Below are 60,835 nucleotides of genomic sequence, written 5' to 3'. Positions count from 1 at the left end.
TACTATTGCCGAAAACGGCAGCCTATTTTTTTTACCTTGGTACTGAAATAAATTAAATTAAACTTACGTAGTCACATGCAAACACCACTAATATATCCATATCCAATAGAAACCGATTCCGTCTATATCTGAGTCCGTTGTTTTGTGGCGTCATATTGATGTTCAATAGTGACGTGATCTCTATCAACATGCTCTATCATGTGACAATTGTGACCAGTAGACCCATAATTATAAAGCCTGTAAATAAAGCATATATTCTACTACCTAAATCGTCCTTATCGTTATTAAAAATAGAGGTGCCGTTTTCGCCTGACAAATAGTAGCCGTTTTCGCCAAATGAGGGGCCATTTTCGCCCGAGAAATCGGTGACGTTTTACTGAGGTGCCGTCTTGGCTTGCACCCCTTTCAAAGGTACGTCCGTTATAGGACTTAAACGGACCGTTAAAGCCAAAGATGACACTGGGCGTAATGATTTATGTTTTTGTGAAACCTATGAGCACGAGTATGGATCATAGAAATCGGTAGAAATCACAGCCAAAAAGACGCAACAGAGGCTTTGCACGAGTTGGCCACCAATGCGTGTTCGTACACCAAGACCATGGGAGACACGTCACAAGTCTAGAGCAACCACATGAATTATATCAACATTTAGACATGACCGTTCTAGAAGAAAGATCCTTGAGGATGCAAGTTAATAGTTCGTAATGTTTGTAAATGTAATAAAACTACACATTACTGTCACTAACAGTTCACAGTAGGATGTTGACGGTGGTATTGAAGGACTTCTGAAAGTGAAACCTTCGCTAAATAAAGCTGGGTGTCGGAAAGCAACAGGCGATGATAAATCCTTGTTATCTCTATAGAGGAAATTAAAAAAAGGGACAACACCCTTTTTCATAATCATAAGGAACCCTTGCTAAAAACATTGGCCGTTGCACATAGAGTGATATCCCTTTGTGTTTACAGACCAAACTCCGTCACAGCGCTGTAAGGAGCGTGTCTACAGCCTTGTTTGTAGCTGTTGGCTGACAACCGAGAAGCTCGCGAAATCTCTGGAAGTCTGCCTGTACCTAAACAAGAGCGGGACCAGGGCGATTCGAGGCCTTGATTCTAGGACTTGACTTGCGACGTATCTACTTGTCTAGAATGGATGGGATACCAATCGGGCAAAGATCGACTTCTCTGACTGCTTCCAACACTTTTCTTGGATTCGAGAACGGAACACGTGCCTCATTCAAGACATTCACCTGTAGCAAATTATTGGACATTCGTGACTGCACTGGGGGCACGGGTGGCTATTCACTGATTTAACGATTTAGTTTAGTTCTGTACGTACCTATTGTTTTGGTTAAGCTGAGTCGAGCTCTAGTTTGAGGTACCGCTACCTTGTTGTTTTATTGCTTATGTACATAAAATGTTCAATTAAATATCGTATACTTATGCCTATAGGTTTTAAGTTACTTTTAAACTAAATAACACATGTTTCTAAAGTACAAACACTGCACCTGATTACCGAACTTCATTTCGTACGCGCGCGTCCGACTCGAGTGCAAAGACCACAGACGCTGTCCAGTTGTACGAACATAAGCTGGTTTCGTTTCGCTGGGTCATTTTGTTTTGTAAATAAAACTGGATTTTTGGCTCACGAATTGGTATACAAAACACTAGGGTGTACATATTAGTAATTTTGCAATGCTATTTTGATACATTTCAAAACATAAGGAAATCTTTCAAAGGTAAAGTCTGGTTTCGCTACGACTTGATAATTGTTTATTTCATACGTATGTAAATTAAACCGGATATAAGCCACGTATATTTGTGTGTGTGTGTCTGTGTGTGTCTGTGTGTGTGTGTGTGTGTGTGTGTGTGTGTGTCTGTGTGTGTCTGTGTGTGTCTGTGTGTGTGTGTGTGTGTGTGTGTGTGTGTGTGTGTGTGTGTGTGTGTGTGTGTGTGTGTGTGTGTGTGTCTGTGTCTGTCTGTCTGTGTGTTTATGTGTGTGTCTGTGTGTGTATAAGAAATACACGACGAGGGGAGTTGTTTATCGTACAATAAATTACTGCAGACAGAATAAACTACAATGGGTGCAGCAGTGTTTTATTGTATGACAAACAACGACCGAGATATGAACATTATTTACAGCTTCTTCAGTGATGTCAATAAAATATACATGATTTAGAAATCGTTACTCTTATGTAAATAATGATGACTCCCTGAATACAAACCGATCTCGGCAATGTCGGACAAGTTCATTTTATGAATAGGTGGGTTACATAAATCGTACATAGAGGAAATGTGCGTGACATTATCTGTACCTTTTGTCCCCTGACAGATTGACATATCTCACTTGCCTATGTGATCGTTCGTCCATTGCGTGTATCTGCGTTGCCAAGCTATATCTAAGGGAAACAACTCATGTTACCCGCGTACAGTGACATATTTACCAACAACAAAGGCTGACGTTTTATTTTAAGTTTGACGTGTGGGATAGTGGTGTACAAAGTTTAAAAATCCACTGATTTCTTACACAATTGAACTGCGTTCTTTTCTAAGAGCTCGTGTAACTGTCAGCGCCAGGGAAACCAATCTTGATTATCCCCCGATACACATTCCTTTGTGCCAACAAGACAGTGAAAAGAATATGAATGGATCACAAAGTCAGTGATGACACCAGGTGTTCGTGTGAAGGGTAAGCATGTCTGCCATGCATTTAAGCATGTCCTGCTCAACTGGTAGCACCCATCACCCCTCAGCATGAGGAGTAAGCGTTTGTTGCCTGGCGCCGCACAGCAAGACTCCTGCCATGCGACGGCGGCCTGTAAACAAACCAGACAATCAAGAGATGGACCAAAAATCAATATCACACGATACCACACATGGTGATTTGTTTACACTAAACCCGAATTTTTTTTTTCATTACGTCTGTGCATAGATCCAGCTGCTAAAAAGTGAAGAAGAACGTGTAAGAAATATTATTGTAAGAAATTCCTGATGTAAGCTGACTCCATTGTACGATTCCGACTATACCGGGAACCCGTGTTTATGAATCCGTATGAAATAAAGATGATACCAGGTGTCCCCCTGTCACGGAGATGTGCTCCAATGATCAGGGGTGTCATTCAACAAGAATTAAGCAATAATGAAAACGTGGTGAGAGGTTCACAGGTTTATTATTAACAACTAATATTACCAATAGATGGCAATAATAGGACTAAATACACAAATCTGCGCTGACAAAGCTCTCTGATTAATAAAATCAGAGAAAATACACAAGCGGCTTAGCTAAGCAACTGTATTACAGTAATAAAATTAGAGTAAATAAAGCATCACTTTGACAAGATTCCGACCAGATCCTTAGACAGCCAATTAAGTCGGCTGCGACCAATAAACACCTGAGTTAATTATCTCATAACTCTAATGAGGGTATAACCTTAGCTAGGTTAAATAACGGGAAATAACGAGGGCCTATCCCTAAAAAAAGTCATTTGGACTATAAAATAGACGAGAACGTCTGAATAACAAACTAGTCGAATCGACTGAAGCTTCACAATCACGGGAAGGTTAGTTTTTCCACGGATTACTAGAAAAACTGAGTACTGGAAACACAAGTTACTATGTTTAGCTCAATACAACCAGAGTAAGTCAGTACTAGATCAACAGTGCTCGGAAAACCTGAGTTTCGAAGCAACCGCCCAAGAGCAAATCGACCGTAAAACGGCCTAACGAATTCTGGGGGTAAAGACACAAGAGCTTGAAGAAGTTTATACATACAGCGCGCGGACTTCAGAGAGGGCAATCTCTCCAAGACAGGTGGGGAATACAGTAATCTGAAGTGCTTAGCCAACGCGTGTTTCTAAACATGGGGAAAACACGAATAGCAAACTAACTGCGATATCCATACTGAAGATGTAAGTATCAATATGAAGCGCTGAACATAAGCTATCCACCGGAATCATTAAAGATTTACAACAAGCTATGTATACATATTGAGGAGGCAAAAATGATTATAAATGCATGATAAATATCTGAGTATACATACAAATTCCCCTAATGTCTGAAAATCATAGTTACAAAACCATTTTCAATACAGGAATAAGGGAGCGAGCATATAGGAGATAACAAACATTAAGTCAATACATGTAAGTAGAGTGCCGTTAAGTCACAGAGAATGAAGTAGTCGGGTCGCTAATTCCATAACTTGGAGTGCAATGACACTGATAGCCGTACGTTGCCGAGCGGTGTCGGAAAGTAAGTGAAGGAGCGGTGCCACACAAGAACGTTACATGGGTAGATTCAATGACCCGGTGACATCCTCCAAACAAGCAAATTATTCCTTTGGATTCAATTATGCACCTGTTCCTCTCTGCAGGAATAATTACACGATCAGCACACCCGCCAGGTTCGTGTTTGATTGAGTGAGTATGGTTTTACGCTCCTTTTTGCAATATTCCAGCAATATCAGGGCGGGGGACACCAGAAATGGGCTTCACACATTGTACCCATGTCGGGAATCGAACCCGGGTCTTCGGCGTGACGAGCGAACGCTTTAACCACTAGGTTACCCGGCCGCCCCGGATCGTGTTTGAACGTATGTTTATTATTTAGAACAACAAAAATATATGTTTCCCAGTTGAGAGAAAAAAAAGAATGTGTGCCATTGTACAACATAGTGACACATTCTGTATCAACTCAATATCTACTGATTGACTGTACAGGCCAGGTTTACGTTAGGCTGTTATGTTAGATATCCTCAATACAGCCGGCGTATATTATAATTATATACATAAGAAGGAATAAGTACAATCACCATATTTCCATAGCATTCAAATTATTGAGACACAAAGATAACTGCAGGGATATCACACAGCCCAACAAAACGCAAAGCAGCATCAAACTACAGCAAAATACACATGTCAACAATTATCATAAAACAGTTCAAGGGGTAAACATGTATACAAATGTAAATATACATTCTAATTTTAAGAGAATCATATGTACATATATACATGGTGTATTCTGTCAGTATCTAATATCCTGTTTTGTCGGATGTTCTATAACTTATTCGGTTTTTGTGTAAAAAAAAACCTACTATAATTAAATTAACAATAACGCGGAAGTGCACAACTATAGTTCTCGTTTAAATAGTCAATATATTTAATGTACTGGGAATTCCTTCACTTATGCACCAAATCCAACTCTTAAAATTTTGGATTCCGTAACAGATGAAATCTTCAGAAGGATACCACACTGACAGAAAATGGCGTTATGTGAGAGCAAACCAACGTTTACCCTGTCCGCTGTTGTTGCTTCGACCAGAAGAATAATTATTTAGTTAAACATATACGAATTCTCGTGAATGAAGTGATCGGCAACATTAACCAGAAATTTAACAATGTTTACTTTCAGAATCCTTCTTGACAAAAACATATATCTTACTGTAAACCACCATTACATAAACTTAACGCCATGAGTGAAAAACACACTAATAATGATTGTAAATCATTAATGATTGGAAGTTACTGACTACTACTGCGTTGTCAAGTATTCATAGTTTTGTATATATTATATTTAACAAGTGAACAAGTATACAAGATTGTATGAACGCACAATGTTGATCTTTTGACATAAAATAGCGTTATGTAAAAGCAACACAACGTTTACCCTGTTCGTTGTTGAACGCACAATGTTGATCTTTTGCAAAATCACACGTACATGAATAGTATGAATCCCCTCAACTGTTATTTCTGTGTGTTAGATTATGTATACCTGTCTGGTAGCATTCCGACTCAGTGTGGTTTACACTGTATAGCCGTCAGGCATACACGCGTCCCTAGTTTGCAGGTCAGTAAGGGACGTATAAAGGGTTGTCATGAAGGTCGTCCGCTTCTCTAGGGTCTTCACACTGTACTACAACGACGTCCACACCCTCGTCCTCAGCACCTAGAGGACCTTGGGCCTGAACTGATGTGAGGCTGTCGTGGTTGCCAGCTTCATTACCTTCTGTGTGGAGACCAGACTCCCTGTTATCTGCAGGGTTACTTCTCATGTATAGAGCATCACCTGCTTGCGACGGTGTCCCATTCGTTTTTCCATTCTTCTCCCTGAAAGATAAACCCGAGTGTTGCATAGCAATACATACGTAGGTAACTGCGCATGGCGATAATCATAAGAACAAGAAAGTTGTATTTTGTGTGTGGGTGAGGTCCTCATTATACTTGGTAGTTTCAAATGTATTTTGGGTAATTTCAGTTTCGTGTTGAATTAAACAGCTATTTTGATGTCAAATCTAATTTCATCAAATACCACCTCGTCCGTAACAAGGATATTTTCTATTTTTGCTTTGTGCTATTAACTCTTTTCAGAAAAAAAGTGTTCAAACTTAAATGGATGAATTGATGACCTGTTTGTTACCAAACAGATCCCATATTTAGCCTTTCAGGTTTATATTAATCTGTTACACATTTGTGTGTTAACAAGAAGCATGTTCAGATACATTTCTTATTACTTATGTATAATATGTATTCAGGGGACATTTGATACTTTAAAGGTAGTTTCGACAGCTTTGTTCTCAAGCTTAATGTTCAACTCCTTTATCTTGATTCTGGCTTTGCAACAACATCATTGTTTGTCAGAAGGGACAAATCGACAGCTGGACACGAGGTTTCTGGCATCGGTCTCAAGAACTGTATCAGTAGTTGTCAGGGGACAAATCGACAACTGGACACGAGGTATCTTGCATCGGTTTCAAGAACTGTATCAGTAGTTGTCAGGGGACAAATCGACAACTGGACACGAGGTATCTTGCATCGGTTTCAAGAACTGTATCAGTAGTTGTCAGGGGACAAATCGACAACTGGACACCAGGTATCTGGCATCGGTCTCAAGAACTGTATCAGTAGTTGTCAGGGAACAAATCGAGAGTTGGACACGAGGTATCTGGTATGTATCTCTATAGTTGCATCAATAGTTACCTCAATGGACAAATCGACTCCCTGTGGCCACAAGGCGACTGAGGTTGGACGGAGATCCGAAATCGTAACCAACCAAGGACTTGTGACTACGAGGTGTTCTTTCACCTCGTATTCACCTCGTTTTCACCTCGTATTCACCTCGTATTCTGTAGAGAATACCAAGATATGACCAATTGCCGACCCAGTATTACCACGCCTGCGTTGAACCTAACCGCTATCGCCCATCAGGACCTAGTCTACAAGGATACCAGGAGCATGATTGCTGGTTCATACACAGGGTTCTGTGAACGCAAATATGAGAACCTCCAAACGAATTTTTAGATATGTTTAGAGTACAGAATGTGTACTGTTTTCGAATATCTGAGTGGTAGCAGTGGGTCTTTTTAGATGGTACTGTTGCAGAAGAAGTCATTATAAAACACTGAACATGTTAGCGTCAAATCCCCATGCTTACCTTTTGACGATGAGATACACTGCAATGATGCCAATGACAAGTACAACGAAGATGCACACCATGGAAATAATCAACGGACTCTTAAACCCTGCAAATGAAAAATACAAAGTAAGGAAGTTATATGAAGTATACGTGTATACACTCATGTGAAAGCCTGTTTTTTATGACACCAGTGTGTGTAATGCGTTAAAGTTGTGCCTCGCGCACGTGCCTTTGTATGAGAGTACATCGTTGCAGAACATCACACAGGCAACTATGGTAACCTTACAACAATTTCACAAACGAATAAATTGGAGACGTTGGGAAATAGCTCTGAAAATGGGATGAATCTACATTGTCATGATGCTATAATAGAATGAAAGCTAACGCCACCTGTTTTTTCACATTACAGTTAAAAGTAAAACTTGCACATTACGTTATTTGAAAATGACTCGGGTTTACCAATTGTAGGCCTTTGATAAGATGTCAGCTGACTCTCAGGACAAGTGACATCATATGGGAACTTTGAACCTGGATTCCATGAACAAATAGATATTGGGATTAAGACATTAGTGAAATACGTTGAACCGATGGAACTCACAGCGAACAACCTATTATTCATTGCTAATGATTATTGTGTCTGGAAAATGCAAACACTAAATGAAGAAGTTGTGGAATGTACATATTCTGCTAAATAAACGTGGAACCAACAATGCGGGAAAAGATGTTCTGCAAAACGCGGAATTACAATTTAGTCTCAGCTTCAGTTTCGACCACATGTTCTTCAAGCACTACATGTCCACAGAACAACCTTCTATATTATTGTATGTATTATACATGAAGATTCACAATAACAAACTACAAGGAAAAGAGGGCGACGGGGTAGCCTAGTGGTTAAACATTCGCTCATCATGCTGAAGACCCGGTTTCGATTCGCGACATGGATACAATGTGTGAAGCCCATTTCTGGTGTCCCCCGCCGTGATATTGCTGGAATATTGCTTAAAGAGGCGTAAAACCATACTCACTCACTCACAAAGAAAAGGCGCGTGTGTGTAACACTCTTTTGGACAGTCATACGTTCAATATACGTACCATTTTTAGGTTTACATGCAAAATATGAAATGTTTTATTAAGTTTGTGAACAAGCATGATGGTTTAATGCTGCTTTAATAGTTTCAAAATCCCGTGCAATTTTAGAAGGGCTCCTATCCGTACGTTAATATGTAAAAGATTTAATGTTTTTACGTACCAACAATTAAATTACGTGATAACGCTATAAACGAATTATTAATACTTACTAGCACTCCTCTTACAGACGTAGTAATGCAGATCATCACAGCTGGCGTTTTGGAATTTGTAAGGGGTTGTCGCTGTATCAGAGTAAATACGAATATTACAATCATGGGTCAGTACATGCCAGGCCCCGTGTGTCTGGATATTGACCCGATAAACACCTTTCGAGATTCACAAATGCTTGTTACAGACATATTATGTGGGGTCTCTCGCGCGGAAACGGTGTTTCCGATATAAGTGGATCCAGATTTATAAGGTTACACTGTGTGCACATCAGGCTGACGTTGGATTGAATCATATGGCCCTACAGCACGGTATATAACGCAATATGACGTCATGTCTTCGACCTATTTAGACTATCCTGTAATGATCTACCTGACTACTCATGGCATGCATGTTGTATTACGCAATGTATATTCTCGGAGTATGCCATGGTTATATCACTGAAGGAGCGGTTGGGTAGCCTAGTGGTTAAAGCGTTCGCCCGTCATGCCGAAGACAGGTTCGATTCCTGACATGGGTACAATATGTGCAGCCCATTTGTGGTGTCCCCCGCTGTGATATTGCTGGAATATTGCTAAAAGCGGCGTAAAACCATACTCACTCACTCAATTATGTCACTGAAACATATGTGTACAGATGTAATTTGGGACGTCATACACTGCCCTAGGTATTAGGGGTGCCGGGTGGCCCAGTCATCTGAGGCGCCGTAATTCACTGTACAGAGTTGTGTCCCTTGGGCACGACAGAAACCTATGATTTGGGGTTCAAATCCCTGTTTGCCCAGATTATGTTTCTAGGTTTGTCGTAGCATAGCCCTGCTCGTTGGTTTCACCAAAATGGTAAACGTCTGAGACTTGTATCACTTCGGACTTTCCTCCCACATTAAGCTGAGACGCCGTGGTATAACTGGAATACTGTTAACATCGGCGTTAAACACAACTCACTCACTCACTCCTAATGACATTATATAACGCTTACTGTTTGTCGAATTTAAGGCAGATCCATTTGTAGCCCCACGTTCCTCAAAATAAGTTAAGCAGAGCCCTGCGGTGCATAAAGGAAAAGATGGGTTAAATTGCAGTTTAACGTAATACCAAACAATGAAAGTATGTTCATCGAAGAAGGAAAGACAGTAAACTACGGTTATAACGAACTCAAAGGGACCACCAGTTTTAGTTCGTTATAACCGTAGTTCGTTATAAGCATATATGCAACATGTACACAGCAAATGGACGGGACTAACAAAAGTTCCTTATATCCGCCGTTTCGTTACAAGCGTGTTCGTTATAAACGTTGTTTACTGTATCTATAAATGTTTTAGTATGATAAACGAATAAATGAAAGATGTAGTTATTGCCAAAGCGATTGCATCTACCCTTGTTATTTTAACGCATATCAAACACAGATACATTAATTGGGTCCTCACAAAGCAGGAGAGTTTATTTAAGTTTCATATTCATGTTTCATTTTCATTTACCCGTTTGCGTTTGTGTCATGCGTTGAAACTTTACGACTACAGCATGTCAGTAGATTCTCAAAATATACTCAACCTGTCATGGGAATATGTCATGCTGTTTAAGTGAGTGAGTAGGATTTGACACCGCTTTTAACAGTATTAAAGTTATATCGCGGCGTGTCAGCTTAATGTGGGAGTAAGGCCCGAAGTGATGCAGGTCTCAGACGTTTACTACTTCGGTGAAACCAAAGAGCACGGGTATGGTGCTGACAAACCTAGAAACCTACTCGGGGCGAACCGGGATTCGAACCCACAATCATAGGTTTTTGGCGTGCCCAAGGGACGCAACTCTGCACTTCGAATCGCGGCGCCGACGACGACTGGGCCACCCGTGCATCCTCATGCTGTTTAAGCGTTCAGTATTATGCATATTACAGGTATAAGTGTTATACATTATCTTAAATATCAGTGATCGATATACAAAATCATAATGCTTTAATTTACCGTCCTTGTTTCCTCGTATCCAAATTTCTGTGAGGTTAGCTACGACATCTTGAGCCTGTCGTCCGCCTTCTGATGTTGCAAAGTCCGAAATATTGAATATTCCATTGCTTCTATCTTTGCAGTCGTTCTCAGCGGTGGTATACTTTGCTTTAACACATAAGCCACTGTTTGCGTCGAAAGCTAGAGAGACAAAATGATATGTTTTAAGTATAATGAATGACAGTAATACACGTTCTTATTTTGCAATAGTTAATCTAGATGACTGACATACCTATAATATACATACTTTGCCAGACCATGCTTCAAACGGAAACAGCGAATGGGCAAGTTACGTTTTTAACAAACTTTGTTGAATTACGTATGGTGACAGCTTAATTACAGCTTTTTGTATGTGCAAAGCCGAAACATACGTTTCGAGTGGGTGAGTGAGTAAATTGGGTCTTAACGCCCCTTTTGAATATTATTCCAGTTTTATCCCGGCGTATCATCTTAAAGTGAGAAGAAAACCGAAGTGATGCACGACGTTGACAACTGTGATGAGACCCACAAGCACGGACATGGTGCTTACAAACCTAAAACATAATCGGGGCGAACATGAATTTGAATCCACAATCATACGTTTCTGCTGTGCCCAAGAGACGGAACGCTACACAACGAATTGCAGCGCCATAGACGACAGGGCCACCCGTGTCCAACGTTTTGAACAAAGAATGATTTGTCAGCACTTGATTTAAAATTTGACATTTTTTTTGGTTTCCTTCCTTGTATATTGTGATTTTGTAAATACCCTAGATAGGTCACAGCGCATGGGGAAATTGATATCCATCATTAAAATGTAAGTGTTTGATGCAGTTTATTGATGTGGTTGTTGTTTCCCAAATCTGATTTTATTAGTTTATACGAACCTCGTTGTGACGAACTCGTGGGGACATGAACAACAAGTTATCCTGTGTTTGAAACACCAGGGTATTTAAAGCTTAGTTTGGATACTTGGGACTCCGAAATGAATTTGTGACAACCGGGACTTCGATACATCCAAGTTCGACACAACGAGGTTCGACTGTAGTTTTTAACAACGCAAAGAGATGCATTCGAAAGTTTTAAAGCATATATGTAGTTAACAGAACTTAGATACACCCAATAAACATTCTTTGTTGATTCAACCAAACGAGCAGTGTTTCCGCAATGAAACTAAAATAATATTCATGAAAAACCTAACGAAAGTTTATGAAATTTCATAACTAGTGTCGGGGGGTTGGTTAATAAAAGAGAAATGTATTCAAAACCATAAACGAAAATAAAATGTGAACTTTATTATTGTGGTGTAAATATATTCACAAAGACATTCATCGTTCGTGTCAGATAAAAGCACTATTTGTAGAAGTTAGCTTCACGGTTGAATTTTTTCGGAGTTTTAACCGAAGTAAAATAATACGAATGTTGGTTCCCTGAAAGCTTCTGGCATAAACACGGAGGGTATTACAAGCCATGTATGCTGCGTCCATTTACATGTTTCCAGATAAGTAGGTTTTCTCTGTGTGTTCCTTGATTTAGGTGTTCATAAAATCGTAAACCTTTCTTATTAAATTCAGAGTACCAACCCATTTGTCATGACTTACATATGAATGTGATATACAGGTTTACAAATTACATTGACAAACGTCATTAATGTAAGCATAAGGCAAATTATAATCATTATACAATCGTTCTGACCTTGTATTTGGTCCATATTGTCGAATCCAATAAGCATCATGTAAACGGCAAGTTGTCCGACAGAGAGACGGATGCCGACAGTAGTCATCTTGTCACAACGTGTGCTGTGAAACAGATGATTACCAGATCGTGCATAGATCTCTACTTAATTTGTTTCAGTTGTGTGACTCGTGAAGAGGAAATGCATAACGTCGACGCGAGAGACTGTCTGGTCTTTATCATCCGGTGAAACAGGTAACAGTGGACGTAAAAGATAATTTAGTGATGACAATTCTATGACTGGATGACTGAAAATCAGTGATGACTCCAGGTGTTCATGAAAAGGGTAAACATGTCGCGCCCCATCGACAGCACCCAAAAACCATGATTTACGGCGTTCTCTTGTGAATGGTAAATCATTCTGTTTCAATAAGGTTGAAAAAATCAAATAGTTATCTGGAACTTTTGATCCATGCATCCATGTTTTATTCTGTAGTAGTTACTTACTTATCAAAGGAGATTTAACGTGCGCTTTCCGACATTATGCATACTTCTCATACGGTCTGTAATATTTGTTAACTATTACATTATATACTAGGCATTAAATAAAGCTGTCCATATCGCATCATAATAACTGACAAAACTTTACAAAGCTCCAAAGTAGCAACGAAGGTCTACGCGTCCAGAGTCGTATTTTGACACGTAGCATGTGTTGCAATGTTTGTTTAACAGTTAACTTGTCTTTGCATGTGTTTTTGGCAAGTGTCACCGAAGGGGCAGGATATGCATACCTGTTCGCGAACACCTGGTATACATGCATGTAATATGAAGCTTGGTGGATCGGACCAACCGTGGATGTTAACGTACCATGACCCTGGGATTGCTCCGTGCAGATGGATGTCAAGGTAGACGCGACACTAAGGTTGAAATCACGATCAACTCTGCAACATGCATCACTGAGATACCATGCCGCAGTTAACATCAATACCCCAAACAGACACAGTATACCGACTCCGAGCCGACCAGTCCTTGTTTTAGCCCCTTAATGCCAACCGCCAGACAGGTTAACAATAAGTACCATCTTTTAACGTATTTTGGTATGAGGCGGCCGGGGATCGAACCCCGGACCTTCCGCTATACGGGCGGACGCTCTACCACTAGACCACGAATGCGGTCTAAAAAGCGACAAAATTATTTCCATAATCATAAGAAGGTTCTACTTTTAAGCAGGGTAAATTGAACAATTCTGACAATATCATAAGCATGTGTGTATGTTTCTATGAATCACCATCCAATAGCGACACTACCAGTTATTTACGAACTTAATATCACGAAGGGGCTTAATCAGTAATAGCCAATTTGTTTTAATGTAAAAGTATGTTTGACATTCACCAATAACATACACCCTGCAATAAGTTAAGCACCACCCTAATCTCTGTTTCCGTACCCCAAACTGTTATTGTCTACATGTGACTTTGATCTCATGTTGTTAAATGCCGAAGATGCCACTGGTATCTGCCCTAGCATCAGCACAAAAACACTCTCCTGTCTGTTTCGCATGTACGTGGTGGACATGATGCAGAGATGTAGAATGATAGGGTGATCAAATAACTGGTTACATTCAACAGGACCAAACATGTTCATATGTAATGGCTTTGGAGTCCTGCTTTTCAAATAAATACATCACTTCCCACCCCCAACCACGCAATTGGGATCGATGCCATGCATCAACCAAAGCCTGACCACCCGATCTCGTTGGTCGCCTCTTACGACAAGCATAGTCGCCTGATATACTGTTAAGATGTAACATAACAATTCATCCATACTACTAAACAGAAGTAAAACTGCTTGTCCATTCGGATTAGTCTGACCCAAACCATTTTGCTGATGAGAGTCAAATAATGCATACGAATCAAAATCCGTACAAATTGCAATGGAGACATCATTAAAAGTTCCCAAAAGTGACTGGGATATCAATATTGCTTGTTGAAATTATTCTATGAAATTTGTCTTCCCTACTTCAATATTTGGAGCACCTGTGACGGGGCCGTAAATACTGATCTCTTATGTAAACAATATCGCTTGAGGCAGTGGCTGCTGGGAGCTGATTATGACCTAAATACCCCTCATAGCCTTCGGTGTTAACTATGTGACTGTAGAGTGACGTGCCTTCATCCAACGGATTATCGAGGTCAGTGGACCAGAGCTACGGCTGTACATTGAATTCCATTAAACGGTTGAAAAATACTACAGCCTTGATGCAAATTCGCCGACACACTACTCCGATTTTGCTATGACTTTGCTACCAAACGTTTCACATGTGGCTATGTGCGGTGCACTGATTAAAACAAACACGGGGGACTGGGTTATTCAAAATACGGAATATATATATTGTGTGTTTGTGTGTGCGTGGTATGGTGTGGGGTGGGTGTGTGGGTACCTACGTGTTTGTGTATGATTGTGTGCGTGACTTTATAAGTAATTTGGCGTGTGTGTATGCGTGTGCGTGTGCGTGTGCGTGCGAGCGTGCGTGTTCATAACCCAACCTTAATTTTAAACATTGTGTTAGTATATATGTCTTGTTTTACCTTAACCAGATCATGACGTTATAATTTGCTTTTATGTCTAAGTGTCTCGTAGGCCATACATGGTCGGATGTTATATTTTACTGTTCGTGTACGTGTTTTAGTATGAAGTGTATATAACATGTGACACTATAATAAACATTATTCTCTCTCTCTCATTCTCTCTCTATTCCAAATATATCCAGTGAACATGAGCATCTAAACAATCAAAAGTGTGGTATGTAGAATGTGGAATTCGGCCATATAACATGTTACAGTTCTTCTTTTGTATGTATACACCGTGAAAATCAGAAAATTAGTCCTTGAGGTAAAAGGGACATCGGATTACACATGAATGGTTTAATAATGTCAGCTAATAACCAGAAACGGTCAGATGCATCAATTAACTGCACAAAGACGATTTTGAAGTATCTCTTATTTCTGGAAAAGAATAGTATCAACATTCCACGCACATGATTTGTATGTATTGTTTCCGTAAATGCGTGGCTTGAAATTTCAAATAAACCAACACGTTGACATACATGCTACACAATTAACGTTTGCCGTATACTTCCCCGCCTTCAGGGCGGGGAAGAACAAGAGCGGGACCAGGGCGATTCGAGGCCTTGATTCTAGGACTTGACTTGCGACGTATCTACTTGTCTAGAATGGACGGGATACCAATCGGGCAAAGATCGACTTCTCTGACTGCTTCCAACACTTTTCTTGGATTCGAGAACGGAACACGTGCCTCATTCAAGACATTCACCTGTAACAAATTATTGGACAGTCGTGACTGCACTGGGGGCACGGGTGGCTATTCACTGATTTAACGATTTAGTTTAGTTCTGTACGTACCTATTTTTGGGTTAAGCTGAGTCGAGCTCTAGTTTGAGGAACCGCTACCTTGTTGTTTTATTGTTTATGTACATAAAATGTTTAATTAAAAATCATATAGTTATGCCTATAGGTTTTGAGTTACTTTTAACTAAACAACACATGTTTCTAAAGTACAAACACCGCACCTTATTCCCGACCATCAGTTCGTACGCGCGTCGTTGTCCCCGACTCGAGTTCAAAGACCACAGTCGCTGTCCATCTGTACGGACAGAAGCTGGTTTCGTTTCACTGGGTCATTTTGTTTTGTAAATGAAACTGGAATTTTGGCTCACGAATTCATTATATATATATGTTCATGTATGTTAAAGAATTCGTTCTTTTCTGAGATTGCACACATTAAAGCCTGGTTTCGTTCAGACTTGATAATGTTTATTCCATGTGTAAATATATATATATATATATATATATATATATATCTCTGTCTGTGTTTGTTTATGTGTGTGTGTGTGTGTTTATGTGTGTGTGTGTGTGTGTGTGTGTTTGTGTGTGCGTGCGTGTGTGTGCGTGTGTGTGTGTGTGCGTGTGTGTGTGTGTGCGCGTTAGAAATACACGACGAGGGGGAATTGTTAATCGTACAATAAATCACTGCAGGGAGAATAAATAACAAGGCGCGCAGCAGTGTTTTAGTGTATGACAAACAACGACCGAAAGTCGTTTTTTTTCTTATATGAGCTTCTTCAATGATGTCAATAAAATATCCATGATTTAGAAATATTTACCCTTTTGTAAATAATGATGACTCCCTGAATACAAACCGATCTCGGCAATGTCGGACAAGTTCATTTTATGAACAGGTGGGTTACATAAATCGTACATGGAGAAAATGTGCCATGTGGGACATTATCTGTACCTTTTTCCCATGACAGATTGACATATCTCACTTGTCTATGCGATCTTTCATCCATTGCGTGTATCTGCGTCGCCAAGCTACATCTAAGGGAAACAACTCATGATACTCGCGTACGGTGACATATTTCCCAACAATAAAGGCTGGCGTTTTCCTTTACGTTTGTCGTGTGGGATAGTGGTGTACAAAGTTTAAAAATCCACTGATTTCTGACACAATTGAACTGCGTTCTTTTCTAAGAACGTGTGTACATGTCAGCGCCAGAGCAACCAATCTTGATTATCCCCCGGAACACATTCCTTTGTGCGAACAAGGCAGTGAAAAGAATATGAATGGATCACAAAGTCAGTGATGACACCAGGTACGGTGTTCGTGTGAAGGGTAAGCATGTCTGCCATGCTTGTAAGCATGCATGCCAACTGGTAGCACCCATCACCCTTCAGCATGAGGAGTAAGCGATTGTTGCCTGGAGATTTACTCCTGCCATGCGACGGCGGCCTGTAAACAAACCAGACAATCAAGTGATGGACCAAAAAAACAACATCATACGATACCACACATGGTGATTTACCCTGAACCCGAGACGTTTTTTGAATTACGTCTGTGCATAAATCCAGCTGCTAAAAAGTGAAGAAGAACGTGTAAGAAATATTATTGTAAGAAATTCCTGATGTAAGCTGACTCCATTGTACGATTCCGACTATACCGTGAACCCGTGTTTATGGATCAGTATGAAATTAAGAGGATACCAGGTGTCCCCCTGTCACGGAGCTGTGCTCCAATGATCAGGGGTGTCATTCAACAAGAATTAAGCAATAATGAAAACGTGGTGAGAGGTTCACAGGTTTATTATTAACAACTAATATTACCAATAGATGGCAATAATAGGACTGAATACACAAATCTGCGCTGAAAAAGCTCTCTGATTAATAAAATCAGAGAAAATACATAAGCAGCTTAGCTAAGCGACTGTATTACAGTTATAAAATGTGAGTGAATAAAGCATCACTTTGACAAGATTCCGACCAGATCCTTAGTCAGCCAAATTAGTCGGCTGCGACCAATAAACACCTGAGTTAATTATCTCATAACTCTAATGAGGGTATAACCTTGGCTGGGTTAAATAACGGGAAATAACGAGGGCCTATCCCTAAAAAAAGTCATTTGGACTATAAAATAGACGAGAACGTCTGAATAACAAAATATTCGAATCGACTGAAGCTTCACAATCACGGGAAGGTTTTTTTTCCACGGATTTCTAGAAAAACTGAGTACTGGAAACGCAAGTTACTTTGTTTAGCTCAATACAACCAGAGTAAGTCAGTACTAGATCAACAGTGCTCGGAAAACCTGAGTTTCGAAGCGACCACCCAAGAGCAAATCGACAGTAAAACGGCCTAACGAATCCTGGGGGTAAAGACACAAGAGCTTGAAGAAGTTTATACACACAGCGCGCGGACCTCAGAGAGGGCATTCTCTCCAAGACAGCTGGAGAATACAGTAATCTGAGGCGCTTAGCCAACGCGTGTTTCTAAACATGTGGAAAACACGTATAGCGAACTAACTACGATATCCACACTGAAGATGTAAGTATCAAAATGAAGCGCTGAACATAAGCTATCCACCGGAATAATTAAAGATTTACAACAAGCTATGTATAAATATTGAGGAGGCAAAAATGATCATACATACATAAGATATATCTGAGTATACATATAAATTCCCCTAATGTCTGAAAATCATAGTTACAAAACCATTTTCAACACAGGAATATGGGAGCGAACATATAGGAGATAACAAACATTAAGTCAATACATGTTAGTAGTGTGGCGTTAAGTCACAGAGAATGAAGTAGTCGGGTCGATAATTGCCTAACCAAGCATGCAATGACGCTGATAGACGAACTTTGCCGAGCGGTGTCGGAAATAAAGTAAAAAGGCGGGGTGCCAAACAAAAGACCGTGACATGGGTAGATTTAATGACCCGGTGACATCCCCCGAACAAGCAAATTATTCCTTTGGATTCAATTATACACCTGTTCCTCTCTGCAGGAATAAATACACGATCAGCATACCCGCCAGGTTCGTGTTTGAACGTATGTTTATTATTAAGAACAACAAAAATATATCTTTCCCAGCTGAGAGAAAAATTGTACAAAATAGTGACACATTCCGTATCAACGGATACCACAATGACAGAAAATAGCGTTATGTGAGAGTAAACAACGTTTACCCTGTCCGCTGTTGGTGCTTCGACCAGAAGAACAATTATGTAGTTAAACATGTACGGATTTTCGTGAATGAAGTGATCGGCAACATAAACCAGAAATTTAACAATGTTTTACTTTCAGAACCCTTCTTGACAAAAAATATATCTTTTTGTAAACCACCATTACATAAACGTAACGCCATGAGTGAAAAACACATTATTAATGAGTGTAAATCATTAATGATTGGAAGTTACTAACTACTACTGCGTTGTCAAGTATTCATAGTTTTGTATATATTATATTTAAAAAGTGAACAAGTATACAAGATTGTATGAACGCACAATGTTGATCTTTTGCAAAATCACACGTAGATGAATAGTATGAATCCCCTCAACTGTTATTTCCGTGTGTTAGATTATGTATACCTGGACTATCTGGTAGCATTCCGCCTCAGTATGATTTACACTGTATAGCCGTCAGGCATACACGCGTCCCTGGTTTGCAGGTCAGTAAGTGACGTATAAAGGGTTGTCATCAAGGTCGTCCGCTTCTCTAGGGTCTTCACACTGTACTACAACGACGTCCACACCCTCGTCCTCAGCACCTAGAGGATCTTGGGCTTGAACTGATGTGAGGCTGTCGTGGTTGCCAGCTTCATTACCTTCTGTGTGGAGACCAGACTCCCTGTTATCTGCAGGGTTACTTCTCATGTATCGAGCATCACCTGCTATCGACGGTGTCCCATTCGTTTTTCCATTCTTCTTCCTGAAAGATAAACCCGAGTGTTACATAGCAATACACACGTAGGTTACTGCGTATGGCGATAATCATAAGAACAAGAAAGTTGTATTTTGTGTGTGGGTGAGGTCCTCATTATACTTGGTAGTTTCAAATGTATGTCGGGTAATTTCAGTTTCTTGTTGAATTAAACAGCTGTTTTGATGTCATATCGAATTTCATCAAATACCACCTCGTCCGTAACAAGGATATTTTCTATTTGTACTTTGTGCTATTAACTCTTTTCAGAAAAAAAAAGTGTTCATACTTAAATGGATGAACTGATGACCTGTTTGTTACCATACAGATCCCATATTTAGCCTTTCAGGTTTATATTAATCTGTTACACATTTGTGTGTTAACAAGAAGCAGGTTCAGATACATTTCTCATTACTTATGTATAATATGTATTCAGGGGACATTTGATACTTTAAAAGTAGTTTCGAAAGTTTTGTTCTCAAGCTTAATGTTCAACTCTTTTATCTGTTTCTGGCTTTGCAACCACATTATTGTTTCTCAGAAGGGACAAATCGACAGCTGGACACGAGGTATCTTGCATCGTTCTCAACAACTGTATCAATAGTTGTCAGAAGGGACAAATCGAGAGCTGGACACCAGGTATCTGGTATGCATCTCTACAGTTGCATCAATAGTTAACTCAATGGACAGATCGACTCCTTGTGGCCACACGGTGACTGAAGTTGGACTGAGATCCGGAAGTGTAACCCACCAAGAAGGACTTGTGACTACGAGGTGTTCTTTCACCTCGTATTCACCTCGTAATCTGTAGAGAATACCAAGTTATGACCAATTGCCGACTCAATATTACCACGCCTGCGTTGAACCTAACCGCTATCGCCCATTAGGACCATGTCTACAAGGATACCAAGAGCATGATTGCTGGTTCATAAACATGGTTCTGTCAACGCAAATATGAGAACCTCCAAACGAAATTTGAGATATGTTTAAAGTACTGCATGTGTACTGTTTTCGAATATCTCTGTGGTAGCAGTGGGTTTTTTAAATGGTACTGTTGCAGAAGAAGTCATTATAAAACACTGATCATGTTAGCGTCAAATCCCCATGCTTACCTTTTGACGATGAGATACACTGCAATGATGCCAATGACAAGTACAACGAAGATACACACCATGGTAATAATCAACGGACTCATAAACCCTGCAAATGAAAAATACAAAGTAAGGAAGTTATATCAAACATACGTGTATACACTTATGTGAAAGCCTGGTTTATATGACACCAGTGTGTGTAATACGTTAAAGTTGTGCCTCGCGCACGTGCCTTTGTATGAGAGTGCATCGTTACAGAACATCACACAGGCAACTATGGTAACCATACAACAATTTCACAAACGAATAAATTGGAGACGTTGGGAAATAGCTCTGAAACTGGGATGAATCTACAGTGTCATGATGCTATAATAGAATGAAAGCTAACGCCACCTGTTTTTTTCACATCACAGTTAAAAGTAAAACTTGTACATTACGTTATATGAAAATGACTCGAGTTTACCAATTGTAGGCCTTTGATGTGATGTCAGCTGACTCTCAGGACAAGTGACATCATATGGGAACTTTGAACCTGGATTCCATGAACAAATAGATATTGGGATCAAGACATTAGTGAAATACGTTGAACCGATGGAACTGACAGCGAACAACCTATTATTCATTGCTAATGATTATTGTGTCTGGAAAATGCAAACACTAAATGAAGAAGTTGTGGAATGTATATATTCTGCTAAATAAACGTAGAACCAACAATGCGGGAAAAGATGTTCTGCAAAACGCGGAATTACAATTTAGTCTCACCTTCAGTTTCGACCACATGTTCTTCAAGCACTACATGTCTACAGAACAACCTTCTACATTATTGTATGTTTTATACATGAAGATTCACAATAACAAACTACAAGGAAAAGAGGGCGACGGGGTAGCCTAGTGGTTAAACATTCGCTCATCACGCTGAAGACCCGGTTTCGATTCCCGACATGGATACAATGTGTGAAGCCCATTTCCGCCGTGATATTGCTGGAATATTGCTTAAAGAGGCGTAAAACCATACTCACTCACTCACAAAGAAAAGGCGCGTGTGTGTAACACTCTATTGGACAGTCATACGTTCAATATACGTACCATTTTTAGGTTTACCTGCAAAATATGAAATGTTTTATTAAGTTTGTGAACAAGCATGATGGTTTAATGCTGCTTTCATAGTTTCAAAATCCCGTGCAATTTTAGAAGGGCTCCTATCCGTACGTTAATATGTAAAAGATTTAATGTTTTTACGTACCAACAATTAAATTACGTGATAACGCTATAAACGTATTATTAATACTTACTAGCACTCCTCTTACAGACGTAGTAATGCAGATCATCACAGCTGGCTTTTTGGAATTTGTAAGGGGTTGTCGCTGTATCAGAGGAAATACGAATATAACAATCATGGGTCAGTACATGCCAGGCCCCGTGTGTCTGGATATTGTCCCGATTAACACCTTTCGAGATTCACAAATGCTTGTTACAGACATATTATGTGGGGTCTCTCGCGCGGAAACGGTGTTTCCGTTATAAGTGGATCCAGGTTTATAAGGTTACACTGTGTGCACATCAGGCTGACGTTTGAATGAAAAATATGTCCCTACATCACGGCATGTAACGCACTATTACGTCATGTCTCTGACCTATTAAGACTATCCTGTAATGATCTACCTGACTACTCATGGCATGCATGTTGCATAACGCAACGTATATTCTCGGAGTATGTCACCGAAGGAGCGGTTGAGTAGTCTAGTGGTTAAATCGTTCGTTCGTCATGCCGAAGACAGGTTCGATTCCTGACATGGGTACAATATGTGCAGCCCATTTGTGGTGTCCCCCGCTGTGATATTGCTGGAATATTGCTAAAAGCGGCGTAAAACCATACTCACTCACTCAATTATGTCACTGAAACATATGTGTACAGATGTAATTTGTGACGTCATACACTGCCCTTGATATTAGGGGTGACGGGTGGCCCAGTCATCTGAGGCGCCGTAATTCACTGTACAGAGTTGTGTCCCTTGGGCACGAAAGAAACCTATGATTTGGGTTCAAATCCCTGTTTGCCCCGACTCTGCTTCTAGGTTTGTCGTAGCATAGCCCTGCTCGTGGGTTTCACCAAAATGGTAAACGTCTGAGACTTGTATCACTTCGGACTTTCATCCCACATTAAGCTGAGACGCCGTGGTATAACTGGAATACTGTTAACATCGGCGTTAAACACAACTCACCCACTCACTCCTAATGACATTATATAACGCTTACTGTTTGTCGAATTTAAGGCAGATCCATTTGTAGCCCCACGTTCCTCAAAATAAGTTAAGCAGAGCCCTGCGGTGCATAAAGGAAAAGATGGGTTAAATTGCAGTTTAACGTAATACCAAACAATGAAAGTATGTTCATCGAAGAAGGAAAGACAGTAAACTACGGTTATAACGAACTCAAAGGGACCACCAGTTTTAGTTCGTTATAACCGTAGTTCGTTATAAGCATATATGCAACATGTACACAGCAAATGGACGGGACTAACAAAAGTTCCTTATATCCGCCGTTTCGTTACAAGCGTGTTCGTTATAAACGTTGTTTACTGTATCTATAAATGTTTTAGTATGATAAACGAATAAATGAAAGATGTAGTTATTGCCAAAGCGATTGCATCTACCCTTGTTATTTTAACGCATATCAAACACAGATACATTAATTGGGTCCTCACAAAGCAGGAGAGTTTATTTAAGTTTCATATTCATGTTTCATTTTCATTTACCCGTTTGCATATCTGTCATGTGTTGAAACTTTACGACTACAGCATGTCAGTATATTCTCAAAATATACTCAACCTGTCATGGGAATATGTCATGCTGTTTAAGTGGGTGAGTAGGATTTAACACCGCTTTTTATTTATGTTATATATCGCGCGTGTTAGCTTAATGTGGGAGGAAGGCCCGAAGTGATGCAGGTCTCAGACGTTTACTACTTCGGTGAAACCCACGAGCACGGGTATGGTGCTGACAAACCTAGAAACATAATCGGGGCGAACCGGGATTCGAACCAACAATCATAGGTTTCTGGCGTGCCCAAGGGACGAAACTCTGCACAGCGAATCGCGGCGCCGAAGACGACTGGGCCACCCGTACATCCTCATGCTGTTTAAGCGTTCAGTATTATGCATATTACAGGTATAAGTGTTATACATTATCTTAAATATCAGTGATCGATATACAAAAACATAATGCTTTAATTTACCGTCCTTGTTTCCTCGTATCCAAATTTCTGTGAGGTTAGCTACGACATCTTGAGCCTGTCTTCCGCCTTCTGATGCTATAAAGTCCGAAATATTGAATATTCCATTGCTTCTATCTTTGCAGTCGTTCTCAGCGGTGGTATACTTTGCTTTAACACAGAGGCCACTGCTTGCTCCGAAAGCTAGAGAGACAAAATGATATGTCTTAAGTATAATGAATGACAGTAATAAACGTTGTTATTTTGCAAAAGTTAATCTAGGTGACTGACATCCCTATAATATACATATGATACGCATTTGCCAGACCATGCATCAAACGGAAACAGCGTATGGGCCAGTTGCGTTTTTTAACAAACTTTGTTGAATGACGTATGATGACACTTGTAATAACAGCTTTAATTTGTGTATGTGCAAAGCCGAAAAATACGTTTCGAGTGGGTGAGTGAGTGAGTGAGCGAGTGAATTGGGTCTTAACGCCGCTTTGAATATTATTCCAGTTTTATCCCGGCGTATCATCTTAAAGTGGGAAGAAAACCGAAGTGATGCAGGCATTGACAACTGTGGTGAGACCCACAAGCACGGACATGGTGCTTACAAACCTAAAACATAATCGGGGCGAACATGAATTTGAATCCACAATCATACGTTTCTGCTGTGCCCAAGAGACGCAACGCTACACAACGAATTGCAGCGCCATGGACGACAGGGCCACCCGTGCCTTATGTTTTGAGCAAAGAATGATTTGTCAGCACTTGATTTAAAATTTGACATTTTTTGGTTTCCTTCCTTGTATACTGTGATTACCCAAGTAAGCAAAATGTTGACTTTTGTAAATACCTTGGATAGGTCACAGCACATGGGGAAATTGATATGCAGAATTAAAATGTAAATGTTTGATGCAGTTTATTGATGTTGATGTTGTTTCCCAAATCTGATTGTATTAGTTTATACGAACCTCGTTGTGACGAGCTCGTGGGCACCTGAACAACAAGTTATCCTGGGTTTGAAACACCAGGGAAATTTAAAGCTTAATTTGGATACTTGGGACTCCGAAATGAGTTCGTGACAACCCGGACTTCGATACATCCAAGTTCGACACAACGAGGTTCGACTGTAGTTTTTAACAACGCAAAGAGATGCATTCGAAAGTTTTAAAGTATATCTATGGTAAACAGAACTAAGATGCGTCCAATGAACATTCTTTGTAGATTCAACCAAACGAGCAGTGTTTCCGCAATGAAACTGAATTAGAAATATTTAAAGTATCCAAAAATAATATTCATGAAAAACCTAACGGAAGTTTGTAAAGTTTCATAACTAGTGTCGGGGGATTGGGTAACGTAAGAGAAATGTATTCAATACCATAAAATAAAATAAAAAGTGAACTTTATTATTGTGGTGTAAATATATTAACAAAGACATTCATCGTTCGTGTCAGATAAAAGCACTATTTGTAGAAGTTAGCTTCACGGTTGAATTTCTTCGGAGTTTTAACCGAAGTAAAATAATATGAATATTGGTCCCCTGACAGCTTCTGGCATAAACACGGAGGGTATTACAAGCCATGTATTCTGCGACCATTTACATGTTTCCCGATAAGTTGGTTTTCTCTGTGTGTTCCTTATTTAGGTGTTCATAGAATCGAAAACCTTTCTTATCAAATTCAGAATACCAACCCATTTGTCATGATTTACATATGAATTTGATATACAGGTTTACAAATTACATTGACAAACGTCATTAATGTAAGCATAAGGCAAATTAGAATCATTATAAAATCGTTCTTACCTTGTATTTGGTCCATATTATCGAATCCAATAATCATCATGTAAACGGCAAGTTGTCCGACAGAGAGAGGGATACCGACAGTAGTCATCTTGTCACAACGTGTACTGTGAAACAGATGATTGCCAGATCGTGCATAGATCCCTACTTACCACTGGATAGTTTCCTGGTTCGGACCTGACTCACGCCAGGCACATCACTGATAATCAATTCACTTAGTCTATGGAAATTTGTTTCAGTTGTGTGACTCGTGAAGCGGAAATACATAACGTCGACGCGAGAAACTGTCTGGTCTTTGATCATCCGCTGAAACAGCTAACAGTGGACGTAAAAGATAATTTAGTGAAGACAGTTCTATGACTGGGTCACGGAACATCAGTGATGACACCAGGTGTTTGTGAAAAGGGTAACCAAGTCCTGTCCTACCGCTAGCACCCGTCATTATTTTAATTCGGATAAAAAATATTTATTTCCTGATGCAGCACAAGTGATAGATGAACTAGACAATCAAAGGACACGAGAGTACCATTACTGATTTTGTTGAAACTAAGAAGAAACGGCACCCATAAAGCATGATTTGTGGCGTTCACTGGTGGATGGTAAATCATTCTGTTTCGATGAGGTTGAAAAATCAAATAATATAGCAGGAACTTTTGATCCATGCCTCCATGTTTTATTCTGTAATAGTTACGTATTATAGGAGATTTAACGTGCGCTTTCCGACATTATGCGTACTTCTCACACGGTCTGTAATAGTTGTTAAATATTGCATTATATACTAGGCATTAAATAAAGCTGTCCATATGACATTATTACTGACAAATCTTGATAAAGCTCCAAAGTAGCAACGAAGGTCTACGCGCCCAGAGTCGTATTTTGACAAGTAGCATGTGTTTCAAGACGCGACACAAAGGTTGAAATCACGATCAACTCTGCAACATTCACTGGGCAAGATGGCAGTTCTAGTAAGTCAATCCCAGCAAGACACACTGATCTCATTTACGTCAGATCTCATAGTCACATCCTTTAGCTTGACAGAACGATGTTTCTCCCGATATTTTAATTGTTTGGGAATACTTCAGCTTGCGATTCTACATCGTTATATTGCTTGTTTGGTCTGAAAAATAAGTTCACACATATATCAACCGGGTATTTGACGTACAGAATCTAAACATAGAAGAATAATGAGAGACATTAGTATTTGTCATTCGTGAATACTTTCTGAAATATATACTAACGGCAAGATGTAACTGGTTTATATAAAGTGGTGCAAATGTTTAGTTAAATGTTAATAGCAACATAATATTTGATCATTCGTCTGATGTTAAATCATAACAGATACCTTGACAAAACTTATACCTGGTAATAGGAGAGTGACTCGCCCTAAAACAGGCGTGATGTAACAACGCAATTAAAAATGTCAATATCAGGTGTGAGCACCATTTGCGTTGATGCAGGTGAGGCAGCAGTGGCTCATTGAAGACACCAGATGATTGAAAACAGCTTGGGGGATGCTGCTCCAAATGTCAACCAATGTCAATTGTCAAGATTGGCCCAACTGGGATAGTGTTACTATAGCTGTCTTAGGCGTCGTTCCATCTCATCTCAGACACATTCAATCGGAGAGAGATCTGGAGAAACAGCCGGCCATGGCAGAACAGCAATGTTTAAATTGTGATTAAATTGCAATGTTTAAATTTGTGGAAATTGTTTTCTGTTGTTTCATTTTAGTTTTTGACATTTTAGTTTTTGTTTTTGACATTTTCATTTTAGTTTTTGACCTTTTCGTTTTGGTTTTTGACATTTCCATTTTAGTTTTTGACATTTTCGCTTCATTTTCCATGTTTTCGGTTGTTTTTATACATGATTTATCCCATATTTGTATTTATAATTGTGTAAATTTACAAAAGGTTATGATAAAAGTAAGTGAAACATCAAAATATTGAAAAACAGACTCTATGTCCCTTATGGGCCACTGTAGTTTTGGGCAGACATTTCTTATGAATATGGAAAAGATTTTCTCACTTTTATTTATAATGAGCACCTGATCGATAGCAAAACAATAATTGCAATTGTGTGCTGTTCGCCTTTTAAAAAGCACGTGTGTGAGTATCCTGCTCCCACCAAACATGCAAACGCCAAGTGTACGCCGTGCGTGAACATGCACTTTCAAATTAGGAATCACGACCCTAAAGCGGAGTTGATATCGTCATGAATATGTATTGAAATATGGATTATTTAATTTCAGAATAAATGTTTTTATTAAACTATAAATGAAGCAAGTTACGTTTTCCCGATAGTGTACATCAACCCGAATTCATGAGAACAGAAACACTTCCGTACACACCGTAAGATTAAGCAGCAAATCATTATGCAGATGATGACAGTCTCAACTATGATAAGTCCAAGCCACACACCAACAAAGACCTTGTACGTAACTGAAACAGACATGAATCCTGATACATTTGAGATTGAGTATGATTGGGTATGGGTTTACGCCAGCAATATCACGGCCGGGGACACCAGAAACGGACTTGTACACAAATTGTACCCATGTCTGGAATCGAACCCGGAACTTCTGCGTGACGAGCGAACGCATTAACCACAAGGCTACCCCACCGCCCCGAAACAGTTGTAAGATGCTTGTATTCCTTCATGTACGTGCTGCACCAACAGCCAATGTCTTAACGTGGGAGAAGTACAATTAATGTCCTCTTGCTAAAGATATTTCAGTTTCTGTGTTTATATATGATCTGGCAATGGCTACCTCATACCTTTACATAACACTGAAAGTCAATGGGAGAACTGCAAAAGTTGACAAACTTGTAGCACTGGGGTGCATTTAATATGTCCTTGATCGATAAAACAAGTCTCGCATTGGATAATACATAGCCATAGGGTTGTTGTCGCTAGAAATAGCAGATGTACAACACTATGTCCTGCCACACCGAAACTGTATCACACTGTAGCCATAGGGTTGTTGTCGCTACAAGTAGCAGATGTACAACACTATGTCCTGCCACACCGAAACTGTATCACACTGTAGGTTGGGAGGCCGTTACCGGCTGCGAGTCAATTGAACATGAGTCATCCTTCATGTATTTACATGCAATCTAAATATGTGATGAAACGAAGTGTTTCCGTGATGATGCACACTACATACATTACACGATTCCATGTAATACTTCACCCACATAAATGCCTCTGCCTCATATTGTCTTTAAGTCACATATATACTTGAGGCATTTAACCTACCATCCAGATGGTACAGTATCAAGCTCAATATACTTAATCAACGAGAATGTACACTAATGTGCAGGACCCATGAAGATCCGGGATAGAATAGGTCTTCAACAACTCATGCTTGCCGTAAAAGGCGACTAATGGGATCGGGTGGCCAGGCGTTAAACAACAAACAAACAAACTAATGTGCAGATATCTTTCTGAAATTCATCACTGATCTCTTCTATATTAGTTTTTAGCATTTCAAAAATGTAATCTCTAAAGTCTTTAACTATCCTTGATATGAGAGTATTGTGCAATTCAGTGTGCTAGTTGTTCAATTGCAGTTCATCGTTATGTATCCTTTATGTTATGTTATCACCTTCTGTGTTCTCTTATAGAGTTGATTTTCTTCAATATTCCAGTGGGGACACGGGTGGCCCAATCGTCTGAGGCGTCGCGATTCGCTTTGCAGAGTTGCGTCCCTTGGGCACACCAGAAACCTATGATTATGTTTCTAGGTTTGTCGTAGCATACCCCTGCTCGTGGGTTTTTACCGAAGTGGTAAACGTCTGAGACCTGCATCACTGTAAGCTGACAGGCCGCGATATGACTGGAATACTGTTAAAAGCGGCGATAAACCCAACTCACTGACTCACTCAATATTCCAGTTATACCACGACGGCCTGTAAACAATCGGGTCCTGATCAGACAAACCAGTGATTGATATCAGGAGTAATACGTGCACACAAAGCTGTTGGGTACAGTGACAAGCAGTCATACAAGAAAGGACGTTTCCACCCGATCCTCTGAGACGCTTCTTACGACCAGTGTAGCAATACGTCTGATATGGTAGCATAATGTTTAAGAACGTGTAGATAAAACTCTTGAAATGTTACTCATCTCAAAGATGTGTGTTTTAAAATGGTATTCGACTTGCTTCCCCGGAATGATTTACCTCATGCTTACGAATAGTAAACTTGCTTACACGAATGTGGTTCTGTGGTAAATGGTTCTCTTGTGGAGATGTCTTGTGATGATGAAGATGCTAAAACAAAGCATATGATGAATATACATGAAAAGAAGACATGTTTTCTTACCTACCTAAATGACCTTCTATCAAAACATTTTAATTTATATTAACATTTATTTGTCAATTCTAAGGTTACGTCGCTTCGCCGTGTCCGAAGGCGAAGTCGTGACGACGATCAGCGCGGCAGGGGCTTCACTACCACATCATCAGCTGGTACATCGTGACATGTATGTCCCCGATATGCTTCTGCAAGCTGCTTCACGCCAAATCAACCTAGCTGACCTGTGTTCTCATTTAGCAGCCCACTTGAGTTATGTCAATCGTCATCCCCGCTAATCGCCCTTACTCAAATATATAGAGACAAGGTCAGGAGAGGTGAAATTGGGTTTAAAGTCGCGTCCTGGAATATTGCACTTATATAGCGACTTGCATGCACGTTTGTGTGGCTGCTTGTACTAGACCGGACTGATGCCGATTTATAGTGCTATCCCACTGAGATACCATGCCGCAATTTCAACATGAATACCCCACTCAGACACAGTATACGGACCCCGAGCCGACCAGTCCTTGGTTTAGGCCCTTAATGCCGAGGGGCAGACAAGGTATCTACAAGTACCATCTTTTAACGTCTTTTTGGTATGGAGCAGCAGGGTGATCGAACCCACTAAACCACGGATGCGGTCTATAAAGCGACAAAATTATGTCCATAATCCTAAGAAGGTTCTATTTTAAGCAGGGTAAATTGGACAACTCTGACAATATCATGAGCATGTGTGTATGTGTTTTATGAATCACCATCCAAGAGCGACACTACCAGGTATTCACGAACTTAATCAGTCTGAGTCTGCGAAATAGCCAATTTGTTTGAATGTAAAAGTATGTATGACATTCACCAATAACATAAACCCTGCAATAAGTTAAGCACCACCCTAATCTCTGTTTCTGTACCCCAAACTGTTTTTGTCTACATGTGACTTTGATCTATTGTTGTTAAATGCCGAGGTTGCTACTGGTATCTGCTGAAGTGTTAGCACAAGAACACTCTGCTGTATGTTTGGAGTGTACTTGTTGGACATGATGCAGAGATGTAGAGTGATAGGGTGATCAAATAACTGGTGACATAAAACAGGACCAAACATGTTCATATGTAATGGCTTTGGGGTCCTGCTTTTTTCACTTCACACACCCACTCTCCCCACCCCAGCCACGATCCAACCCCCCCCCCCAAAAAAAAAATAAAAAAAATATTAAAAAAATGTATACACACTACGGGTATAGGGTCCCTTAATGACAACGGCAGTCACACTGATTGAGCAATCACTTACATAAACATAGGATTACATATCTTTGTACAAAATATGGTAGGTGTACATACCTGATTGTACATTACTGTAGACGTGTCCTGTCCCGACCAGTAACACAAGTATGATAATCACAGAGAACGTCATCCTCCATTTACCGTGTGTTTGTAGACTGTGTGTTTTGGGGGAGCGGGGTAACGTTATAGTGACTAAACATCCGGCGTTACATGGGTGACATGACTGATTCTATTAACGTACAAAGGGAATACAAGGTTGATCATTCATGAAACAGTTCGCTTTTGTCGTGACCCGCTTCCGGACGCATTGGTTTACAGCGGAAATATCTTTGACAGTTGTGTGTTGTACGTTGACAAAACAAGACAAGATATGTCACTGAGAGATTCAAAGCAAAGAAGCGTCCCTTTCTTGGACAGTGTAAGCTCGTTACACATAAATAAAAGCTATAAAGTATGTTTCATAGTCATAACAAATATCTGCCAATAGCAGATTCGATCTTTCGATTCCGACTGTATCATGAGCATGTGTTTACGTATCAAATAGTGATGCTGCCACATGTTTGCGAAAAGGTGAGCGTAGCCTTTCCCACTGCTATCTCCCGTCACAAACACATGCAAAGGCAAGTCAATTATTCACCTAAAAACACGGGAACATGTGGTACAAGTCAAAAGAGGGAATTGTGTCGGACATAATGTTTGTCACTGATGCGTCAAATTTGGAAATGTTCTCCACATATCTGCCATAAAACGTTTTGAAAGATTTACTGAGGCCTTGTAAATTGTAATCGTGATCAAACAACCATTGCCCCTGTGTCGCATGACGCTTTTTGAAATCTTGGGAGAAAGCGCATGCTCGATTGTACCTCAAACGTTGTGAAATTAGACACCACAGAATGGAACTGCTGGAGTATTGCTCGACATAAAGGGAAAGGTGACACTTTGGATACTGAAGTCATCCCTCTTGTAATACAGTCTTGCTTTGTCCCTCTGACTTAATGCATAGATCTAAATATAAACATATAAGGCCTTCTCACTGGTCGCCTCTATTCCAAGTTCAAGTGGGTAAATCAGTGGAAGGGGAGTTGATTATTGTATGGTTATTGAACGATTTAAGACCATCGATATACCTGAAGCTTAAGTTCATGGCCTAATTACCTTGTTTTGACTTTTTCAATTTGAGAAGAAATTCTGATTCATATGCCTACAGTTATTGATATGGAAGCCCATGGAGATGCCGTCTTCTGAAATGTCTTATCCCTACATTTTACATAAATGTTATCAATGAGGAAGTCCAGCATTTCACATAATGTTTTCGCAGTTGACATTTGCTTTTATTTTTGAAGAATTGTCCTGAGACTGGATATAAATATGTAACAAACATTATATCTATGGTCTTCACGTTTAGTAACAAATGCCGAATTGATCAAAGAATGAGGTTTTGTTTTAAGTTTGTCGTGTGGGACAGTGGTCGTAACACTGTGAGGTATGTGTAAACAAACAAAGACCAAATGCAACGATTACAACACAACATGCTGTCGGACAACCAGGCCTTATCAATGCCATCTTCCCGAGGCAATGAAGTTAACTGACCGTAAAAGTACATTTTCCACCCTTGCCGAACTAGACTGGAATTTCTGGGCTCGATCGCTGCGCCATCAGTGCCTACGAATTATGTCCCTTCTATGTCCCTCCTATTGACAAATCATATTCCACCTCTCATATCACTTACCTCGCGAAGTGCATCAAATCACGTGAGCACCTTGATTTAAAATCTGAAGAATTTTGGAAAATATCTGTTGACGCTAAGTTGACGGTACACATGCTTTACAAATCCTGCAATCGACCGAAATCTGCAAGTCAGTTTACGTACCAGGTGTCGAAGTCGTTACGTAATTTTGATTTGCAATTTTTGGACTGTGCATAGACTCGTTAGTCCAGCCAAAATATAACTCCATATTGTCAGCCTTGATCGGCAAGAGTGGAAACTGGACTTCTATAGTCAGTTAACTCCCTTGCCTCGGGAAGATGTGTCAATACTGGAGCGACTTCATATTCGGGGACTGTGGGAGGGGTGGCTGAGATGGGTTTTTTCAAGACAGGATATATTTTTTTGGCAATTTCTTGAAAGGACGCAACTTTCATTATGCGAAATAAGGAACTGATTAATTTAGTTTAGTATTTTTCACTTCTGTTCTAAATTAGCTGTTAATCCAGAGCAAAGCACAGTTGAAGCCAAGTCACCGAAGGCAATGCAATTTGTTGTGACCTGTAGGCGGTAGGGGATATTACTCAAATACGGTTCACGGCGTCATTTAACCACACACACACACACACACACACACACACACACACACACACACACACACACACACACACACACGGTTTATGGGATGGTAATGTATTTCACACGGGTATCACAGTGATGTTGTATTTTGGACCCAAGGTTTGCAGTGTTTCGGTTGCCGTTTTCTTCCTTGTAACAATTTTTTAACGTCAGCAATGATTAGGTCAATTCCATATTTAAAGTGTATATTTTCATTTTCCCTGCTGTTTCCTTCAATACGAGGTATCATGTAACATATTATCTTGTCGTGTCACATAGTACTGAAAGCGGAAGCAGCAGTTACGCCAGCATTATTATACCCGTGTGTAATGAGGAAATATACAGAATTACAATCAGTTGTCAAGAGGGCGACGCGGCACACATTTTAAATTTCCGGGTGATCATTACATCTGTATTACATCTGTATTAATTTTGTATTTGTATATAATCACATCAGCGTTGTTGTCCTTTCTCGGTCGTACGTAATCCATAAAGTTGCATGCCTACATCGAAATTCTGAACATGCACAGGTCTTAGTATAATCTTAAATAAGAAAAATATGATGTCCAGTGTTAAATATTTACGTCCAAATACACAGTAGAAAATATGATAAATATAAGAAATATATTTTATTCATGAAATGTTGACACACGACACTAATTAGAATATCAATGTTCTGCTCCACAGAAGAATGTTTCCCGCTAGAGCAGTCAAAACGCGGGCTGTTTCACAACAGACAAGTGATCCACGGTCAATGCTGGACTGTCGTACAAGCTCAACAAAGCTTCTGGTTGTGCATGCCGAGATAACAGGGTACTGAGGCAGATTAGAATATCCAATAGTACGCTTAGCAGGTAATAGGAACAAAGAGAATCTCGCCAGAGTGTCTTTTGATATCAAATATATCAACATGAGTTGATAAAAGTGGGAAAACGCCGAGGTTTGCCGAGGATTTTTTCCACTTTTATCAACGAGTGTTGATTTTTTTATAACAAAAGACACGAGGGTGAGATTTTATTTATCATCCAGCATCATTCTTCCAACTTTTTTCAGTTTGTCGACAGTAATAAGCAGGGCCCCGTTCCACAAAGCCATATTAGCGCTAAGATGCTGTCGTCACTCCCATACTTTAACATAGGCTTACGATGATCGTAGCGCTAAGATCGCTTAGTGGAACGGGGCCCTGTGTCTTAAGTGTAAAAAGTACTGCTAACAGCTTCAGTAGCAGAGCCATTAGTGATGTCATTTGATTGTGACGTCATGGTAACCAATGAGGTCACAATGGTCTGCAAAGCTTTGTAATGCAATTTCATTGCAGCGATATCTACAGTGTAGATATAACTTGATCTCACCCAAGCGATATATCCTGTGGGAGCCAGTTTTGGATGATAAATAATGTATCCTAACATACATATGGTAGAAAATACCAGCAGATTTAATTACATTGAAATGTATACACATGGCTAATGAGCGCATGCAGTCGTGCTATGATCTACCTCGCTGAAGATGCTGAGGACTCATCCATCCTATGTGTGATGACTCAGTAGTCGTTCAGCGTTTAAATGTGTCGAGTTCTGAATTAACGCTTTCTTTTTTGCTTCTTCTTAGCTCTCTGTTTTGCACTCGGTATATTAATATAGTGATCATGCTTCGGAACGGGTACAGCACGGTTGCCTAGAAACGCGTATGGGAGATCATACTCGTCACCTTCAGACGGAATACTGTTCGTTGATGAACGATGCAAAGGGTCTAAGTAAGTGTAGTGGTCCGCTTGAGCTGCAGGTGCATTATTCCCCTGATAACGGACGTTGGTATTAATATAGATGGTACTTTCTCTCTGAACTCTAGGTTGTGCTTCCATAGGACAGTGCAGTGTATCCAGGTGGGGGTGGTGATCTGGCTGCGCGAGTCGTGCACTGCCATGCGATCTGTAGACAGAGTAGTTTGAGTAGAGTCCTGTGTCTTGTGTATCGTCCTGAGATTCAGAATATGTATTTTCTGGACATGTGTTGTGTCGACGAGGAGCGGGAGGTGTATCTGTTCCTTTTGTCCTTCCAGTGTTATTATGGCTTGGCGAGACGCCAGCTGAAAGTGACGGTTGCTTAGGATCCGCCTTCAAGTTGTCCACGTTGCCGTAAAACGGTTCCGATGCATGAGTAGAATTTGGGTTCCTCTCTTGAGATGATTTTGAAGTTACGCTTACATCCCCGGACGAGTTATGTGTGAAATGTAGCTTTCGTCTGGAAAATTAAAAAGTTCTTAACTTCAGATTAAATGTTTTACTTTTCAAACCTTTCGTTTTGGTGTGTATATGACCGACATTGTTAATACTATCTGTTTACTCCATCTTAGGAGAACTACGAATTATCATCGACTTTTCCCGAACAACTAGTGTCACCATTGACTTTATCACTAATTTGCCTAGTATATGGAATCTGTTTCTGCAAAAGTCTGATTATTCACTGACGTTGGAGTTGTGACAGTATATTTTCGAAACTTTCCGTTTCAAGAACATTGTCCCTCACATTCGAGGCGAGTGAAGCGAAATAATCTATTAAACAACTACTGACCGCTTGATGGTGAAAGCGCAAGTGACGGCTATGGCAGAGGCGAGAATCACCCCTAGGATGAAGAAGAAGTCGACGGTGATCCCTGAAATACATGACATCCTGAACAGAATCATATTGTTTCGTAATCAAGTACACGGGCAGAATACACAGCACATAAACATTTTAGTAACTTTGTGTTTACAACATGCCAGTATATTTCCAAGTTCTTAACAAGAGATGTGTTATGAGTGTAGACATCACAATAAAGTGGAATTATAATCAAATATATTAACACGGTAATACAACACACTCATGTGTTGACAAAGGAGGAAGTTTGCATTGAGATAACAGATTTATATATTTCATAAATTTATGCATTATCTATGTTCAATCAGTCAGTCTTTACTCATGAGGCTAAGCCCTGATATCCGTGGTGTGTTAGAAAGCTATGTCAAGGGACAGTAATATAGAAAACAAATCCGTATTGTTCTTCCACAATCATGTTTCTGTATTGAACGTATTTAGAACGTTAGAGGTAGAAATAGCCGTTCATTTATTTGGTCTTTATATCATATAGACAAAACAAATATACACACACACAAACACACACACACACACACACACACGCGCGCTCAAACACACCACACAGACACAACACACACAACCATACGCACACACACAACATACACACACGCACACATGCACACACACACAACACAGACACAATACACACACTCACAAATACACGACACAAAACACACACACATGCACACACACACACACATTCGCAACAGACACAAAACACACATACACACAAACACACACACAAATGCAACACAACATGCAGGTTACATTGTTTGACGGGTATTTCTTAGACGTTGGCGGATGACAAAGTAGACAAAACGCATATGTGGATAACAACTTCTTTCTTATACTCTAATCGCGAGGAATAAAATCTATGAAAGAAAGCAGTTATTGAAAACAATGAACTTACCCGCCATCAATATACACAATATGTGTCTTCTGGCATACACAGAACTGTAGCTTGTGAGCAGTGGACAGGGAAACCACTCTGTGCTGAGGCAAGCGGGCGGACACCCTGGAATCCAGTGCTTGTTTCGTGTTGTGTTTGAATGTCCGGGTATAACAATCAGTCAGGTTCCGGGCACTGTAATCTGGCTATGTCAGTGCATGGCGTTGTCATGGGTAGAATGCAGACACTGACAAAAAGGAAACAGAAATGGAACAAACCCATTTTGTCCAAAGATGTCATACACAATCTGAAAAGTTTGTAGTTAGAGCCTCAGATAACATCACCATTGCATGTAAGCAGCACTGCGATTTAATAAAAATTCCTATGTGCACAATCGAGCATGCTCTTTCTAGCATGATTTCAAAGAGCGCCATACATATCTAGCTCAGAATATACACAGTCATGTGTGTGCCAAACCAAACACTTGACTGAGTTAGAATTCAACGTCGCATCAACTATTTTTATAAAAAAAAGTGTATGTAGGTCGGGCGCCACCGGAGGAGCAGGATCAACTTACCCTATTCGCGAACAGGCGGTCGGGTAGCCTAGAGGTTAAAGCGTTCGCTCGTCACGCCGAAGACCCGGGTTCGATTCCCGACATGGGTTCAATGTTTGAAGCCCATTTCTGGTGTCCCCCGCCGTGATATTGCTGGAATATTGCTAAAAGCGGCGTAAAACCATACTCACTCACTCACTATTCGCGAACACCTGGTGTCGACACTGATTTTCAGTACAATGTTCCCCACTATTTGACCTTTTACGACCTGTTTCGATCGATAATTGAGTTTGATAATACTATGGCGTTCACGTTTTGAATGCAATCGATGACATTAGTTGAGTGATACAATTTATTTTAGCTTGAAGCTGTATTTTCATAGATTTCATCTTTTAAATTTGTCAATGTTGTTTCGGTATAACAAGTGATTACACGTGCTTGACAAAGGTACTAGTACCTGTACTCAAATGTCGCATTGAAAGAATGAAGACGTTAGAACCAATATAAATTTTGTCTCTAACGATATGCAGCTCAACCATATTAAATATTCCATGAATTGCAATAAACAAACCAGTAAATGCCTGCCAGCTAAAACAAACATTGCTGAGGGAAAATGTTAGATCACTGTCAACATAACTCCACTACTATCAATTTCCGTTTAGATTCCGATTTCATTTCCACGTCACGTGTCTAGGGTTAATGCACGTAGTGGCGTCGTGGCTAAACTGGTCAGGTATTGTCGTGGTATATATAAATCAATGGAGCCATTAATGAACGCCTAGCCCACTGGAATTATATAGATATTTATTTTTAAATAGATTTGTATGGTAAAATATGTACAAAATAAAAAATATATAAGTGTTTAAAATGTATCCCGTTTGTGTATTACATAATCATATAAAAAGATAGCCAAAGAAAAATACTATAGCAACATCAACGGCTTGTTGGAAACACATCTGAACTCAAACAGTACCAACTACTGGAAATTATTGAGATTCATCATCAAAAATGCTAATTCACCAGCATGTATCCCCCCTCTTTGTACCGACCTTGACAAACCCACAGCATTTACCGATGTCGAAAAGGCTGATGTACTCAATAATTATTTTGTTTCTATTTGTGATGTTGATGACGGCAATCAGCCACTTCCGGATTTCAGTCAACGTTGTGAAACCTCTCTCTCGGATATCACAGTTACTGAATCAAAAATAAGCGATCTCATAACGTTACTACCATGCAATAAATCAAGCGGACCTGATAATATAAACCATAGACTTTTAAAACCCTTGGCTGACAGTATTGCCATCCCATTATGTATAATTTTCAATCGATCTTTAAAAGAAGCAATCTTTCCAGAAAGCTGGAAACTTGCTCACGTCATGCCATTATACAAGAAAGGTGACAAAGCACTACCCTCAAACTACAGACCAATTAGCTTGTTATCTGTTCTTGGAAAACTACAGGAGAGATTAGTTTTCTTAAACGCTTTTAAAACTATTTCAATATGAATAGTCTCCTGTACAATCCGGCTTTGTACCAGGACATTCTACTACCTCACAATTAATAGAAATTTATAAAAATGATATTGTCTCATCTGTTGACAAGCACGAATGCTATTGTATGGTATTCTGTGATATATCGAAAGCAATTGACAGAGTTTGGCATAAAAGATTACTTCATAAATTACAAAAATACGGTGTAACGGGCAAGCTATTACTGTGGTTAGGAGACTATATTAGTCAGAGGATTAGTCAGAGGAGACAAAAGGTTTTGTAAATGGCAGCTTTTCATCTTTGAAATTCACCAGAGCCGGTGTCCCCCAGGGCTCGGTATTAGGTCCCTTTTTTGTTTTTAGTCTACATGAACGATCCCGCTGATAATCTAGTGAATTCTACTCGCCTTTTTGCAGACGATACTTCCATTGGTACATCATCTCTTCACTTACAAATGATAGAACACAGATTAAACAGTGATCTAGAGCTTCTCAATACCTGGGCCAATAGATGGCTAGTTAAGTTTAACCCGGACAAAACAACATTTATTCTGTTCACTCATTGTAAAAACCGAACTGCAGATATTATGTATAACAATACCGCACTTAGCGCATCTATCTCGCACAAACATCTGGGCGTTGCTCTCTCTCGTGATATGAAGTGGACAATTCACGTTGATAACATTTGCCGCTCAGCTTCCAAAATGATTTGTTCGTTAAGAACCGTTAAATATTTATTTGACAGACAAACCCTGTCCAAAGTCTATTTTGTTTTCATAAGGCCTATAGTAGAATATGCTTCAGAGGTATGGGATAACTGCAGTCAAGAAAATTCCGAAAAACTTGAAATGATTCAACTCGAAGCCGCTCGCATAGTAAGAGGTCTCCCTAAATCCTCCTCAAGTTGGAGTTTATATTTTGAGACAGGATGAGAATCACTGTCTTATAGAAGGAAAAATAAAAAACTTTGTACAATCTACAGTATTGTTAATAACCTATGTCCATCGTATTTACATGACACGTTACCACCCAAAGTATCAACTATTAGTAGATATGGGTTACGAAATCAGAACAATCTGAATTTGCCGCATGCACGAACAGTTACATACCAACAATCATTTATACCTTCTTCAATCAAATTATGGAATGAGTTACTCCCTGAATACAGAAGTGCAACATCATTATCAAATTTTAAACATATGATAAAAACAACCATTGCAGCTCCACCTCCATACTTCTCAATCGGCAACCGAAGAGCTTATATTTTACACACACGCCTTAGGCATTCTTGCAGTTCCCTAAATGCAGACCTCTTTAAAGTAAATTTATCTGATACTTTGTCCTGCTCTTGTGGAACCCATGTGAAAACAACATACACTTTTTTCTTGAATGTCCCAATTACAATATTCCCAGAAATATCATGTTCGCTAACATTATAAAAGCTGGAACTACATGTACAATACAAAATATTATCTACGGTGATGTATCCCTAGCTGAAAGTCACAATGACCTCATCTTCAACGGCATTTAAAAATATAATTATACTGTCGACTAATAGATTCGAGTAACCCTTTATCATAAATATAGAATATCGCTCTGCGACGACTTATTATTAATTACGCCATTAGTGTATAAACTGCACGCATGTATATGAATACATGGGTATCTACCTCCTTCTGTAAGCATAATTTTTACGGGTATATATATCCTGGTGTGTATGTGTGCATATATGCCCATGTATATAAGTGTATGTATGATTGTGTTATTAAATATGTAGTCTTGCACGTATTTTGGATGAATGTGTATATACAAGTAAATTGTGTTTATAGGCAATTCTTATGTATGTCTATGTTATTCTTGCAAACATTATGTTTATGTTCTAGTGTAAATATATTTCTCTTTGTTACTATATATGTAATATGTGCATATGTATATGAGTATGTGTATGTATGTATGAGTATGTATGATTGTGTGTATATATGATTATGTGTATATGTATGTATTTCTGTATACGTATGTATATGTATGTTCGTATGTATATGTGTATATGTATGTATAATCAATGTCTGTACATATAGAGTAGGGAAAGGACCACCTAAGTTGGATAACTTTTGCCCAATCCCGTTAACCATATATGTCAATAAAATATGTTTAAAACAAACAAATCATATAAGCTGTCACCAATACTGTGGTTGAAGGGACGTTGAAAATGCCCTTGTTGAATTTCACAACAGTATTGATGGTTTCAAATGACCAATCAACAAAAATATTTTAAATACACTCATAGGCTGAGACTATAATAAGTTTGTACGACACCTTAGTATCAAACAATACTCATTATGAAAAACAACTCACACGAATTGCTGAGAAATAAACATAACAATCGGAAGAGAAGGACACACCAATGCTTATATTCACGTCGAACATGACCTGTAAGCTAAATGAAGTATTCAAAAGTATTACAATAGTTAGTGAGTGAGTTGTGTTTAACGCCGCTTTTAACAGTATTCCAGTTATATCACGGCGTGTCAGTTTAATGTGGGAGAAAAGCCCGAAGTGGTGCAGATCTCAGACGTTTACCACTTCGGTGAAACCCACGAGCACGGGTATGGTGCTGACAAACCTAGAAACATAATCGGGGCAAACCGGGATTCGAAACCACAATCAAAGGTTTCTCGGCCACCAGTATTATAATAATGATGATGATGATTCAAGTATCATTTTGGAATATCATAGTGGTTTGTTTCGGATGAACAACTTGTCAATGAGGAAATCGTCACAGGTCGTATGCTAGAATAGTGAACGGATAGCTCTGGATGGTCTATGTGTTTGTTGTGGCCATCTCGACTGGCGTACGGAATAGCGTAGTCACCACTTGGTGCCTGGCGTCTAAGAGGAACTTCTATACCAGGATCGTTCGGAATATCATAGATACCACTTGCTGTCTGAGTTACAGATCGTGCTTCCGAGGGACGGTGCAATGCATTTAAGTACTCGTAGTGACTGCGCCGTTCTCGGATAGTTGGTTCCGTGCCATCATCGTGTATTTCAGAGTACACGCCTGATACGAAATTGCCTGACCGACGCCCTGCTTTGCCATCCCATTCGGCACCAGGGCAGTTTAGTGAGCTGTTCGCATCGGACAGACCATCCTGAATCTCGGAATACTTATGCGACGAGTAAATATGTGATGTAAATATGTGATGATCAGCTGGACGTGGGCCTCCACCTTGCGCCTCTGCAGCCATAAGGTGGCTTGAAGTGATGACAGATGATGATAACGGCTGCTGATCAGACCCCGTGTACAAGTCGTCCAGCTTAGTGTAGTAGTCTGCGCGTATTTGTTCAACTGCTGTGGTGTACGCGTCCTCTGCAGTGGGTAGTCCAGTATAGAAGATCATTGGTAATGGACTTTCCGGTTGCAGGTCAGAATTAATTTCCGACACAGACGACATCGTTGTTAAGCTTGCGTTCGTGGAAGAAGTGTTGTGTAGAGGCGTTCTCTTTCGCCTGAAACATGATCAACAAACTTAGGGTGCAAAGTAACTCTTTTAATTTAGAGTGATTATGAGCAGTTAGATAGACCAGTGCTTTCTTGTTTATAATCTGACATTTTGTGAAACGTTGATACTTTTTTTTAGTTACAGAAAACATAAAAACAGATGAAGTGTTCGATTTACTTTTACTTATTGCAAAATTCTATATTTATAGGTGCAAATTCTAAAATACAAAACCTTATTTTCATGTTTATAAAAAGGATGCTTTTTCACGATGCAACATTGACAAAGGTATTGCTTTCAAGACAGGAAATAAGCAGAAATTCTATGGTGCGCGAATGCTGTGTCGTAAACTTTTCGGGTATGAGGTGCAGCTTTCATTTTAATTTTAGTTTTTTATTAATATGTACTTTCCTGCACTGCACTTATGATATATAAACTTTAATAGTTTATACATACTTGATATATGCAGTATGTTTGTATTATTAGAGTGAATGTGTGAGTGAGAAGTATCTTATTTTCTGTAAAAAAAACTGAGATGTACTGATAAGTTGTGCTATATGCCTTGGCCTTTCTGCTACCCTGGGCGGAAGCGTATTTTATGTAACAGGTAATTCTTTTTAAAAACAATAAAAGAAACTAAAGACTGATCAACTCAAAATTATAGGAAATTGGTATTGGCATTAGTTACGATTTAAGCTTATATTCCAGAAATGAGAAGCCACAATGTGTGATTATTACAGCTTCATACAATACTAAGAAGTGAGTGAGATGGTCTGGGGGTACCTTTAAACAATATTTCAGTTATGTGTAAGCTTGTTGTTGGGGGAGAGCCCGAAATGATGCAAGTCTCATGCGTTACCATGAAAGCCACGAGCACGGGTGTGGTACTGACAAACTTAGAAAAGTAACCAGAGACAGCGGCAGTATTATGTCATTGAAGAACATCAGATCATCCTTACAGTTTGATGATGACAGCAGCAATGACAGCTGTGGCAGACACCAACATCACAACGACCACACACGCTATGATGACTTGACTGGGGTCACCATCTGAAATGTCTGTCGGAAGAATTTAGTACATTAGGAATGAATTGGCATGTAGGTTAAGATGCAAATTAAAAACATTGTGTTTATAAGTTGTAAGGAAATTTAAAGGATTTATATGTTGTTACTTAGGTTGTACACTTAGACATCACAACGAAAGGCTTAAACTTTACCTGGTGCTGTTGTGTTTGTAGTCACTAGGTCGAGGGATGTTAGATTTAGTGTCGAAGATTCTGAAATGAAAACAAATCCTGTAATTGTGGTTTGAAGTACACAAGAGTTGGTTAGTTTGTTTTCTTCGTACATGAATTCGGATAAAATAAGATTTATCTGTTTGTTTGTTTGTTTGTTAGTTGTTTAACGCCGCACACAGCGATAATCTACCTATTTGGCGACGGTTTGTAGGTAATCGAATCTGGACCAGACAATCCAGTGACTGAGTCTAACCACCCGATTCGATAACTCGCCTTTTACAACAAGCATAGTTTGCTGGTGGCCTATTCTAACACCGAATCTCCATAGAGTGGATTATATAGACCATATAGGATAGTTATTATTGTATGTAAGTAAAACTGATGAGGCTGTCATATTGATGTACGGTATAGTATACGATGTACAATGTAAGGTGAGCGAGCACACAAGAGTGAGTCTCATTAGTAGAGTGCGAAGAAGCAACGGGGTGTATACTTGAAATCGTTAGTACAAATAAACGTGACACACATACCAAATGCCGATGGTGTTGTTTGGTGTTGGACGCAGGGAACATACGATGATTGTGGACCTAGGCAAAAGAGACAGTTGTGCTAAATTACATCATTATCAACATGAAGTCAAATGAATCTTGCGATACGAAATTCATGTTTTGTGTTAAACGCAACGGTTATTGATATGAAGGATGATGTGATAAAGGATGAACTGAAAGTCCAGATATATTCATCATTATTAAGTACGAGTTCATCATTAGTGGCTTTAGACTCAGTTTAAGTTGAAAGAATTGAACAGGTTAATCATGGAACGCTATCATTAAAGCCCATGTCGAAATGTATGTGCAAAATCCTAGATTGTAAGGTGATTATTAATTGCATATTTCCTGGAAAGGGTATATAAAGAAAAGTTCGATACTTAAATTGACGGCAACGTATTCGTATGGTTATGTCTTCGATATCAGTTCTTTTTATCAGATATTCTTTTCCAGCACGGTAACTTACTGTCATTGAATGTACACACGTAGTGGCGTAACACGCCACAGTTGGTAGTTGTAAAGCTACCGTATCCGTTGATTATCGTCACACAGTCGGATCCGTTTTTAGTATTTGTTATTTCTGACAATATAATACAAAAAAATTTAGTACCATACCCATCTCTGATAATAAAACGTAACAATGTACCATACCCATCTCTGATAATAAAACATAACATTGTACCATACCCATCTCTGATAATAAAACATAACATTGTACCATACCCTTCTCTGATAATAAAACATAACAATGTACCATACCCATCTCTGATAATAAAACATAACATTGTACCCTACCCATCTCTGATAATAAAACATAACATTGTACCATACCCTTCTCTGATAATAAAACATAACATTGTACCATACCCATCTCTGATAATAAAACATAACATTGTACCATACCCATATCTGATAATAAAACATAACACTGTACAACACCCAACTCTGATAATAAAACATAACATTGTACCATACCCATATCTGATAATAAAACATAATATTGTACCGTACCCATCTCTGATAATAAAACATAACATTGTACCATACCCATATCTGATAATAAAACATAACACTGTACAACACCCAACTCTGATAATAAAACATAACATTGTACCATACCCATATCTGATAATAAAACATAACATTGTACCATACCCATATCTGATGATAAAACATAACATTGTACCATACCCATATCTGATAATAAAACATAACATTGTACCATACCAATCTCTGATAATAAAACATAACACTGTACCATACCCATATCTGATAATAAAACATAACATTGTACCATACCCATATCTGATAATAAAACATAACACTGTACAACACCCAACTCTGATAATAAAACATAACATTGTACCATACCCATATCTGATAATAAAACATAATATTGTACCATACCCATCTCTGATAATAAAACATAACATTGTACCATACCCATCTCTGATAATAAAACATAACATTGTACCATACCCATATCTGATAATAAAACATAACACTCTACAACACCCAACTCTGATAATAAAACATAACATTGTACCATACCCATATCTGATAATAAAACATAACATTGTACCATACCCATATCTGATAATAAAACATAATATTGTACCATACCCATCTCTGATAATAAAACATAACATTGTACCATACCCATCTCTGATAATAAAACATAACATTGTACCATACCCATATCTGATAATAAAACATAACACTCTACAACACCCAACTCTGATAATAAAACATAACATTGTACCATACCCATATCTGATAATAAAACATAACACTCTACAACACCCAACTCTGATAATAAAACATAACATTATACCATACCCATATCTGATAATAAAACATAACATTTTACCATACCCATCTCTGATAATAAAACATAACATTTTACCATACCCATCTCTGATAATAAAACATAACATTGTACCATACCCATATCTGATAATAAAACATAACATTGTACCATACCCATCTCTGATAATAAAACATAACATTGTACCATACCCATCTCTGATAATAAAACATAACATTGTACCATACCCATCTCTGATAATAAAACATAACACTCTACAACACCCAACTCTGATAATAAAACATTACATTGTACCATACCCATATCTGATAATAAAACATAACACTGTACAACACCCAACTCTGATAATAAAACATAACATTGTACCATACCCATATCTGATAGTAAAACATAACATTGTACCATACCCATCTCTGATAGTAAAACATAACATTGTACCATACCCATATCTGATGATAAAACATAACATTGTACCATACCCATATCTGATAATAAAACATAACATTGTACCATACCCATATCTGATAATAAAACATAACATTGTACCATATCCATATCTGATGATAAAACATAACATTGTACCATACCCATATCTGATAATAAAACATGATAACATTGTACCATACCCATGTCTGATGATAAAACATAACATTGTACCATACCCATATCTGATAATAAAACATAACATTGTACCATACCCATATCTGATGATAAAACATAACATTTTACCATACCCATATCTGATAATAAAACATGATAACATTGTACCATACCCATATCTGATGATAAAACATAATTAACCACCATACTCATCCCTGGTAATATAACAAAATTTAGTATCATACTCATTCTTAGTAATATAAGATTGTTTAGCATCATATTCATCCCTGGTAAAAATCCATAATTTAGCAGCAAACTCATCCCTGGTAAGAGACCATAATTTAGTACCATACCCATCCCTGATAATATAACAGCATCATGCCCTTGTCAAACAACATAATTTAGTTCCATTCCCATCCCTGATTATAAAACATAATTTAGCAACATACCCATTACTGGTAATGAACGATACTTAAGTACCCAAACCGCATGGTAATACAGACAAGGAAAATGTCTGCACATAATTATGCATCTACACGCGCGATTTTTGTAAATCTGTGCTTGGTAGCAGGCAATTCACTGAGACAAGATTATGGACGTGGTTATCGTATTATATCGAAAAACTATTGAATCTGTTGTCTGGATGCATCCTTCTCACTCTATGGGCGGTATCGATGTTATGTTTGCGATCGTAAATGGATTTTATACAAACAAAAAGTTGAAATAGTTTATATATCCAATATCAAATGTTTTAATTGATAACTAAGAATTATTTTTCAAATTTGTTGTTCACGTTAAAGTTCAAAGTTATCTTGAAAAGTTTAGGATCTATGCAATTAGTTCTGCGGCTATGAAGTGTTGAATGAGTCTGATACATGACAGTGAATATGTTTTACCTATCCCATTGTGGTGAATCCAAATTTCATCTAACTTCTGAAGGGCATCATGTAGAACCCGTCCGCCCACGCTCGTTACTAAGTCATAGATACCGAATATTGTGCCATTTGTCTTCTCGCAGCTTGTCTCTGCAGATGACCAGTTTGCTGGCTCGCAGGAAGAATGGAATGTCGTGTTTTCTGGAAAAGAAACCATATCAATATGAATCACATGCTCGCTGACTTGATTGATGCATATCATCTTATCCCAATTGCGTGGGTCGATGCTCATGATGTCAATAACTGGATTGTCTGGTCCAATTTCGATTATTTACAGACCGCCGTCATATAGCTGGAATATTGCTGAGTGCGGCGTTAAACAACAAACAACAAATAAACAAACAAACAAACAAACAAACAAAACCTCCCAGTAACTGTGATGTGAAGCGGGCGGTTCACCCCTTATGAAAGTGGCACAAGGTCGCCCTGAAACATCGCTTAATGATTATAAAGAATCTGAAGTTGACCATTTACAAATGTTTTACTTGTTTCCGTGACACAAACATAATTCAGTTGTGGTGGCTCACATCCAATGTTAGGGTCAGGTGATATCGTGCTGAAGGCTTTAGGATTAGACCGCATTCATATCATTTTTCCTTTAAATGTGACAATATTTCCTTGTGTGATTACGAGGGGTAATGGGAGATGGGTAACCTCCCAAAACCCCTACATCCCATTTCCCCTACAGCTTAAGACAACAAAGTTCACGGTCCATGGCACTGCTAATCCCTAGTTTTACCTGTTTCATACAATGGAACAACTCAAGAAACACGAACAGATTGAGATAAATATTAAATTACAATTACGATATTATTCAAATTTCATAATACATTATAATAAAATGTTCATTTTTCAAAATTCATAATACATTATAATAAAATGTTCATTTTTCAAAATTCATAATACATTATTTTGTATTTTTTTTAAATTGTCCTCTCATCATATAGGCATCTTTCATTACACTTACATTATTTAAAAAAAGAAGAAATTCCCCTAGTCCCCTAAAGCTCTACCCCTTTCATTTCTACTACCTCTACTCCAGACCTTAATCTCTCCTTTAGGTGAGTTCATAATACCAGACAGGTAAATGCCGCGTGTTGTTTTAACTAGTTGTAGGGGAACCGGGTTGTAGGGAAACTGGGTTGTAGGGGAAATGGGATGTAGGGGTTTTGGGAGATAACCGGGAGATGTATTATTACAAATTGTCCCGATTCTAATATCTGCCTGCATATTACAGTGCCCTGGGAACGGCATAATGTGCAATCATGCGTTTCACTTGATGGAAATTCCTGTAATTCCTAACAATCAGGTAACAGGAACGAATATGAGTAACGCTTTATCCCACCCATCACTTCAGCGACAACTTAGTGTCCCAAGCACTACCAAAAGCTAACCATATTTGAGAGACACAAGAGTAATTAAAACAACGTCTATACAAACTTTGTAACAAACGTGCGGACGATTATGATAGCCACCTTATACTACTCGTTGGAAAGGAAGGATTTCGACCAAAGTACTTGGATGGAAATAATACCTAAGTTTGCAATTTTTCCTTAACAGACGGTAATCATGATGCATTAAAGATCTCTCATGTACTGTGGTTTATTGTACTAGTCCGGACAAATGCCGGTTTCATAGTGCTACCCCACTGACACGAATACCCCACTCTGACAAAGTATACCGACTCCTAGCCGACTGGTCCTTGTTTTAGTCCCCCTAATGCCCACCACCAGGGGAGTTTAACAAGTACCATCTATTAATGTCTTTTGGTATGACGCGGGCGGGGATCGAACCCCCGATCTTCCGCTCTCCGGGCAGACGCTCTATCCATCACATCACGGAGGCGCACCTCATGTCCTGACGAGAGTAGAGATACAAGTTGACTGCACAGTACTATATTGCCCCAGGGCCCTCACTCCACACTCTTAACATCAGTACAAGAGAGTAAGTGTGGTTTAACGCCGCAGTCAGAAATATCCCGGCTTTAGCATATAACTGCCTGTGAGGAAAGCAAATCTTTCAATGGTTGTTGGTTGGTTTGTTGTTTAACGCCGCACTCAGCAACATTCTAGCTATATGACGGCGGTCTGTAAATAATCGAGTCTGGACCATACAATCCAGTGATTAATTCTTTCAATGAAATAGATCCCCCGTATTATAGAATTGGCACTTAGACAGTCCAATCTGCCAGTCATATAGATCCCTTAAATCTGCATTATCTCTCGAGAGTGGTGATATCATTTCTTTTTTCATAGATCAAGATCAGGATTTCCGAAGCGGCACCGCCTTCTCATAGCATGAGAACGTTTTGACGGTAGTTTATTGACATTTGGCCTTTGTTCTTGACAGTTGTCTGAACTGTTTGTGTTCCTAAACATATTCTATATTATGTTTGTTTAGTTTGTTTAGTTCCTCGGTATTGATGACATATGCTAAATGTATTTCAATATTAATGATCAGCACATCTAACAACGTAAATCGATGATATATGCACATTTTAACTTCATCAAATATCCTCTATTTATATCGGCGTCCTGAAAGAATTGAGTGAGTGAGTGAGAGAGAGTGGTTTTACACCGCTTTTAGCAATATTCCAACAATATCACGGCTGGGGACACCAGAAATGGGCCTCACACATAGTACCCATGTCGGGAATCGAACCCGGGTCATCGGCATGACGAGCGAACGCTTTAACCACTAGGCTACCCGACCGCCCTGAAAGAATTGTGTCTGGCCCAGACACCCGAGTCTGGACACCCGATCCAGTTCAGCAAATGCAAATATCTCTTGGGGGTCTGTTCTCACCCGAGTGTCCACAGTCAATACCTATTAAAGATAATATCCGATCATTTTCGACGAACATTAAACTGTAAAATCAGATCTAGATAAAGTTTGACATGTTCTTCCTGAAATGTCAAGCTCGCTCCTCCAGTCACATCAGTACATTGTTCGTGAGAAGAAAACAGCTTACTTACCATCCATCCTGCTATTGGTTCCGCCAGTGTAAATGAGCATTAGACTTATCACTGAAGTGGCACAATAATCCATAGATACTGTGCAGTGTATTAAAAGACGCTTTTCCTGGAATCCCTGGCCACCAATAACTGTTCTGATAGCTTCCCTGTCGATTCAGATACCATGTACCTTAGTGTGCAGCATTTACACGAGTGCGGGACGGACAAGGAAGTGGTCTCAGTCATAACATGCTTCTCTGCCTGATTATGTAGCATTATCGTTTATAGTTTCGCTACGTCATTAACCACTACTCCGGGTAGCCTTTATTCTGACTATTGGGTCGTGAGACTCGAACAACACGTAAAAGGAAACTTGGGATAAAGGCTCTCAAACGGTTGTATTTATGTGGGATGATAGGAGATTTCAGTAACATTTGAGCCATTAACTATAATGTGAAATGTGTTGTACTGAAACAGTAAGGGTCATACACATTCGTTATGCAGAAGCGAGTTTTCGTCTGAAGTGTTATCGATGTATTATTGCATATGAATACAAATCAAAATGATAGGTTTGATCATGATTTTCTTTGTCATTATCCAAGAATCTACCAAGATAGTCCCATCTAAGCTAGAAAACGTTTGTTTAGAGAGCAATTATTTAATGTAACACCGAAACTAATTCGAATAGCACTTGCAAAATACAAGTAATCTCAAAAACTTTTTTTGAGACGGGACGATATATGAGGGCATTAAGAGGACACATAATTTGTCAGTTTTGTGATGTAAACATTTTAGAAAATAGATATCATTTTTTACAAATATGTCCGTTGTATATTGATATCAGAAAACTGTCAATGTGCAAATTGTATACCATATTTCTAAGGGGTTACAATCATGTTACTATAAGGGTAACGCTATTTTCAGGGCATTATCATTTGCAGAAGCCCGAGGTCTTCCATTTAACCGCCCGACGAAGGAGGGCAGTTGAACATGCCCTGAAACATAGCGTTACCGTTATTATAATTTAGCTAAAATGGATGGAATTTTTTATCAAATATAAAGAAACAAAACAATATTGGGTTTGAAACATTTACTGCAATCAACACGAATGTCTCTGACCCACTTTTACAAATATGGAAACGTCGTAGAACAATCCAGATGACGTCACTATTGAACGTGACGTCACATATCCTAACCTATGACGTCACCTGACAACGGGCGTGATAATTGCAATATGAGGGCATTATCAAGTTACAGTGGCCCGGTCATTTCTGATAACATGCGGGCGGTTTAATAATTCTATCCATTTTAGCTATAATTTATTGTATTACCGTATAGTATGTACATAGAGAATACTACACTCATTCTCGTTAGATACCATTTTTACGAAACGAGTTGACTTTCTATGGTATCTGACCGAGCGAAAGCGAGGTCAGATATACCATAGAAAGTTCACGAGTTTCGTAATAATGGTATCTAACGAGAATGAGTGTGGTATTTTATTTATAACCCACGTTAAATATATATTTAAGTGTTAATACATAACAACTTTCGTTCGTTGACAGGCCAAACTGAAACCGGTTGCAAAATCTGGTTGTGCATGAATATTGATATATGACCAAATATGGGCATTGTTGACATGTTTATGCATACGCATTAACAACATGCGCCTGCTATTCTGTTTGCAAACAAACCAGCACCGACGCTCAAGATCCTTTAGGAAGAAAGTCTTGAACTTATGGTAATTCAAGCGCCATGTTGTTAGGACGCATAAGAAAATTTGAAATGTCACATTAGCGCCGCGCTTTGAATATCGGACCAACAGTCGGTCACACTGCCGGGGTCCTGTCTGTGCAATCAAATTGGTTCGGTTTCCTTGATCTATCAGCTGAATTTATATCATGTCCGTACCATTTTGGAAGAGGGAAATCAGACTGTTCGCCAAAGACATTCATGTTAACTGTACCACCCTTTACTGAAGACGTGAAAATCAACAAACTCAAGTCTGCTTGCATGTCAGTGACAGCTTCGAACGATCAAAGGGCAAGGTCGCCACCGGAAGAAAAAAAGACAACCGCGATCCACTCACAGCGTTTTACGCTAGAGATAGGGAATGTTACTGTTCACATTTGGGATGTTTGGGGCCACAAAATCAGAAGTCAGGCACACTTCCACGGAGTTTTCGAATGATTTTTATCGGAACTGTGAACTTTAAGTGATCTGGTCGTGCTGTCGTGTTCGTTCATTCATGAACAACACCTACCGAAACAGCGCCACAAAATACGCTTCAAAGGGGACACTGATGGCACAACCGGATCATCCCAAGTAAGTCTAGATAGTTTAAACAGACTTCATTTCACCACGCTTATCCTTTTACGTTAAATCAAATTGAAAGTTGCGAAAAAAGGTCGGGTGCGTCACGCTCAAGGGACGCGCTCGATCGGCAGTCGTACATTATAAATCGATTTATAGATCTAGCTCGATTATAGGTATGTAGGAGCTCTATGCATAACTTATATTGAATGCAAACCGAATTTGCGTGTGACTATCTTGTTTGGTTTAATAAAGTGTTTGTAAATATCTCTCGTTCTCATGAATTTCTTCAGTTCTGCCTTGTAATCGCAAAATGAATGACGTCTCGCGATTTTTTTATGTATGAAAAAAGTAGTCCCGGTGTGACAGAGGTCACGGTTATCCAATCAAAACGAATAAAACAAGGTCAACCTTGTACGACACACGTGTGACGTACGGATTTAGTATCTTACCACCTGTATCTTCACCACGTGGGTAATAAAATAGGAATGAACACCGATTGACGAATCGGTAATCTATTTTTTTTTAAATCCCACACCTCATTTGTAATCCCCTTCTACCTTCGTGAGCCCCGCCCTGTGGGGATTCCTGGTTCGAATCTGTCACCAGCAACCTGTGGTCGCGGGTGGAGACTTCATGATCATGACTAGCGGTCTGGGTCAGCGACTTCGTTGAATTCGTTTCATCGTACCCCGAAGGTGGGTAGTTTCTCATACTATCAATCACTGGATGGTCTCATCTTATCTCGATGATATACAGGCCGGGGTCATATATCTGTCATATTGCGAAGGGCACTAGCAAGATTCATGAGCTCCGTTGACAAGACTTGTGACGCTCTACAGCTGTAGAGTTGGTGCGGTAAACAGAAAAGCTGCAAATCAGGGGTATCACAAGTATACAATGCAGCAGTGATTACAATGATTACAGCAGACGTATTGGTTGTAATCACATCAGGTTAGACCTGAGCTTCATGATTAAAGCAGAATTATTGGTTATAATCACATCAGGTTAGACCTGAATTTAATGATTAAAGCAGAATTATTGGTTGTAATCACATCAGGTTAGACCTGAGTTTAATGATTAAAGCAGAATTATTGGTTGTAATCACATCAGGTTAGACCTGAGTTTAATGATTACAGCAGACGTATTGGTTATAATTACATCAGGTTAGACCTGAGTTTAATGATTACAGCAGACGTATTGGTTGTAATTACATCAGGTTAGACCTGAGTTTAATGATTAAAGCAGACGTATTGGTTGTAATTACATCAGGTTAAACCTGAGTTTAATGATTACAGCAGACGTATTGGTTGTAATTACATCAGTTTAGACCTGAGTTTAATGATTACAACAGACGTATTGGTTATAATTACATCAGGGTAGACCTGAGTTTAATGATTACAGCAGACGTTTTGGTTGTAATTACATCAGGTTAGACCTGAGTTTAATGATTACAGCAGACGTATTGGTTATAATTACATCAGTTTAGACCTGAGTTTAATGATTACAGCAGACGTATTGGTTGTAATTACATTAGGTTAGACCTGAGCTTAATGATTACAGCAGACGTATTGGTTGTAATTGCATCAGTTTAGACCTGAGTTTAATGATTAAAGCAGACGTATTGGTTGTAATTACATCAGGTTAGACCTGAATTTAATGATTACAGCAGAAGTATTGGTTATAATCACATCAGGTTAGACCTGAATTTAATGATTACAGCAGAAGTATTGGTTATAATCACATCAGGTTAGACCTGAATTTAATGATTACAGGAGACGTATTAGTTGTAATTATATCAGTTTAGACCTGAGTTTAATGATTAAAGCAGAATTATTGGCTGCAATTACATCAGTTTAGGCCTGAGCTTAATGAATAAATCAGAGGTATTAGTTAGAAGTACATCATTTTAGACCTGAATTTAATGATTAAAGCAGAAGTATTGGTTATAGTTACACCAGGTTAGACCTGAGCTTAATGATTACAGCAGACGTATTGGTTGTAATTACATCAGTTTAGACTCTCAAGTTAAAGGATTACAGCAGAAGATCATGTTATTGTTACATCAGTTTAAACTTGATGAAGCGTGTTGAATTTTAGCTTGGTGAATGAATCATGATTCTGATTTGACCGAATTGGGTACAATGTGAATACGTGTTGCTATGGAGAATGCTATAATTGTGAAACCTATTTCAAGGTCGATAAATGCCCTTGAAAACAACAACTAAATGAAACAAGGAAGTTACGAGTCTATGTATAGCCTTATCGTGATTAATTCACGACCCGACTAGCCTTTTAATTGTTTACAGTTTTACCACGCTGAACTATTTTGCCATGCCATTGCCAAGCAGAATATTACATTGTCTAAATAATAAATGTTACGTCCATAAAACTAACTACATACATGTATATAAGACGTAGACAGGTTGTTTTCTACCATGCCTTTCACACGCTTAATCTCCAATCACTTTCTACATCATAGCTGTCGAGTATATCTCAGAGATCATTCAAATTGCACAAGGTTGCGGAAAATGTAAGTGAAGTGAATATTCTGTTGCTTAATAATATTTACAGTTATATAGATAATAGTTTAACTTTATATATACTCAATTGCATATCTTTTCATATCCCGACGTAATCATTAAAGCATATCATTTTCAAAGTCAAAGGAATTGTGTCATAAATAATTTACCTATGCAATCTGAACTAATATATGTTATCTCATATTATTTAATTGTTCCAGAAAGTGTACAAATTGTTCAAGATATATACAATATATCTTGTCTTCCTTGGAACACAAAAATCAGTTCTATACTTTTACATCACAGAGTACGAAGATAGGGAGTGAATGGTAATGATCGGTTATTCAGAAACTATGATGCTTTATAACTAGTTCCAGTAGATATGTGCATTTCTGGCGCAGTTTTTTTTATAAATTTCTTTCTTTCTTATACTTGTTACTGAGTTGCACCCCTTGGTCACGCCAGGAACCTACGAGTGTGGGTTCGAATCCCGGTTCGGCCCAAATATGTTTCTAGGTTTGTCAGTACCATACCCATGCTCGTTGAGGCCCAGTGGTCTAAGCTACTCAAGTTTTTTTGGTGGAACTAACAGTACCTATACCCGCTGAACAGGAGTGCGAGTTTCCGATCCATTCAACCCCTGTCATGTAACAATCTGGAACCACAATTAAGAAAACGTGAAACACAATAACACCACGCTGCTGAAAATTTAATCTATTTTACTGCGAATGGAACAATTAGATTACATAATATTAAACTATATAATAAACTGTACATGTGTGTGTGGTTGTGGTTGTGGTTATGTGTGTGTGTGTGTGTGTGTGTGTGTGTGTGTGTGTGTGTGTGTGTGTGTGTGTGTGTGTGTGTGTGTGTTCCAAACAACGGAAATTTAAGGAAGGATTGAACAACGAAACTGTCATGGCTAGATGGATAGGGACAGCCGATAGGTGTCACCGACATGTACAACGAAACCTGCTTATTCCGGACTCCTTTACTTCTGAAACCAGCGGAACGAAGTGGCTACTCACACCACTTAATCACTCACACTGACACACACGGTTTACATGGCAAAACCACACCAAGACAAGCAAAAGGCATCTTAATCAGTCCCCTTTGGAGAAGTTAGTAAGTGGATAGAGTTTGTCAGCAATCCTGCTGCTGAGGAGGACATTGGTATTGACTTCACACAATAAGCTCAACAACCGACGTGCATGTTTATTTTCCCTGCATAAACACTTTGTCGTATTCCTTATCCACTGGTTTTCCGCCATGCTTACGCAACGTCGTGTCATAATGGCTTTCGTCAGCACAGTCCCAGTCTGCTTCCTGACTGGCCAGATGGCTGTATATCTTTGCTGTATCCCGTTCTGTCTCGGGGACTTTCAGTAGGTTGCCCTTTACTCTACACAGTTTGTCATACCCGGGATCTTCCGGACGATTCGCTTGTACAGGCCTGGTACTTGATGTGGCTTGAGCGTACATGTAGGCGTTCTGAGTCCTCTCCAATGGAAGGCTGATGCATAGAGTATCGTTCCGTTTCTCTGATTTCTTCTTGTTCCTGAATGGGAGGAGCAATGTATTCATCAAACTACTGATCACTCAAGAATGATTTACACTACTATACTACATGTGACCTGGGTTTGTCTGTGGAGAATGCATTTTGTATACCCTCGATCTGGAAAAGCAAATCCTCTAAGGAACGTGATGATTCTATGTATCTCTTGTAATGCATTATGAGAACATGCTTGCATTTGGAGTTGTTCATCAATATCTCAACATACTGACACAACAATCTGATACAATATCATAAATATCTTGGTATGATGGTATCTCCACAACATACAACTATACAATGTAGCTATCCTGCTATTTGCAATAATGACCACACTATTGCAATCGGTGTCAGCAATGTACGAGATCGTTTATATATTTGTGTATGCATAAAATATTTACAACATTAAATTTATGGAGGTATAGAGGTTCCGCGTGTCCTTTTCCCCATAAAATGCGCATCTGTATCGTTGTGACTATGCTGAACATATAGTAGTTATTGCATCCACAATGGTATCTAGTAATGCTAACACCTGCAAATATAAATCAGTTATTGAATATGTTTTATCTCCGCTTTGAACAGTATTCCTGTTACCAGGCACCAGGTGTTCATGAAAAGGGTTAGCATAATAATAATAATGATAATAATAATGATGATTATGATGATAGGCATATTTATTATGCGCCAGATCCATGCCCTGAAACATACTCAAAGCGCATTTCCTCCCCTATCTGTAGCACAATTTGCATAAAGGAGGAGTTTGTTTGTTTGTTTGTTTGTTTGTTTGTTTGTTTGTTGACAGTACCCCAGCCATGTGATGGCGGCCTGTAAGAAAACAGGTGGTGCCATTCATGCGTTCTGACATTTCTAGACCTCGTGAGTGTAAAGTCTTACATATATAATCCTACTGATATTGGTGAACCAACACTTTGATGGTGAAAGCTTGATTAGCAAACATAGTTGAAAGTAATATGTGTCTTTCCATGAAAATTAAACAGGAAGTACATTAATATGTTCTTAAGTAACTTAGCAACTGCGAAAGGTGGACTCAATAAACTGAAACAGATGGTACATTGCATGACGTGAGGTAGAAATTCTCTATTGGTAAATACCACTTATTTATAAAGTGTTTATACGTAACAGAGGCGGGTCCGGGATTTTGCAAAAGAGTGTAGGGGTGGAAACAAGCCTGCAACATCACATGGCGGAACTTGCATAGGTTAACATGTAACCTGTCGCCACCTCCTGGATCAGATAATGATTAATGACATCGACAGTTGCTCACCGCTTCATGAAGCAGCATCCCATGATGAGGACACTCACCACCAGCACTACAATGAGAAACACGACGACGACGGTCAGAGTCAGAGTCTCTGAAACACGTAATACACACATATACTGTCAACATATTTTCTCTCATCACAATATATTGACATGATACTGTCAACATCCTTTACTCTCATCACAATATACCGTCAACATACTGTCTCTCATTACAATATATAGTAACAATATACCGTCAACATACTTTCTCTCATCACATTTATTAACAATATACTGGCAACATCCTCTCTCTCATCACAATAAAGTAACAATATACTTACATCGACCCTCGACACTCCAAAGGATCGCCTAACAACCTTTGCACGAAAGTCTCTTAACAATGTATCATTAAGTCAATCTTAGACTTGGATCATAATCAAAAGATAGCGTGACGTCTGTTTAATGGATAACAAACGACAGTCACGTGGGGCATGTTATTTCCTTATCAAACTTTTGATCTTTGCTTTATTGAATGAATCGTTGCCAGATATTACACATAGTTATTTGTGTAAAGAGCACATACCATGCTGGACCGAATTCCTTCATTTCCATTTGAAAATGTTATTATAAAGTAACCTTACTGTAACCCATGGGGGCAATCTTTAGCCCACAACAAAACATTTGTACACTGCCAATTTAATGTGAACTGAATAAGTCCTAAAACACTAAGTACAGTCACGAACGCACCTGGGGAGCCCATGAGTGCGAAGGCAATCTTATTGGAAGGCAGGGCGTCTTGTAGTAGATTCTGAAATGATTAAGTTATGTCAGCTCGTAATGACAAGGTGGATTAATGAATTCGTACAAAGATGCAGTTAACAGTGGACGGTGTGTCATGCTTTCAGAGTGTCAGATGGCATATCTCCGGGTCTGCTCGATTGACAACACTGTTTCGTCCCCTCACAGTTAACTACAACACGCCAACGCCCGAGAACAGCCAATCTCAATCATCAACCGAAATAGCTTCCACTGGGTGCAGAAGGCAAGTGAAACTTATATTAAAGAGTTACAGAAAATCATTGGTGACACCGAGCGTCGCAAAAATGGTTATATAATTAACCTAACCTACTCGTAGCACTGCCAGTCACACAATTTGCAAAAAAGGTAATTGTTGGTTGCTTGCCACCGTAGAGCAGTACTCCAGCCAAAGTTCAATGCGTAACTATTACAGGTGCATACAGGATTAACTGGTGTTATATTGAATAAATCGAGGCAGTATTTATACTTTTCAGCGAGAAATACACGCAATTTCAATATGTCAACCTGTAATATGACATTGTATGTCTACACAATCCCAAGAACAACAAACACTGTTTATTTGGATAAGCGTACCGATCCTTTCAGTCACAAGTCAGAGTAAGGCTACTCACCAGTCATCATGTGTCACAGCAGTAGTCCCCCCACATGTTCATGCCGTAACCCTGCGTCCCGACACACGAAACACTGATTACATTTCCTTATAGATCACGACAGAGGTTAAAAAAGACATCTATGGATTATCTTGAGACTGTGTTAGAAATATGTGGAAGTTCGAAACGAGGTTACACAAGTGTCAATAATTGTGGTTGAAACGTGGTTATAGGCTGAGAACCTTGGATGGTTATCAGTATGGTGTTGTTTCGATGTGTTATATATGATAAGGGTATCATAGCCAGCCGTGTTTTTTCGACCTTAAGGTTTTGTAAATATTCGGTTATAATGTTGTCGGGTGAAATAAATTGTCGCATATAATGAGATCGGGTGTAATAAATAGTCGGTTATAATGAAATCGGGTGTAATAAATGGTCGCATATAAGGAGATCGGGTGTACTAAATATGCGCATATAAGGAGATCGGGTGCAATAAATAGTCGGTTATAATGAGATCGAGTGTAATAAATGGTCGCATTTAAGGAGATCGGGTGCAATAGATAATCGGTTATAATGAGATCGGGTGCAATAAATAGTCGCATATAATGTGATCGGGTGTAATAAATAGTCGCATATAATGACATCGGCTTTAATAAATAGTCGCGTAATATGAAGTGGGATATGGTAACTGGACTGTTAGAATTCCGACATAGTAAATACTTGGTTATAACGAAGCTGGATATAACAGCAATGTTCAGGAGAATAACGAGTTTGGATGTAACGAAATAGTGGTGTCATGGTATAACCGTATTGTATTGATCTTGGCCGACATACACGAAGTTTCACATCACACCCAACCAGACGCGTTAAAATATTACAGGCATATTGAACAGGAACATGAATATGAGTTAATGTATTGAAAGTGAATCTGTGCGTCGATAGAGTTCCCGAGAACACCAGAATACCTTGCA

General features: G+C 39.1%; 5 protein-coding genes across 8 annotated transcripts; all 5 read right to left on the bottom strand.

The window, feature by feature from the left end:
* Window positions 1-3,148: 3,148 nt before the first annotated feature.
* LOC124129220 lies at window positions 3,149-12,670 on the bottom strand. 2 transcript variants are annotated; one of them, XM_048380584.1, is made up of 8 exons: window positions 12,374-12,670; window positions 10,661-10,840; window positions 9,679-9,744; window positions 8,703-8,774; window positions 8,497-8,511; window positions 7,864-7,932; window positions 7,423-7,510; window positions 3,149-6,098 (listed from the first exon to the last, which is right to left on the bottom strand). In XM_048380584.1, exons 1-8 carry the CDS (start codon window positions 12,459-12,461, stop codon window positions 5,840-5,842), a joined length of 837 nt encoding a protein of 278 aa, XP_048236541.1. In that variant the 5' UTR covers window positions 12,462-12,670; the 3' UTR covers window positions 3,149-5,839. The 2 variants fall into 2 exon arrangements, with proteins under 2 accessions (XP_048236541.1, XP_048236542.1); XM_048380585.1 differs by lacking the exon at window positions 8,497-8,511.
* A 4,823-nt stretch (window positions 12,671-17,493) lies between these two features.
* LOC124136743 lies at window positions 17,494-31,476 on the bottom strand. Its single transcript, XM_046502745.2, has 11 exons — window positions 31,367-31,476; window positions 29,947-30,006; window positions 28,084-28,174; window positions 25,740-26,853; window positions 23,954-24,133; window positions 22,976-23,041; window positions 22,012-22,083; window positions 21,806-21,820; window positions 21,183-21,251; window positions 20,741-20,828; window positions 17,494-19,637 (listed from the first exon to the last, which is right to left on the bottom strand). Exons 4-11 carry the CDS (start codon window positions 25,825-25,827, stop codon window positions 19,379-19,381), a joined length of 837 nt encoding a protein of 278 aa, XP_046358701.2. The 5' UTR covers window positions 25,828-26,853; window positions 28,084-28,174; window positions 29,947-30,006; window positions 31,367-31,476; the 3' UTR covers window positions 17,494-19,378.
* A 3,433-nt stretch (window positions 31,477-34,909) lies between these two features.
* On the bottom strand, window positions 34,910-41,102 carry LOC124136744. Its single transcript, XM_046502746.2, has 3 exons — window positions 37,176-41,102; window positions 36,203-36,284; window positions 34,910-35,872 (listed from the first exon to the last, which is right to left on the bottom strand). The coding sequence occupies exons 1-3, from the start codon at window positions 37,180-37,182 to the stop codon at window positions 35,212-35,214; spliced, it is 750 nt and encodes a 249-aa protein (XP_046358702.2). The 5' UTR covers window positions 37,183-41,102; the 3' UTR covers window positions 34,910-35,211.
* An 817-nt stretch (window positions 41,103-41,919) lies between these two features.
* Window positions 41,920-51,086, bottom strand: LOC124136831. The gene is made up of 7 exons (XM_046502877.2): window positions 50,827-51,086; window positions 47,813-47,992; window positions 44,955-45,068; window positions 44,471-44,527; window positions 43,920-43,979; window positions 43,662-43,761; window positions 41,920-42,712 (listed from the first exon to the last, which is right to left on the bottom strand). The coding sequence occupies exons 1-7, from the start codon at window positions 50,897-50,899 to the stop codon at window positions 41,920-41,922; spliced, it is 1,377 nt and encodes a 458-aa protein (XP_046358833.2). The 5' UTR covers window positions 50,900-51,086.
* A 5,256-nt stretch (window positions 51,087-56,342) lies between these two features.
* Window positions 56,343-60,114, bottom strand: LOC124136832. 3 transcript variants are annotated; one of them, XM_048380579.1, is made up of 4 exons: window positions 59,886-60,114; window positions 59,203-59,263; window positions 58,478-58,565; window positions 56,343-57,198 (listed from the first exon to the last, which is right to left on the bottom strand). In XM_048380579.1, the coding sequence occupies exons 2-4, from the start codon at window positions 59,213-59,215 to the stop codon at window positions 56,856-56,858; spliced, it is 444 nt and encodes a 147-aa protein (XP_048236536.1). In that variant the 5' UTR covers window positions 59,216-59,263; window positions 59,886-60,114; the 3' UTR covers window positions 56,343-56,855. The 3 variants fall into 3 exon arrangements, with proteins under 3 accessions (XP_048236536.1, XP_048236537.1, XP_046358834.1); XM_048380580.1 differs by having other exon boundaries at window positions 58,478-58,523; XM_046502878.2 differs by lacking the exons at window positions 59,203-59,263; window positions 59,886-60,114 and adding an exon at window positions 58,797-59,170.
* Between the last annotated feature and the right edge of the window lie 721 nt (window positions 60,115-60,835).

Source organism: Haliotis rufescens, unplaced genomic scaffold (assembly GCF_023055435.1).
Source record: "Haliotis rufescens isolate VD_foot unplaced genomic scaffold, xgHalRufe1.0.p SCAF_31, whole genome shotgun sequence".
NCBI classification, from domain to species: domain Eukaryota; kingdom Metazoa; phylum Mollusca; class Gastropoda; order Lepetellida; family Haliotidae; genus Haliotis; species Haliotis rufescens.
Note: the sequence above shows the minus strand (reverse complement) of the source record. Positions and strands in the feature narration are given on the sequence as shown.

Excerpts from the sequence above, each read along its gene's own strand:
- LOC124129220 (XM_048380584.1), bottom strand. The coding sequence starts at position 12,461 with ATGACTACTGTCGGCATCCGTCTCTCTGTCGGACAACTTGCCGTTTAC. Across the intron at positions 9,745-10,660 it reads GATACGAGGAAACAAGGACG|GGCTCTGCTTAACTTATTTT; the intron begins GTAAATTAAAGC and ends TATGCACCGCAG. Across the intron at positions 7,511-7,863 it reads TTATCAAAGGCCTACAATTG|GGTTTAAGAGTCCGTTGATT; the intron begins GTAAACCCGAGT and ends TTTCATTTGCAG.
- LOC124136743 (XM_046502745.2), bottom strand. The coding sequence starts at position 25,827 with ATGACTACTGTCGGTATCCCTCTCTCTGTCGGACAACTTGCCGTTTAC. Across the intron at positions 22,084-22,975 it reads TGCCTTAAATTCGACAAACA|CGACAACCCCTTACAAATTC; the intron begins GTAAGCGTTATA and ends CCTCTGATACAG. Across the intron at positions 20,829-21,182 it reads ACATCAAAGGCCTACAATTG|GGTTTATGAGTCCGTTGATT; the intron begins GTAAACTCGAGT and ends TTTCATTTGCAG.
- LOC124136744 (XM_046502746.2), bottom strand. Across the intron at positions 35,873-36,202 it reads TGCGCTTTCACCATCAAGCG|ACGAAAGCTACATTTCACAC; the intron begins GTCAGTAGTTGT and ends TTAATTTTCCAG.
- LOC124136831 (XM_046502877.2), bottom strand. The coding sequence starts at position 50,899 with ATGGATTATTGTGCCACTTCAGTGATAAGTCTAATGCTCATTTACACT. Across the intron at positions 43,762-43,919 it reads TACAAACACAACAGCACCAG|ACATTTCAGATGGTGACCCC; the intron begins GTAAAGTTTAAG and ends TTCTTCCGACAG. Across the intron at positions 42,713-43,661 it reads GCTGCTGTCATCATCAAACT|GCGAAAGAGAACGCCTCTAC; the intron begins GTAAGGATGATC and ends ATCATGTTTCAG.
- LOC124136832 (XM_048380579.1), bottom strand. Across the intron at positions 57,199-58,477 it reads GGATGCTGCTTCATGAAGCG|GAACAAGAAGAAATCAGAGA; the intron begins GTGAGCAACTGT and ends CCTCCCATTCAG.